This window comes from Chanodichthys erythropterus, chromosome 1, assembly GCF_024489055.1.
Source record: "Chanodichthys erythropterus isolate Z2021 chromosome 1, ASM2448905v1, whole genome shotgun sequence".
In the NCBI taxonomy this organism is placed as follows: Eukaryota; Metazoa; Chordata; class Actinopteri; order Cypriniformes; family Xenocyprididae; genus Chanodichthys; species Chanodichthys erythropterus.
In genome coordinates, this window is record NC_090221.1 from 32821741 (window position 1) to 32891638 (window position 69898).

The 69898-nt window shown below is 38.2% G+C and overlaps 2 protein-coding genes across 2 annotated transcripts; one reads left to right on the forward strand and one right to left on the reverse strand.

The window, feature by feature from the left end:
- The first annotated feature begins 10304 nt into the window (after positions 1–10304).
- On the forward strand, positions 10305–12991 carry lbx2 (ladybird homeobox 2). The gene is made up of 2 exons (XM_067383045.1): positions 10305–10861; positions 12069–12991. Exons 1-2 carry the CDS (start codon positions 10534–10536, stop codon positions 12512–12514), a joined length of 774 nt encoding a protein of 257 aa, XP_067239146.1. The 5' UTR covers positions 10305–10533; the 3' UTR covers positions 12515–12991.
- A 3129-nt stretch (positions 12992–16120) lies between these two features.
- pcgf1 (polycomb group ring finger 1) lies at positions 16121–21323 on the reverse strand. The gene is made up of 9 exons (XM_067383057.1): positions 21205–21323; positions 19782–19887; positions 19260–19412; positions 19097–19168; positions 18914–19019; positions 17724–17763; positions 17510–17596; positions 16758–16838; positions 16121–16287 (listed from the first exon to the last, which is right to left on the reverse strand). Exons 1-9 carry the CDS (start codon positions 21289–21291, stop codon positions 16237–16239), a joined length of 783 nt encoding a protein of 260 aa, XP_067239158.1. The 5' UTR covers positions 21292–21323; the 3' UTR covers positions 16121–16236.
- Between the last annotated feature and the right edge of the window lie 48575 nt (positions 21324–69898).

Sequence of the window (69898 nt, forward strand, 5' to 3'; positions counted from 1 at the left end):
ACTTCCAGGGAGTGAATAGTTTCTGTTTCTTCCAAAACCAGAGGGGTAATGAAGGTTTGGTTGGGTCTGTTTCTCTGGGATATTTTGAAAAATTATCTTTTTGTCCTCTCTGACAGCGCCGTTTATCTGCCATTTCCAATTGGACACTATTTATGGGATCCATCTGGGATATACGCAGCCCTAGTCTTCCCAATTCCTTGTGCATAATCAGGTCTGGACTGGTTGTGTGCTGTTTTGTTATTTAGCTGCAGTCTACCTTCATGTGTGTTTAAGAGACTCAAGAATATCTTAAAAACACTGTCTCATAATGACCCCAAACAATGTTTTAATATTGAATAACATTTCTGTTTGTCAAATCTTTGATATCATCTGCTACTGGGTATAATGTAAAGGTATAAGAGGTTCATTTCAAATGAGAGCTATTATTACATATGCACTTAACATCACTGGGGTCTCTGGGAAGCAGTACAGTCATTTTCAACAGAACATGGAAGTTAAATGAACTCCAACTTATTCATTTGGATGCATTAATAGATGTGCATTACATTTAAGGCAAAATTGGCAATGTACGCTGACAAAGAATAATGTACCCACTGTCCTTTGACAACTATTCCTCTCTCGCTTTCTCCATGTGAGCATGAGTGTAGGTGTCATTTAAGTGTTTGAGCCTTGGGAAAGTTCAGCTCTATATACTGGATATGTACTTATCCTAAATATTGTTTGACCTTCCCAGCGCGAGGCCATTACTCTCCATGGAGTCGTGCGCAGATGGATTTTTCATTGCATTAATCCTCCAGATCAGGTGGGTTTTGTCAAAGTGTTAAACTTTAATACTTTGGGTCATTTATCTTTACAGAAAAACCGGGGCTCTGTCAGCGACCAGACGAGCTATTTCCTCATTGCGCTTTCAGAGTGGAGCGGAGCTGGAGAGGGCAGGAGCTGATCACAGCTTAATCAAACCCTTATGCGCTCCAGCTCCGAGAAACTACACCTCTCTGGAGAGGTGCTTCACCACACACATTATATCCAGTGTTTATTTGTGAACGCACAGACACTCTCCTCATAAAATGCAACACGGATGCACGTTCATTACTCTCTCACCTCCACACACACTTTAGAAAACACCAATCTTCAATGCTTGTTTCTGCTCTGCAATATAGCCCATGTTGTGTATTACTGTAGATAACATTTTTGCATTATATTGTCCAGGTTGTATATAATTAAGGATCTCCAAGATGATACAAAAAAGTATATTTAAAAATCTTTAAAAGAGGCAAGATCTTAGAAATGTAATTTTTGTAGTCATGTTGGTTTCATTCATTTACAAATGTACTTTTTCTACAAAGTGTTAAATAATACTTTACATGCTCTTTGAATACACAAGTGTACAAATCTTTATTATTTTCAAGAAAGTTTTCAAAAACTCACCAAAAACTGTAATAAAGAAATATATAAATAAATAAAAATTAGATTTTTTATTTTTTTATAAAAAGCTAAAATATATTTGTTAAAAAAAAACAAAAACAAAAACTGCAGAGGTACTTCCATGGTCACATGACAACAAAAAGGCTAATTTGGTGGAGAAACTTTTTTCAGATGTTAATTATTCTTAAAAAAAAAAGTAGAGCTTCATTGCTTATTTAAGAAATAATAATAATAAATGTAAAATAATAATTAAAAATACAAACCAAACATTTAGTACAATTTCCACACCACTACACTTTTCTTTCTTTCTTTCTTTCTTTCTTTCTTTCTTTCTTTCTTTCTTTCTTTCTTTCTTTCTTTCTTTAATATATATATATATATATATATGTGTGTGTGTGTGTGTGTGTGTGTATATGTATATATATATATATATATATATATATATATATATTTATATATATATATATATATATATATATATACACACACTCACACACATACAAACAAAAATTTATTCAGACACCTTAAACATTTCATTCATTAATTAAATTTATTCACTATAGTTTAAAAAATGGTAATAAAATATGACAAGATCTCAGAGTTAAACTGTATCAGAAAAAAATAATCTTAATTATGTCAGATAACACTTAAGCAAAACATGGTCAGGTCAAAGTGTCTGAATAATTTTTGGTTCCAAATTTTTATCAATTTTACTGGTAGTCCACAGTATGAATAATATTTGGGTATAATATGTCACAGTTTAATTTATTTTGCTATTCTCACTTACATAAATGAACTATAGTGTCCTGCACCCACTAGTAAAAATACAAAAAAAATTATATCTAGTGTTTGAATAACTTTTTAACTATATATATATATATATATATATACTGACTTTCATTTTGATTAATATTTAAATAACTGATTGTTTGCCAGTAGATAATGGTTATAAATTACTGTCATGATTATCATTGTCAAAAACAAACACAGTTATATAAATTTGAATGAAAGGTGTCGTGAATTTTAATGAAATCTTCTCGGGAATATTTAGATGTTACAATATGAAGCAGTTTTATGGTTACCTTGCAGTGTAATTATTCACTAAAACTTCCATTAGAGAATATAGAGCTTATTTGTGTTGCTGTGTAATTTTGCCAGATGACACAATTCATTGTCAACAAGCTGCGCAGCATGCTGTGCATGTTGTGCATTTGACAAATCCAACTTTAAACCTTGACCTTTGGTCCTCGTGGGATTCGGGATGAGATGATTCAGTCCACCGCCCCTCCATCTTCTCCATTAGGCGCCCAAGTGGTCGCGGCCAGAATTGCGGTGATTGATTCAGCTGTAGTTCCCACGGAACAGTGTGCTCTTGTGATAGCATTTATCTTCATAAGCGCTGATATGCACCCGGAGTGCACTCCAAATTAAATCCCTCTTTTAAAAGCGCAATGGTGCTTCTCAGGGAACTACATAAATCGTGTCTGATGTTGCTCCTCCGGTTACATGCGCCATAATCAGCTGATGACCACTTATTTCCATTCAGCGCGACATAGTGTCATGAACACATCCCTTCATCTCACCTGCAAATTCATTTGTATATTTATCTATTAAGTTATTTAAAAGTACATTAAAAATGCAATTTATGCAGAAAGGGACACCTAATCTATTTGACGAATGTTTCAATTTTTGAAATAAGTAATATATATATAAATATATATTATTTTTTGTATTTTTGTTTTAAAAATGCCTAGTTGGTGAAGTATTACATTTATTAAAATACTACAATGAAGTTTACTTTACAAAATAAAATATTAATTTGAGATTTTCTCTTTTTTGTGTGTGTGGTAAAACCAGCATGCGTGAAACCATTTCGTCGTCATATGACAAGAAACCCATAAAACAACAAGGACTATCAAGGTCATTGTATTTATTAAAACTATCACGTTTTAACCATTTTTTTTAAACTTGTTTTACTTTACAAAATCTGTTTGGTTATTTTTTTATTATTATTCTTAATAGTTGTTTACACCCACGTGTACCCATTCAAGGTACAAAAGAAACTGTTATATAATATCACATATCATAATATAATTAGTATTTTTTTTCTTGATTCATTAAACCCTTTTTTTTTTCTTTTTTCTTTTTTTTTGCAGAAAGTGGTATAAACATTGTTTAAAAAAAAATGAAACCAGCTTTAATACACCTACATTTCGAAAGTGTTCTACGCTAGTTTTTATTATTATTATTATTAATGATTTCTCCTTTTTCATCCACAATTATCCATACTAATTTGACCCACATTCATTATACATTTATTAATTTACATAACTTGTCCACTATTTACTAGAAAATGCAAGAATAATTCAATAGAATTTGTTTGGGTTTTTTCTCTGTATAGAGGCCTTATTAAAAAAGGCCAAAGCAACTTTATCCCATCAGGGCCATTTTATGTGTGTGATTGTGGTGTCACCAGTGTTGGAACATCAGCACGCATCTATTTGTTCATTTCGCTCCGTAGTTTTGCTTCAGCTCACGTGACGCTGAGCTCAAAGGCCAGAATCTATTACTTCTTCTACTATATGTGCGTGCGTGTGCGTGCATGCGTGAGTGTGTGTGCTTGTGTGTGTGTGTGTGTGTGTGTGTGTGTGTGGATGAGAGAGAGAAACAGACAGCGATTACGTTTTCTGCATGCTTCAGATTAAATGTAAAAAAACAAACACGTGATATAATGGAATGTAGACAATGTTTAAAAGCTTATGAACAATAGTATAACTATAACAATTTACCTTCTTACAGTTCACTTTATATATTTGAGATCACTATTATCCATCTAATAGTAATAAATTATTATCTTTTTTTGAGATTTGCGTTAACAAATGAATTTTTGTCCCTCGAGAATTTCTCTCTTATTTTGTTCATTTATAAGTGAACAAAATATTTGTAAATACATTTTATCACTTTAAAATAGCACATATACTCAACCAAAAGTGTACTATTTTTACAACTTGACTAATAATAATGAACAACGAATGCATTATATGTAATCATGTTGTAGAACAGCTTGCAGTTACACACTGTTAGTGTTATTGTGCTTAATTAAATTGATGTACAAAACGAGTAATCTTGACAATGTGTTTTCAAACGTTTTATCCATTCCATGAATAAAAACAAATCTAGAATCGAAATGTTCCGAGCTAAAAATGACTCTTCACACATGGACGGCTCTGGCAGCGTGGCACGGTGGCAGTGCCATGGACTGGAACACATAGCAGCTCTGTTTTGGCTTCCGCTCATTGGAAGCTCAGACGCAGATGTGCGTAATTGCGCGTGTCCATCAGTGAAGTGTGTTGAGGTGTCAAACGTTCATTCAGGTGAAGAGAGAGGGGGTGGAGGGGTTCAATTGAGAGGGAATGAGAATGTCCCTATGTTAAAATTGATGTGACATGCAAAAAATAACTTCATGGACAAAGCGGTTTCTCTGTCTCTCGATGTATAGTATTCGATACAATTATTTTGGATATCTATAGATTGTTGCATTTATAACTTAACATATTTGTTTTGTCTAAATGCTAACAAAAACCTTCGTGCGTTTGTTTTAACTAAGTTACTGATTTATTGCACCTTTGTTTTGTGGAGACCAGTGACCTATATCGAATTCCCACGCCTTGCTGCTCTATCCAAATAACTGCGTTTATCAGTTCGGACGAATCCATTTCCTCCTGTTCACACCTTTGCTGCTCTTTTTTCTGAACTCGTGGCGAAAAGCTCCATAATCCTCTCCAGGAGTCGTGCCCCTCACGGCCTTTTTTATGATTTCGACCCGACTCCAGTGGCGCGCTGGCGGGGTGCAACACTGCTCTGCTGGGGTCAGAGCCTTTGATCCGCGAGTCCGTTTGTCGAGGGTTTGGAGCTGTTTGGGAGGGTGAGTGCGCTTTGGGGAGCCGGGGCATTTGTCATCCACAGAAAGAGAAAACATCAACAGGTACTAAGTACTGCTGAACATGACACCATCAAAAGCAACATGGGATGTAAAACAGCAGGAGACTCTGACGCTTTGATTATATTGTTTTTAGAGAGAGGTGTCTCAATAATAATGAGGGCTGTTTGGACACCATCGCGCGCGCGTGCAATTAACCTGTGACCATCAAATGTGCATGCGCCTCACCATAATGGTTTTTCGATTTTTCGGGTCCGTAATTGACTTGAGCTTGTCAAATTGCAAGAAACACTCATCGATATGACATTATTAAACACAATTAACACTCATGACTACATCGATTAGCTCATTACATCCACCATTAGTCCTGCGCTTCTGCAACAAATTTAACCTCAGTTTAAATTAAATAATCCAAGATTAATGATAAACTAAATAATCTAACAGAAATATTTTTTATGACACATCACTTAAGTTACCGATTTCCAATGAAGGATGTTTAATTTATGCAACAAGATTGACATATTTTTAGAAATGTTGAATTCAATTAAATTGTTTTGTAATTATAATATTTCTTTGGTAAACTACAATAGCAGCTTAACAGCTACGCAAATTATTATGATTTTATTTGAGTATATATATATATATATTCATGAATTATTACATTTTTTCTTTTGTCAAATCAACTTCAATATTTATGTTGTTCAGATAATATAATATAATATTTTGTGTTTCTGTTGATTATACTAATCGCCTTCATTGTATTAACTCAAATTTCTAAGGCAACCAGGTACTAACTTACTTTTTTTTTTTAAGTTAAACCAACAATTATTATTTTTTACAGTGTGTATATATATATATATATATATATATATATATATATATATATATATATATATATATATATATATATATATATATATATATATATGGCAGTGAATATTACCGCATGCTATATAAATTCTGATTGGAGGCCTCACGTGCGTTTGTACTGGCCGTTATTGAGAGCAACCAAAAGTCGACATGATTGGTTTACAGTTCAAATGCCCATAATGAAGGAACGTGTCAATTACATCGCGTGGATTTACAGCTTCATAGACACGAGTCCATTCACCTCATTCTCACCTCAAAACGACTATAGGCCCAATGTTAAGATTTATTTGACATAATTCTGAATTGTAATGTATTAATTCCCTTTAATAAATTTCCTTATCTCTTAATACAAATCTTATTTCTTCATATTTATGTACGTGGGTTCAAACAGTGCCAAGAGGGTATTTTGGAAATAGAGTAACACCTACTACACAACACACCCGATAGGTTCATCACAGTCAAATGTCACCGCTTGGCTCCACGTTAATGCGTTTGTCCCCGTATCATGTTTATATAGTAGTTAGTACAGCTGTTTGGGTGAGAGAGCGGGCGCGAGATCTTTGCAAAAACGAGTCTGTCTTAAAGTGCAAAACAGACATTTGAGGTAGAGATTTTCAGAGAGAACGATATTTTACCTCAAAATCTCAGACACTTCAATGTTTCAGAAATTCTTCACTTGATTTGGATTATATAAGGAGAAAAAAATAGTTTTCTACAAGATCTTATTTTAATACTAGATGTGTAATATCTTTAATAGTGTATACAATAATCAATAATTTGCATATCCCGGTTTTTATTTATATTTATGAATTGCATTTATTTATTTTTTGCACGAATTAAGAAAATGTCGACAAATAATTGTTTAGAATATAGAATTATTGAAATGGCATTTTATTCTGTAATTAAATTCTATCAAACTTCTATTTATTCTATAAGTTCTATATATTCTGTCGTTGCACAATATTAAATTGCAGGGAAAGATGTGTTTAACGTAATCTCGTGCACAGTAGCATTATCCCCAATAAATGTTTCCAGCCGCCAGAGCGCTGCCACCTCCATATGCGTGTCTGTGCTGAGGGAAGTGACGCAGGGACGAGCTGGGCGAAAATAAAACCCTGCTCCCCCTAAAGCCTTGATGATTGATGATGTCAGGTGTTCTGTTTCTAATTAACGTTTAAATTAGGCCAAAGAAAACCTTTCGAATTAGCGCTGCTGCGCTCGAGACCGTCAGGATCCTCTCAGAGCAGTTTGGAGAAGAGAGATGGCGGGATTATCTTTAGAACTAATAATGCTCGCGCATTTGAGAGAAATGTAACACCATGTTCAGCTTCGGTTTCTCTACCCGCCCTCTGTGGGGTAATGCGAATGTGCTATTGTTGGCGCTGAAGGGCATCATTCTCCCTATCAGAAATCCTATCCATCCACATTACATTAATACCCATGTATCGTTTAATAGGTTTAGCAGCTTTCCTCTGACCTGACATTCTGAGGTAACCAATTCGTTAAGGATATCTCAACCCGACTGGACTAATAAGAATAATTATTATCAGGCCTATTATTAATGCAGTCAACTGCACATTTTAACCCAGACAACGTTTTGCTTATAATATTTTGATTTGTAATTTTTGACAGTAATGTCAAAATGTAGTGTAGGCTGATGTCTCTTCCATTCCATTTCTCTTGATATTTTAATTCACAATGGGATCTGTACAAGCATAAAATGTCACTTAAATGGAATTTAAAATAGCTGTAGTTTTATTTTTGTGTGTGTATTCGAAAATGTATTATATATATATATATATATATATATATATTTATATATATATATATATATATATATATATATATATATATATAGATAGATAGATAGATAGATAGATAGATAGATAGATAGATAGATAGATAGATAGATAGATAATTTAAAATGTGTGACACGATTCATTAGCATGTTTTCTGTAGCCTGCTAAGATACATTTGTTCAATGCATTGTTGCTCATTTGCCATAAAATATTCTATTGAGTTTGGCTCCATCGCCCACGTCGACCGGTCTGGACCCGCACTAATAGAATGTCGTGCTGTTTTACTGCTCGTGAGTAGTTTGGCTCGTTTCAGTCCCTGTACGGATGTCACCATATGGTGCTCTTGGCACGGACAATGCGATATTCCTACGAACTGGCCATACATCGCCAATGACTCGTGTAAGAGAGACATCTATCACCCTAATCGATTATTGAAACCCTGTTAAATATTATCAGATGTCAACATCGCCACTTGTTTTATTGCCCAATGTATGTTTTATATTTATGGGGAGACCACCAAAATATTCACCAGTCTACAGGCCTCAGCAAGGTTTAAGAGGAAGTTACCTATTATTAGAAAATTATCTATTTGATCTAAATTATCTAAATTTATATATATATATATATATATATATATATATATATATATATATATATATATATATATATATATATATATATATATATATATATATTATTGGTCAATGCTAAATATTTTTGTGCATATTTGTTGTTCATTTCAACCAAACAACATGCAATAAAACTGAAGAGCTAACTGTATGAAAAATATTTGTGAAAAATAATAAAAAAGTGTTATTAATTAATCTTTGCCTTTGTACTAGGCTTTACATTAACTTAATTACATGTGTATAAGGTACAAGATTTTATATGTGCAAAAGGAAATATCTGTACTTTGTCAAAGCAAGCTGAAACAAGGTAAAAAAAAACATCTCGCATAATAAATACAATGTAGCACAAAGAAAACACGAAGTGCGGTGGACATATATTTTATTTTGTTGATCCGTTTCTTCTTTTCAAGTATCATTACATTGCTCTCTTCTATTTAGTGCTGTCTTAAAACTTCTATTCAATGTTTTAAAGCAAGAACGCGATTTCTTCTTACCTGCGTCTTCATATCAAGCGCACTGCGTTTCTCCAGAGTCCCACGAGCATCATCTGAAATCTTGTCCGACGCTGAGCGTGTCAGAACAGCACTGCTGTATAGTATGCTGCTTTTTCTCCCCTTTACCCACGTGCATTTTCACAAATTCATAGAATTGGGCTGCCGTGCTGACTGGGATATTATTGAATTTTTTTTTGTGTATAGGAAATCCTATAATAACAGTCACCTTTTACAACAAAACCACGTGGTCAATATCCTGCTTTAATACGCAAGATAATTAAGAATAGCCTAAATACAATTTGTTCACCTTGCAGCAAAATGCATAGCTTATTTAAAAGGCTTAAAACAACCGCTTATAAAAATAGTGTCGGTTTTTTGGCAAGATCAACACTGTGTGTGTGTGTGTGTGTATATATATATATAGCTATATATATATATATATAGCTATATAACGTAACATAGCCTACATATACGTTTGTATAATGTTTTCCGCATTTCATGCAGTTTGCTTCTCGATAAAGTCAATAGAAAGCATTTTTATTGGACTGAAACGATCACATGCCTTGCATTCTGATCTCGTGTGTTCTGATGACAGCTATACACGAGGTGTGAGAAAATGATGCTGTCATAATATCCTCCAAAACTGCAATAATCACATCCTACAATATTTCAGTAATTAGCGAGTTGTTCCTACATGCCCATCAACTCTTGGATATCTTAAACAGGCCTTTTAATTCTTAATGTTCATCAATGCTTTGTTGAATTTTTATTGTATTGTATTATTAAATTTTTTTTATTTTGCTCTACAGATTCGAATTCACATACAGAATGCTAGTGTTGGTGTTAATGAGCACACACTCTCCCTTTTCAGGGAGGTATACGCGTGGAGCACGTGGTTCGCCCTAAGTGGGAGTGGGATGCATCAACAGATGCATAAACATCCCGAGCCATCTCCCCTCTCTTTAAACTTCAGGGGGAAACTCCTCCTATTCTCGATCCAATTCATTATTATGGTCTGGCCCTTTAAGACGGAGCAGCGGGTCAGCAAGTAGTGTAGTGTTTCTCTAATTGAACTTCACAAAAGCAATCAACAAGAACTCGTTAGCGGTTGCTTGCTGTTTTGAGCCTCCTTCAGACACGGCTACACATGGTGAAGATTTTCATGGAGCAGCTCAGAGAACACCGGAGCCGCATATGAGGACTAAACTTCGGGTGCCTCCTGTGACTCCTGAAGCATGGTGCTTTTGGAGAGCCACTTCAGAGTGAGGAAGAACAACGATTCTGTTTAAAGAGAGGAATAGACAAGGCTTTTGTATGCATAAACAAGTTTGAGCGAACTAGGTGACTTCTATTCGAAATAGTTTCTTGGGACTGAGATGACCTCCAGCTCTAAAGACATGAAGGCAGGATCCGTTTTGCAGTCCAGCGGCGAGGAGAGGCGGCGGGGTCCCTTGGACCAACTCCCACCTCCGGCCAACTCTAACAAGCCTCTCACCCCGTTCAGCATTGAGGATATCTTAAATAAACCGTCCGTCAAGAAGTCCGTCGGTAGTCTGTGCCCTCCGCGGGTGCTGGAGAAAGTGACCGGCTCGAGTGCGACTCGGAACGGTATCAGCGCTCCGTCCTCGCCGTTATGCGCTCTGGAGGAGCTGGCGAGCAAAACATTTAAGGGTCTGGAAGTCAGCGTTATACAAGCTGCAGAAGGTAAAATGTTGTGTCTTTTAGAGAGATTTATACGTTTGCATTGTGTTTACGAATTAATACACGAGTTTCAAATGCGCAGGTTTACTGACACTTGGAAGTGTCTGTAAGCTATGTGTAGGCTATTTTACAATTGATATCGAATGCTTATTTTTATTAGCATATAAAAAAATCAATAATATAAAGCATATACAAAATATACACATATAACATAAATATAGGCTACTTTTTAGTCAAAATCATTGTTTTTTTTTTTTAGGTTCAGTGATTACCTTCCCGCAAACACATTTTCAGATATTGATATATATATTTTTTTCTGAAGTAAAAGTCTATAGCGATTCCTCGAGTGTGACTTTCAGTATTTCAGGATTTTCTACAGAAATAAGTTCTTAGATCTAAAAAAAAAAAAAAAAAAAAAAAATCCAAAGCCTTTATTTTCATAGATTTAGCATTTACAAGAATGTTAAAGAGATTGAAATCGTTCATGTTCGGTTGATATTTACAGAAAATGCCGTTCGTGAATCCTGACGTTCGTGTTGACATTGCAGAACTGTCTTAGCCTATATAGTGGGTCACACTAACGGTTAAGGTCGTCTGTAATTAGACTGAGGCCAGTTCTGTCGCGTGATAGGCTGCTTGATTAACACATCAAATATTTCGAATTTACTTGGCAATCAATAGTTCAGATGTTTTGGAAAGTTTCTCCCCCTCTTTTCAAGAACAGCTGTTATGCAGCTGGAATGAACAACTGCGGCCTATCACATAACACAACAGTGTGTACACTCTTAAAAATAAAGGTTCTAATTTGAACCAAACAGCTTTTTGCAGCTTAATTTCACAGAAGAACCTTTTTAAGTTTTGCAAGAAAAAAAAAATCATCTACAGTCTGTTCTGGTGCTTTAAAGGATCCTAGAAACCAAAACACTGATCTAAAGTGAACCTCTAATTTGAATCTCCAGAGAACCACATAGCAAGTACAATATACAGCCAAAAATAAGACCATTGAAGTACTTCCAAATAATGCTTTCACTAGTTAAAAATAGGGAATTATTATTATTTTTTTCTTTTTTACAGAAAAAAAAAGCATTAGCTTTATAATATTTGTGAATGATTTACTATAATGAAAGTCACTCTAAATTGTGACCCAGTAGCCCTCACACACCACCTGCGATATTCCTGGAAATCAACTCTCTTTCCTTTCCATTTAAAGGTCGCGAACATCTCAACGCCTTCGGCCAAAGACAGGCTTCCAAAAAACGACGGAAGTCCCGCACAGCCTTCACAAACCACCAGATCTACGAGCTGGAAAAGCGCTTTTTGTACCAGAAATACCTGTCACCGGCCGACAGAGACCAGATCGCACAGCAGCTGGGTCTGACCAACGCACAGGTCATCACCTGGTTCCAGAACCGACGGGCCAAGCTCAAGAGAGATCTGGAGGAGATGAAGGCGGACGTGGAGTCTCTCAAGAAAATTCCGCCGCAGGCATTGCAGAAACTGGTGTCCATGGAGGACATGGAAGACCCTCACGGTGGCTCGGGGCCCATTTCTCCCAGTCTATCTCCGAGAGCCTTCCCACAGTCCCCTTCCTCATCCAGAGGCCAAACCACAGACGAGTTCTCAGAGGAGGACGAGGAAATCGAAGTGGACGATTAAAAGCAGGCCCTTGTTTTCAGAGAAGGGCATTTTTCACAACTTTTGCACGGACTCTGCGGAAGAACTTGACATGCAAGCAAAGGTTTCTGTCTCCCTTATTTTTAATTTATTGAAAGGACCTCTACGCTCTGATGTGCAGACCGAAGACACGGCTGAAGGAATACGCTTTCATAAGATCTGAGAAATGCTTAGAGATAAATGGTACAGTATCAAGACTGCGACATGTGTATGTACATTTTAAGCTTTATTTCTCAGCTCGATTTTCTAAGGAAACGTGTGCAATTGTTTACACCGTTCAACACACCTCTGTAGAACCTCTATGCCAAAAGTGATTTTCAATTAAATTCTCAGCTGAATAGAATTATATATTTATAAATAATTTCAGAACATAAAAAAGTCACCAGAAAGTGAATTTATTCAATCTTGATTCTACGTTGTAATTGTCAAGACTCATTTCCCAAAGTTTTACATTATATATCCCAGTCCCTGCACAATTACAGGCATTATTAACAAATAAAAAAAAAGAAATGTATGTCCAAAACAATGCAAGGGAAAGGTTGTGTATATATATAACAAGTTATGATGCATCTAACTCGTTAAATTTATTGTAACATTCTATTTAATCTTCATTTATGTAAATAAAGGGTATATGTAATTTCACTATGTTTCCTTACCTTGAGTCAGAATGCATTGTATACTGAGCTGAATTATAAAATAATAATAATAATAATAAGTCTCCCATAAATTTGTGGATATAGGAAATCCATTGTTCTTTGTTAAAAATTTTTCATTATAATGCCACAACAACATATTTGTGATGAGTGAAATGAATGGAAACAAAGAAGTCTCCTTTTTTTTTTTTTTTTTTTTTTACCAATTTTTCTTCATTAGTATTAAAGTCAAAGTGGTTAAAAACTTAGCACCTTCTAAAAATTTAAGACAGCAATTCAATTTAAGTTTAATATTTTACTGGCATGCTTATTTTACAGTGCAATGACTTTATTTTATGCAAATGATTTTATGGCACACTCTGGAGTTAAACAGCTGAGAGAGGCAGAGCACTTTTACACATCGGTTCATTGTGTGTGTTAAGAGTGTTTGTGTGTGTTAAGTGCCTGAAGCTTAATTAGGACACTTGAACAAGGTCCCCCCCTCTCACATTGTCACGAGGACAACATAAAGCTTGCTTTCCTCCTCGCGCCATATGGTTTATGAATCTTCTCTAACACAAACTAGTCAACATGATTGATTAGGTTAACCCGCCTTTGAGTGCGCATTAACAGTTTCAGTCGGTCGAGCCCAAATAATACCCCACATCTGTGCCCGTGTGTTAAAAACGCCCATGAATAGCAGATGATTTGCATGCGGTTCCTAATGAATAAATCTCAATGGGAAGCCGGTGGAAATGGGGAGGATTGTTGCATCCTGGTCTGCCGAATTTCTTTCGGCCCATTTGTGTCAGTTTGTGAGCAGATCAAGGCAGCAGTTTTGGGCCAGCGAGAAGATGGAAGTACAATTGGTGTAATCGCTTGGAATAGTTGGGGTTGAAAAGTCAAGCAGATTTTTATGAGCGCATTGTGGAAAGGCTCGCCAGAGAGCCGAGGTTCTCAGAGCTGTCGAGCAGCGGCACATTCTCGCGCTTTTGTAACCACAGTAGTCTACACAATAGCTCGAAATGCTCTGGGTTCCTACTTCTGAGAATCGCGATGATTGGAATTCGAAGGTATATGAATATAAATGCCTTTGGAGTATTACAATTGAAAGCCGTGATTTCACAGTGTGAAAAAATTCGAGGAAACAAGCACTTTAAACACTCTGAAAGGTCTCTCGGATGATAGAGTAGCCGTTTCATTTTAGAAATAGATAGAGATGTAGAAAGATTTGCCTTTACTTACTGCAAATAGGTAGGACAGAGTGAAACTTTTCATTCATGTAAATGGCGGTAAAAGTAGCCTAGTTTCCACACGTCTGTCCATGTAAACAAGGCTACAAACGGAGTTTGTGTTTTCTAACAGGCTATGTGTTGTCACAGACAAGTCCAAAGTAAAAATCATTACTCTGACTCTGTTTTCATTTAAAGTCTGAATCATGACGAAGAAAATTTGAAAAATGAATGCCAGAAATAATAGAAATAAACGAATTAGAATAACGCTTTACCTAGGCTAGCCTATTTGCTTAGGCCTAGCATATTTCAATATTAGGCTACTGAATGTTAGGCTAGTTAACATTATTAGGCTATTATTATTATTATCATTATTATTAAATAGGCTACTATTATCATCTTTTAGATTCGTTAAAAATATGGGCTACATACAATTATGAGTTATTACAGGGAAAAACAAAACGGTATAAAATCAAACATTTAGCCTTGAGTCTGTTTTAGGTTTGTAGCGAATCGCGAAAAATAGTCGAAATTAGGCTACATAAGAGGCCTATACCGGTGACGTTGTCCATTAATATAATTGATTTCGTTTTATAGCCTAATAGTTATATCTATGTATAGCCTACATAAAAGTAAATATTTAATATATAATGTAAAATAAAATAATTGCGAAAAAACATTTCGTTTTCTTTAATTGAATATTCACTGCAAGCAGAGCGGGGCAGATTGTGTTTTAAAGGCTACATGATTGTATTTTAGATGAATGGTCTACTTTAAATGAGGGAGGAAAAATACTAATATGCCATACTAATCGTAACATTTCTTACTACTACAATTAGTAAACACGATTTGATACAAATTAAAATTACTGTTTAAAATTGACCCTCCAAATTATTAAATTTGCATTGTTAATTATTTTAACTGTAAATCTGTATGAATTTGGTAAAATGTAGGGCTATGTGGTCTTACATGGAGAAAAAAAAATACATGGGGAAATAATATATTTTCTTATAAAAATATCCTATATAGCCTAGATTAAAAGAAATAAAGAAAAAAAAAAGAAAGCACACTGACATTGTAGACAGACTGGTAGACAGAGACAACATGAAATTGGTAAATAATAATAAAACACCCGTGTATTTCCAAATTATGTATGTATACATATATATATATATATATATATATACATACACACACACATATATATATATATACACACACACACACCAACAGAACATCTGAAAAGATATGTTAATATTTTATGTCTGGCTGACAGTAGGTTTTCCTTGTCGCATGAGGCATTTAAAGCGTTTCTTGTCAACTGTAACACCAGCATTACTTTCCCTTTTGGGTTGATACAAGTATGTTGTATTTTACTGCGTTTCTATTAGACATTTTGCCTGGGGTTTTCATTGCATCTTCATGTACTTTTGAGATGAAAAATGCCTTGAGATGATCCTAACAGAGTCATTGTGAGGTGACAGAAGGGGATTGGTGTTAGTGGTGCTCTCTTGAAGACCAACACTGCACCCTAGTGGTTGACTTCTAAAAACACTGGCGATACAAATACAAACAAACATTCTTCATTTCGACTTTAACAAGGATAGACATCATTTCTGCTCAGTGCTCATATATACACAATTGCACTTAAGTAATTTCATTAAAAAAATAAGAAAACGACACATAAGCACACAATACAAAAAGCACTCAATATTTTTTACCACATAAAATTTATTTTCAAAAATACAAAACAAAAAATAAGTATATATGCACAGAAAGCTATTAAAATAGAATATGTGAAATACAAAATATTTACACCAATTGATTTTTTCACACAATCCTATCTCGTCCGTTTGTCTTTTATAGCATAATGGAGTACCAGCGGTTGTGCCTAGAACGAGGGAAACAAGAGAAAAAGAAGAAAGCATTAGAACGGTTTGAAATGAAAAGAGCTAAGTATCATCTTGTTGACAGGCTAATGACTTTGACACTAAACAGAGATTGCGGGCAGAACGTCATCCGTCGCACTTTAAAGCATATGAGGCATGGAATTACTTGTGCTAAATTCTCACAACACTTTGACGCCCCACAAACCGCAGCAAGACACCGTATGAAGCAATATGGAGAATAGCACTTCTATTGCACTTTTCAGACCACAAGGCGACATCAGGCATATGGCTTTTCCTAGTCCTAATAAATCTCTGCCTATGCTGTGATTCCCCTCAGATGATGTAAAACGGAGCACAGTAAATCGCTAGTGTGCTAGAGAAATGAAGATCCCTCCTAAAGGGAAAGCAAACGTGCTGATAGTGTGAAAGAATGCGGTATGAAATTAGCTGGAGACGCTTGAGACTACGATACCTTTCCAAACCAGTGAGACAGCCAGAGACGCTTCATGGTCATGTGATCTGGGAGAGATTCGTTATTGAATAACATCTGGACCTGTAGTGCAACAAAGAAAACAGGGCAGGTTTAGTTAAAAATCTATCTCTCCAGCTAAAAATTAGCTGGTCATCCAATTCAAACACTGATTCTTTCTATTATGGCATTGAATAACAAATTCTCCTAGCTTTAGATATACAAATCATACACTCCATTTATATAATTAATCAAAGGTTGTTTGTTTGTCTAATACAGTGTCTAGAAGCATCGAAGCTGCATGTCACATTCACAGCACATGGGTGATTTCCTACTTCATGGTCATCAGAAAATGATATATAGGCATTATTTAAGTACATTGAAACAATTTTATACCAGGTTACGACAGCATATAGTTAGAAACAAAAGATGAATTAAATTTGTAGACCAGATGTGACAAAATCAAACGAGTTGGCTTTGAAAAAGTCATTATCTAAAAGTCTAATAAATAAACTATAAATTCATAGCATATTAATTCATATATATATATATATATATATATATATATATATATATATATATATATATATATATATATATATATATATATATTAGTTGAAAATGGAAAATAATTTATATATAAATAACAGTTGAAAATAGAAATGACAGCTGAAGGTGATGCAAAATATTCTTTCTGGTCCTAAAATCAAAAAACAATGGCTCTTTAAAGCACAAGAAGAGAAAGAGACTCAGACCTGATGTTTCTCCACGTTTAGTCGATGACATAACACTTTCCTCAGATGCCGTACTTCAGCCCTGACCGAACAACGTACAAATTTCTGCTGCAGGAACATATTTTAAAATAAGTAAAATTGTCATCACTTCTAATAGAAACAACCAACCAGTGTAATAGTTTTCTTCAGAGTGAATCATGGTACATTCATATTTCTTGTGTGGCTGTCGTCTTACCTGTAGAGTTAATTTATTTTTGTCCTTCCCAGAAAATGAGCTGTAAAAAACAAAATGAAATTATGATAGGATGCAATTTTTAATGGTTTTGAAAGAAGTCTCTTGTTCTCACTTATTTGAACAAATATACAGTAAAAACAGTAATATATTATTACAATTTATAAATATCTGTTTACTATTTGAATATATTTTAAAATGTAATTTATTCCTGTAATGCAAAGCTGAATTTTCAGCATTACTCCAGTCTTTAGTGTCACACAGGGCCGTAACCACCACAGACCCCCATACCCAATAATTAGAAATGGCCAAATTGTCTCCCCCCAATATTTGATATTATTGATGCTGCTCTGATGTACTCCATTATGCACCACTCTGTTTATGGTTGTGATGACAACAACATTTTTTAGGCTGTTCTGCCTCATCACATCGCTCATCACTGTCAGAATGAGTGGGCTGGCCAATCAAATCAAAGAACGCGGGGCCTACCGTTCACAGAAGACAAGTATGAATTCCACTGTGACGTTTTTGTTTTAGCAGTGAAAGAGTATGTAGTGAGTAGCTAAACATGTAATATTTGATGACTGTTTTATGATCTGTTTTACGACCAATAATAATATACAATGATGTAAACTACTCAACATTTTTATAAAATTGATGCCATTTTGAATTGAAAACATTATTTGATTAATATGATGTAATTAATGTGATTCATAACTGAATATAACAAGACAAGAAACATTTTGCATTTTTGACATATTAGACATACAAATAAGAGTGAATATATTTACAAAAATATATTATTTGCAAATAGTTTAAATTGATTACTTAATAACTACAATCGACCCCCCCCCCCCCCCCCCGGGTGTCACATGATCCTTCAGAAATCATTATAATATGCTGATTTGCAGCTGATTATTATCATCAATGTTGAAAACAGTTTTTGCTGCTTCACATTTTTGTGGAAACTGTGATATATTTCTTTCAGGATTCTTTGATGAATATAAAAAGTTCAAAAGAACAGCATCTGTTTGATTGTAACATTATAAATGTCTTCACTGTCCATTTAAATCAATTTGATGCATCACTGCAGAAGTATTAATTTCTTTAAAAAAAGAAAAAAAAATATCTTATGGGCCCAAAACTTTAGAACAGTACTGTAAAAGAAAACATAAGCTTTACTGCTGTCTTACCTCTGCCTTTCCAGACATAGAGAGACCTGCTCATCGTATCTGTAAAAGTGAGCTTTGGAGTGGTCGAAGCTTGTGTAAGGTAATCCTGTGTTATCTGGAACTGAATCTACAGGAAAACACAAACACGCTTAATAACAATCTTAATAAAACAAATTAAGCATCTAACTACATGTAACCACGTACCTTCTCCAGATGGCTGTATGATGCGTTCAAGACCCCGTGACTGATAGAATTCTTTAATTCGCTTGTCTTCGCCTGAGAAGATCAGATGGACGTTTAACCACGACTGACCAGGAGTCACATAAACTGACACTCAAGTTCAGATGATCCCGTTCACTGTACTTACTCTCTTGTAGACCCGGGACTAGTTTGTAGACAATGTCTTGCATGACTCTGTCCAGCTTTAGATTCAGCAGAGGCTGCGTTTCGTGAATTTTTATGTTACACATTGGACAATATTTGCTGGTCTGGAGATACTTCACAATGCAACTCTTACAGACTGTGGAGAGACGGTGGAATGAATATGAGTCAACAAGTAACTTGTGGATTTCTTCTGCATTTAACAGTACCGTAACCACCATAGACATTGAGGGGGACAAGTCCCCCCAATAAATAGAAATGGCCAAATTGCTCCCCATTTTGTCATTGTTAGGATGACAAAAAAAGTTTAAAAAGTTGCATTTTTCCAGTGGTCTGCTTCAGCGGTCTAACAGCGCTCATCACTGTCAGAATGACTGAGTTGGCCAATCAAATCAAAGAAGGCGGGACTTACATGATTACGGCCTTGGTATATAAATTGTGAAGTAGGCTGCTTTAAAACCGTGTCATTTGACAGTGTGTTATTAGGAGAGAGATAAACAACACTTACACGTATGGAGACATTCTGTGATGGTGGTTGCGTCGATAAAGTATCCTGCACAGAGGTAGCATACGATGTGTTCATTCAGGTCCTTTATCTTTATTTTAACTTCTTCCTGTGGTACCAAACAGAGGAAAACATGTCATGCAGGTAGTTTGAGATCACTGTGACATTCTGCATTAACATAAAATCCCCAGTTTTAGGGCAGTCCTTGAATGCTACAGTACAATATTGTAATCCCAGAGCGTCTCAAGCATTAAAACGTGTAAATCAGACACTTTATCCATGGTGTTCCCATATGTCAACTTGAGCAAAGCCCTAGTCATAAATTAGGTGACTAGGAAAAAAACATCTATTCTATACTTTCTATTTACACATATAGATAGTTGACATTGAATCAAGTTTCAGAAGTGTCCTGCATTGTGACATGCTAGAATTTAACTTAAACTACTTTAATCACATTTGTCTTTAACAATTATGCTGTTTTTATGACATCTTATTAATTATTTTCAATTATTATTTAAAATGAAGGAAAACTACAGATACCAAAAAGTGATTAAAAATTGTGAAAATTAAAAATGTCTTCTTATTATTTAACTAATTGTTAAAGTCGATGTTAAATAACGATTTTTTTTTTTTTTTTAAATGTATGTTTTTGTTTTGTTTTTAACATCACGTGTCTCTTCTGACATGGGAACTGCGTGGATTACAGAAGTAAAATTTGTTGTGTACAACTATTTAAATGCGCGCTCCTGTGATGCGGGTGAAGTGCACTTTTCAGCGAGTCAGGTGTCCTTTGTAAACAAGCCTTCGATTAGCTAAACAGACCAGAGTATATAGGCTACTAGTTTAATATCAATCATTTTCAGGATTGCACTGAATTTAACAAGGACTCGATGTCGAGGTACGAAAACGGCACGTCCCCGCATATGCGGGTCACATGAATTCTAAAGTAAAAACACATTTTCTGTCACTCATGTTCAAAACGGACACGCGCTGCCGAAAATGCAGATCATAACGATGCACTTGTTCACGCGTCTGGGCCAACGCGCATTAATAAGCATGTGGGATATAACATTCACAGCGCAGCAGCACGCGACGTGAACCACCACCGTTATATTCGTTTAGGAGCGCACAAAACAACACATTTTATTCATGTATTGAATTTTGGAGATTGAGAAAAAAACTACAAAGCAGGGGATTCCACTGGGAAGGGTTTGACAAGAAAACCCTCGCCACGGAGAACAAAAACACAACCGTGGATTGATTCTTCGCAACACTCACGCCTGCGCAGACACACAGCACGGTCTCGCGCTCCATCTCTCGGCTTTCGCGCCACACAGAACGCCCCTCTCACGCGCGTTTATAGTATGCGCGGGAAGCGCGCGGCCAAAGACGGGACGCTAAAGCAATTTTCGCCCATTTCACTCACCTCGTTCCTTAAAGGGTCGAGCTTGTAGACGTTCTGCAGCTGATTTCTTAGCCGCATAGCTATCGCCATCGGACCTTGTTCCGCCATCTTTGGGAATTCTGCATACTTCCGGGTAACGGGAGAGTGGGTGAGTTCGGTCGCTGAGAGGCGGGGGGACCTGCTGGTTTTTCCACACACTCATTTCTATCCCACACATTGATATTATCATTGGGTGTGTGTGTGTGTGAAACAGCATTCTAAAGCAGCCTGTCAGAGTAGCCTACAGTTGCAAAAAAAAAAAAAAGAATGTGAACCACTTGCAGAATCTATGAAAATGTTAATAATTTTAACAAAATAAGGGAGATAATACAAAATGCGTGTTATTTACATAAAAGATGTTTAGCCTACATATAATCCACAAGACAAAAAATAGCTGAATTTATTAAAATAACCCCATTCATAAGTATGTGAACCATTGATTCTACTGTGTGTGGTTACCTGGATGATCCAGGACTGTTTGTTTGTTTGTGATGGTTTTTCATGAGTCCCTTGTTTATTCTGAGCAGTTAAAGGATTAGTTCACTTTCAAATTAAAAATTCCTCATATTTACTCACCCCCCATGTTATCCAAGATGTTCATGTCTTTCTTTCTTCAGTCCAAAAGAAATTAAGGTTTTCCATGATTTTTCTCCATATAGTGGACTTCAGTGGAGCCCAAACAGTTGAAGGTCAAAATTACAGTTTACAGCGATCCCAGACGAGAAATAAGGGTCTTATCTAGAGAAACCATCGCTTATTTTCTAAAAAAAATTAAAAAATTTATACGTTTTAACCATAAATCTTCATCTTGAACTAGCTCTCTTCTTCTTCTCTATTTGAATCCCGGCAGTGTAGACACTGCTAAGTGTCTTACTGCCCTCCACAGGTTAAAGTTTGAACTAATTGTTATATACTTGCTCTAGCATATTGTATTTGACAATTTAGTTCAAACTTTGACCTGTGGAGTTCAGTAATACACTTAGCAGTGTCTACACTGCTGGAATTCAAATAGAGAAGAAGAAGAGAGCTAGTTCAAGATGAGCATTTATTGTTAAAACTTATATATATTTTTTTTAAAAAACGAACGATGGTTTCTCTAGATAAGACCCCTATTCCTCGCCTGGGGTCGTGTAGAACATTTTGAAGCTGCACTGAAACTGTAATTTTGACCTTCAACTGTTTGGGCTCCATTGAAGTCCACTATATGGAGAAAAATCCTGGAATGTTTTCCTCAAAAACCTTAATTTCTTTTCGACAAGAAAGTAAGACATGAACATCTTGGATGACATGGGAGTGAGTAAATTATTAGGAAATTTTAATTTGAAAGTGAACTAATCCTTTAAACTGAGCTCTGTTCTTCAGAAAAATCCTCCAGCTCCTGCATAATCTTCAGTTTTCCAGCATCTTTTGCATATTTGAACCCTTTACAGCAGTGACTGAATGATTTTGAGATCCATCTTTTCACACTGAGGACAACTGAGGGACTCAAACACAACTTTTAAAAAAGGTTTAAACATTCACTGATGCTCCAGAAAAAAAACATGATGCATTAATAGATGGGGGCTGAAAACATTTGGAATTTGAAGATCAAGGTAAATTGTATTTAATTTGTCTTCCGGGAAACATGCAAGTATATTCTGTTGCTTCCGAAGGGCAGTACTAAATGAAAAAAAAAAAAAAAAAAAGATATTCAAGCGAAATAAGAAAAATGTGGACATCTTCATCCTGTTCAAAAGTTTTCACCCTCCAGCTCTTAATGCATTGTGTTTCCTTCTGGAGCATCAGTGAATGTTTGAACCTTTTTTAACAGTTGTGTTTGAGTCCCTCAATTGTCCTCAGCGGGAAAAGACGGATCTCAAAATCATTCAGTCACTGCTGTAAAGGGTTCAAATATGCAAAAGATGCTGGAAAACTGAAGAATTTTTGGGACCTGGAGATTATTTCTGAAGAACAGAGCTCAGTTTAACTGCTCAGAATAAACAAGGGACTCATGAACAACCATCACAAAACAAAAAAACAGTCGTAGATCATCCAGGTAACCACACACAGTACTGAGATCCAATGGTTCACAAACTTATGAATGCGGTTATTTTAATAAATTCAGCTATTTTTTTTGTTTTGTTTTTTGTCTTGTGGATTATGTGTAAACATCTTTTATGTACATTGTCTTACTCAGGAAAGTACTAAATAAAAAATAACATGCATTTTGTGTTATCTCCCTTATTTTGTTAAAATTATTAACATTTTCACAGATTCTGCAAGTGGTTCACATACTTTTTCTTGCAACTGTATATGTAGTCTTTTATATATTACATCATATGCGTTAGTATGAGAGACATAATTCATGACAGGATCATATCTACCAACGGCATTAAAGTAAGAACAGAATAGAACATGGATGTAACTAAATGTTCTACTTATATCTTCATTCTAAGACCTTCGTATGACATATTTTGCTTTTATTTTCCTCTTACTAAGGTTGAAATGTAAACTTACCATCCTATTCTCAAAAACATAGTAGCCTATTCAAACGTTATATTACCTTTACTTTTTATAATGATGTTTATTCGAATGCCACAAACAATTGTGAATGTGTAATTTCCCATTGTGAACAATTCATTGGAGTAAAATATTTAAAGGAATTTTCCAACTTATCATTTATAAGTAATAAGTAATAATACTTTATCAACAGAAGTTTTGGGATGATGTTGATTAGCACAGGAAACAATTTTGAATTGTCCCACAGTTTGTAAAAAGAAAAGAAAGAATGCCGTATTTAATGTTTCGAGAATGAAAACAAAGCTGTGAGGTATAGATAGCCTACCGTACAGTCGGTTCAATTTGGTTGCACTGTAGTCTACCTGATTGTTGACCATTCAGCTGATACAACATTAAAATTTTGTCTTTCCAAAACAATTTTTGGTGGAAAGAACTCTGCATAACATGCTTTGTGACAGTTAAAAATTATACTGACCTCTTGAACAGACCATAACCTGCACAAAATCATATTATGAATAATTTAAACATGCCTTTTTTTGTTGTTGTTTGTTTTTTGCATGTAACTATTTTGTTTTTCGTTCTTACAAACTGTAGGACACTATTTTTAATCGACAGGATGCCACAGATGTTGTCTGTGAGGCTTAAGTGTAATGTTGCAACGTGACCGCTAGATGTCCCTATACTTTAATGTAGTTTTCAAGGATTCCTGTAATGCTTTAGAAACAAGTGAACTGCAGTCCAAAGTCTGGTTTCTGCTCTTTTTCATGACTTCTGGAATTTAGCAAATGCAAATTTATTGCTATTGGTTCCAATTCAAGTTTGTCTCTAAATGTGCTGCTGCATCACGTGTGTCTTAAAAACGTTCAGTAACAGTTAATTGACTGTTCAACAGCTACCACACTAATATTGGACATACAAGTACAACATTTGCTTGAGAAACTAATTTTGTAGTTGGACTGCACACAAAAATATTTATTAAACAGTTGATTAAAAAGTAGCTACAGCAGTTTTTATTTCTCATTATTATAAAAGAATGGCTTAGAACAAAGTGTCTTTATGTGCCTTTATTTTAATACTATCTCATAGGTGGTCTTTTTTTATTTTTGTCTTACCTGTCAAAACCCATTACAATTAATCCTGTTTTCACCTGTTCGGACTCGATGTGTGTAGGCCTACTTTACACAAAAGAAACAACGTCTCATCTTGACTGTCATTGTGAACCTGAATGAAGCAGTACTGTAGAAGTCCATATGAAGTCTGAACTGTGAAGCTGTGTTTTGTTTTAACATAAACATCTGACGGGGTCAGCGCACATCTGAGTGGCAGCACCTGACTCCATATACAAATCACGCCTTTGGGGCGGACAGAACACAACCGCAAGCTCTGACGATAGCTGAACGCATCAAAGAGAAAAGATAGAAATGCCGAACCCTTTGGCGTACAGTGGCATTTATTTCTTCGCCTTATCTCAGTTTATGGACAATAAGACCTTATGTTGTTGCCTTAATCCTTCCAGCTCTCCAGAGTATCTAAAATAAAATAACGATCTGATTGTTTCACCTGCCAGCCAAAGGCTATCAAAGTGAAGAAGATAAGGTAAACTAATGTCCAATAACTGGAGTCATTTCCATTGGATAGAGTTCAGTTCAGAGCGAGATACAAGAGCGATGTTACAGAAGGTTTAATGAAAACATGTCACTAAAATCACAGGGTGATACAATACGTTTCTTGTTGAGATTCATTCATGTGAGGGAGAACAAGAACATGTTTTACTTAAGCAATTGCAATTGCCGACCGCCTTTACCCTGAACTGAAGCCATATCTTGATAAGTGGAAACAATCCTTCTCATTGATTCATTAAAAAGCTGCTTTATTTTCCTCACTGCTAAGATGTGTTAAAACACACACAGGATGAAAGAAGATATGTAAGCAGGAGCTTTATCAAAACAACTCAGTTCTGTATTTGTTATTTCCATTTGATTAGAATTTGAACAAATGTTCTTAGCCAAGAATTAAAAATGAATTGTCCACAACACTTATCTAAGATGCTATTTCCTACTGAATTAAGGGATTTAGTATGTCTCCTGTTGGCAAAAACAAAAAAGGCGAAAAGAAAAGGAAAATGCTGTCATGCTGATTTCAGTGCCCCTAGCCTAGACCTGTTCACCCAAAGCTCAAAAAACAACCAAACAAACATCCATAACAGGGAGGAGGCTCGCCTGCCAAGTCATGCCAAAGTGAGGCTCTCTGTTTGGGGCACACAGACTTTTGCCTCCCCCTGTCCCAGAGCAATCAGAGCATGTAGGGACGGACACCGAGCTTTTTGTTTTCGCCTGCTCCAGCAATTAGCTGCCAAGTGGCAAGCTAATGAAGATAACCCCCTCCAAGAGCCCTGATCAGCTGCCAGGATGCTGACGACAGCTCAAAACACAAAGACTCTTACGGGAAGAAGAGGGGGTAGTTCAGGATCATTTTATTTATTTATTTATTTATTTATTTATTTAATCAAAAAAATAAATGTTAAAATTCTGATCAGTCAAGCCTTGTTTAAAGCGTTGTAACATAATACAACATGCACATACCTGTGGCTGCACATCATTGATGGATCAGTTGCAGAAACAGGTTTTAGTGGAAGAATTATATTGATTAATATTAATGTTAATATATTTAACAATTTACTGAAATACTGTTTTTAGAGCATTTACTATTTTTTAAAAGTCTTTCAAGGCTGTGAGTTACAGCTTATTGCTTTTATAAGTTACAGCTTATTGCTTTTATTATTGCTTTTATTCCTTAAAATTACAATATTGCTCTATTTTTGTAGTTGATTTAAAAAAAAAAAAAAAAAAAAACTTGTCTAATGTAACACAAAATGTTGACATTGCTTCAATTTCCTAAATTTGACATGTGAGTACAGCATCTTTAAATCTGTCACTGATTCAGTCACTGAACTCCTTCAGCTACCTGATGATTTAATTGGCTTACAGGCTGTTGAATAGCGAATGAGGAACTGAATTATATTTCTGTGACCTGGTTAACTGAACTGACATAGAGTGCACAATGAAGAACAGACCTGACAACACGTTTCACCATCCTTCTGTGATGTTCTACATCTAATGTTTCGATCCTTTATTTAAATTAATTATTTAATTTCTTTATGCTGGTTACAGTATGTTCACTAAAAACAAGACAATTCATAAAGATTAGCATTTTAATTGTTTTAAATATAATTAGCAGACAGTTTTTCCCACCAGAGGGTGCTAGTGCAGAGGATGGAGGCCTTCTGGGCAGCCAATGGTCCATCATTAGGTAACTGCAGTTAACCTAGACAAAAGTGCCCATGTCTGTATGTCTTATTCTCTAATGACTGTTAATATTCCCGTAATTTGGGTGTGCCAGCATACCTTGTCTGGTACAGTCTGAAGCTGTTCAACCCTTTGGAATCAAGAGAGTGAGGGGGAACAAGCTCTGAAAGGTAGGCTATGTTTACATTCAAATCTATATTTTAAGCAGATACTATCTTAACTATGCAATTTTAAAAGTTATGTTTTGTTTGTTCCAGGAATTATTGTTGGTTGGTACGCATACAAGAGGAGTACTATAGATTAAACTCTACGTGCCATGCAGTACTGCACAGAACGATTGGTCATTTTGTAAAAGAAAAAAAATTATATTCTTTTTAACCACAAATGCTTTTCTTGCACTAGCTCTGCGATGCTCCACGCATTACATAATCAGGTTGGAAAGGTCACGCGTGAAGTAGACGGAAGTACCGTGGTAGGGCGAAAAACTCATCCGATCTTCCTTCAATCGTAGTTGCTTTACCTTTTTTTGTAAAGGCCATTTGACTTAGTCTTTGCACATTAGTTTGTAGACATTAGATCGATACATCCACATACGTCACACGTAGGTGATTCCAATGTGATTATGTAATGTGTAGAGCATCGCAGAGCAGACCAAGATGAGCATTTATGGTTAAAAAGTACATACATTTTTAACTTTTTTAGAAAATGACCAATCTAGACAAGACCCTTATTCCTCGGCTGGGATCGTGAATTGAAGCTGCATTGAAACTGCAATTTGGACTTTTAACTCGTTGTACCCCAGTGATGTCCACTATATGGAGAAAAATCCTGGAATGTTTTCCTCAAAAACCTTAATTTCTTTTCGACTGAAGAAAGAAAGACAGACATCTTGGATGACATGGGGGGTGAGTAAATTATCAGGAAATTTTAATTCTGAAGTGAATTAATCCTTTAATGGTAAAAGTCTAGAAAAAAACCACCAGAGGTATCAATAAGGAATTAATCAAGTATATAAATATATACTTATTTATTTTATAATGTGTAATAAATCTGGTGCATTAACTGTTGCCTAGGAATACATCTTTATATGAACAACTGAAATGAATGACTCAAAGTTTGGCGGTCCAACATCTACTGGATAATGGACAGGATTTCATTGCACCATGTCAAAGACTCGAATATGAAGAGGATTCTTTAAATGGACTTCTTAGTGCCCCATGTGACCCACAGGACTCCATTACAGTGGATATGTGTGCATTCTGTTTTCATGTTTCAAAGCAGAGTGGATTGGGGCTGGGTGCACACGATGGCCCTCTCTGATTTCACCCTCTGGAGAATGTACTCAGGTGGTCCTATCAGGTGTGAAACTGACTGCGGTAAAGACAGGGGATTTGTCAAGACAAGCTGGAACCATGCCCAGAGTGAGGGGGTTGAAGGCTTTTTAGGTTTTCTTTTAAAATGTCACAATGCTGTCATTCACTAAGTGTGGTTGATTGCAAGCAGACCAGACTCTGATGCTTATTCTAAACTCTCCACAGGTAGACAGAGGGAGAGTTCACAGCAAGCATTAAGGATCCATTTTGGACCCATCTCTGACTGGTTCAGACTTTGAATGACACCTTCAATAGCAGAAACCAGTAAGACCTCTGGGTGTGGAGATACTGGCAAGATTATTTTTTGACAATTTAATTAAAACTAAACCCTGTAATTCTGAATTATTAAAAACTCTTGTTTCCAATAAATCATTCAGTTAAATCAATGACAGTTCTGGGGCCGTTGTCGGCAAAAGACTAAGCTTTTTGGTCTCAGCTGAACTGGCATGGCATTCACGCCCGAAACTCCTGTTTGTTCAGAGGAGCAGCAGCCGTGCTAGCCTGGCAGGGCTTCACATTCCTTCAGAACTGGCTCATTCTGGACTGGGCCCAATATAAAGTAAATTTGAACAGAGAAGTACCTTTCACAGGTGTTAAAACTGATACAGCAGCAAGTTCAGATGGGTTCTCCTGAAAGGAATCAACTAAATGTAAAAGCTCTCAGAGATGCTATGCTGGAACATTCTCAGGGGTCAGTGGGTTTGACCTGCATTGTTTTGAGTGGTACAGACTCCAGAACAACTTTGTGGAAGACTCTAAAAGATGTTTGTAACAAAGTTTAACATGTTCCTGGATCAACATCTTTGATGACTGGAATGATTCAACAACAACGTGGGATTCGAGAGGTGTGGTGCACAGGTGACGCTCATTAACACCAGAACCCGGGTGGACAGCAGAGAGTTTATCCATCCCCCCAGCAAGTCACCCCAGCACCACCACCTTGGGCAGCCACTGGCGGTCACCACTCCTTTGTGCTGCCCGACCCCCATAGCACCGCGATCCCCCACAGTAGCAAGGGCTCTCTGACAGTGTGACCCTCCTTCCTCCCGGGTTTTGGCACCGATGTAATATGACGTTCATATTAAGGGAAGAAGGAAGTCGGAACCAGCAAACAAACAAAGTAAACTTAAATCACAAAATAACCACAACAAAATGAGTGTAAAGCAGCAGCCCCTCACGGATGACTGCCACATAAACTAAAACAAGCTTGGTCCTCTCTCATCTTGCGCTGTCGTCACTTAACTTTTTATCCTTCTGGAGCTCCTCTGTGGACCTCTAGACCAGTGTGGCGAGCAGGTGACGCTCATTAACATTTTGATGTGGGTCTGCATTTCTAGGTGGATACATATCTGGCTGTTTTACCACTGTGGATGGAGTTTGCTCCATACAAATATCCGTTTTTGAATAGTTATTCCATGTCTCTTATGTGCCCTAGCTGGTATCCTTAGGTAGATATCAAGCAATTAATTTTTTTTAAGAGTTGAGATGGGACTTTACAATTGATCGATTTTATTCTTGCAAGTGATAAATGTGTTGCTTGATAGGTGATGGATTTTTTTCAATGTTCTGATAACAGTGCAAGGGGAAATTGCATGTTTTGGAGCCTTCAGAATAAATCAGGTTTAGGTTTACCCAAAGATTGTAACGTGATACACCAGTTTCCGTTGTGATTACTGAATGGCTGGATGTTCCGCCATTGTTATCTGCCATGGCTGTTTGAGATCATGCTTTAAGATGGTAAGAGGCCATGTGTAAATCTAGCCCCACCAGGCCAAGCCTAAGCAGTCACCTAACAGCCCACAATGACTCGAGAGACGCCAGCACCCGATAAACCTTGACCGCCCGTGAGACGCCCACAAAACATGTCGCAAGCTGGCAGAGGCAGATAGTGGCCTTCTTTGAAGATTCAGTTATGTTCATCCTGAGTTATGCTTTTGGCTCTTGAGGAAAGCTCTGATAGAGTTACAAGAAAGGCAGGCAAACCCTTATACCCGCGCTACACTAAGGAGAGGATTGTTTTGGAGACTGTATTCTTATGTCTGGTCTTCTTTCAACCAACATGCAGGCGTTCTTTCATCTTTGGGTTGCATCTTTTTGTTGGTAGCATGCAATGTTACTGTGCTGTTCTCGACTATGCTAGAAAGAGTAAGAGGGAGACAGACAACGAGAATTCATTCAATTTTGTATTGCATTTCTGAGTATTTCTGTTCCAAACAGGATGCTGACCCTCATCATTTAGATCAAAGAAGATTAAAAGTTCTTTTTGATTTGCATAGTGCTTCTTCATAGCAGGGGAATAGGAATGATCTGAAAAGTGTATTTGGGGCAGGGTTGTGCACCTTTCAGAATTGTTGATAATTTGAACTGAATTTGAACTGAGGTAGGAAACAGGATGCTAAGTTGCTATTCGAATTTGAATTTAAGGAAATAGGATTAAAGTGAATTAAAATAAAAATTAAAAAATTAGTTTTTACTAGTCAAGGAAGACTAGAATCTTTGGATGTTTGTTAAAGCCATGTTCGGAAGGTTTTGCGCCCTATCATACACCCAGTCCAATGTGGCGGCAGGTGCGACGCAAGTGTTTTTTGCTAGTTTCAGCCTGATGCAGTTATCATTTTCACGTCCTGTGCCACGTTGTTTAAATAGCAAATGCATCTGCATCCATTTGTGCACCCATGGGTGTGCTGGTTTGAAAACGAGGTTTGTTCAGGCGCATTGTTGGTGTGTTACTATTTTTGAGGCAACTGAAATAGACTGCGCCACTGACCAACTTAAACCTAGTCTAAAGTCAATAGCGCAATATTTGTTTTATTATTTAAAGAGCGCGTTAGTAATATGCCTATATGCAGGTGCACAACGTGCGTACACTCAGCTTATTACACACAACATGCAAAAACATAATTTCCTACAATGCATTACCAGTATTGAATATCTTTGAATTGCAATTCAGTAAATCTTCTTCCTTTCATTCCGATTGCACTTCATGTGGGGTGTGTTCAATTCAATTCAATTCCAATTCATAAATTAAAAGGGGGTCAATTCTTCAATTCTCAATGTTGTACCTGTCGTATTTGAACCTTTGCTTACAGATTGCACACTGGATCAATGGCAAACGCACCCAGATGACAGAAACCGCAAAGGTCTAAAATGTTAAAATATACCAAAATATAATTTTTATTTCCCAAAATAAGCAGGGACAAAATTATAATTTTAAAAGTAGAAGGAAACACAAAAGAACATGGGCACGGCAAGCAGAATTATTTTTAACCAGAAGAAAATAGCATAGGGGTGCATGAATCCATTCTGTAATTAAGCATAACTTATGTGCTCTCTCCTCAAGTGCAGGAGAGAAGGTGCAGGTGAGAATACTTGAGACAGGGAGGACGCAGATCAGCCTTAGGAATTATGTCTGCTCCGTGAAATTGAATTTAGAAATTAAGACATAAATAATATAGTCATGTCCATAGATATCTTCACCTCACTAGGATATGTGGCAGACAAAGCACTCGAAAATCACACGCTGAGGCACACACACACAAACACAGATAAGGTTGTCTCACTGCCTGAAAATTAAGAAATCATTAGAGCCATTCATCACTGTGTTGGTGGGGAAAAAAACCTCACTCCTTTAAATAATTACTCTGAATCAAAGGCTAAGTGCAGAAAGATCAAAGTCAGGCATTCTTGAGTAATCCTCAAGTGTTGCAAATCTTCGGTAATCTACCTTGCCAGGTCCCCACTGTTTGACATGTCTTTACTGTAGAAAAGGGAAGGGTGCCATTAATTACTGCTTTGCTGTGCAGTTGTTTACTTTTGTTAAACCTGAGTGCTGCTTGATTTGTGGATCACCCTGTTTATGGATCACCCCCGTTTTCTTTGTGTTTGTATGGACGTTCACACGATCAGTCTGCTTAGCTTGATGTCTGTGTTTGCTTTAGCGTGTTTGTCTGCTTGTTCCAGGAGTTAGTAGTGTGTTTGCATGTGTGTGTTTCTACACTGGGGGAGTGAGGATGAGATTAGCCGTGGACTCTGAGAGATCGGACCGTTTACTTTTGTGTGTCGAAACGTATTCTTATAAAAAGTGGATGAAATTGTGCAACAGTGTGTCCCTCCCTCACCCCAAACACCCCCCACTAAACACCCACCATCCTCACCACCTCAGCCCTGACTTTCAAAACCCAGCATTGTTGAAATTCAGAGCAGGGTCAAGGAAGTTCATCTGTTCATTTTCACTGATGAACCAAAGAGAGGCTTTTGCACAGGTTGTTTAGGCCTTTGTCTGAAAACTGTGGTGACCAAAGATTCACTCTTTCACGACGTGCAGCAAACTTGTGTCCTGGAAAACTTGTGAGCCAACTGAGGATTTGTGAGTGGGTGGAAGGTCTTTAATTTTCCTGCAGGTCCTGATCAGGGGGAGGATCAAAGTTACAGCGAGATTAAAGGACATTGGCTTGAGAGCAGAGCACCGAACGGCACACAAAACTCGTTCCCTGCATCGCTCTAATCCAGGCAGCAATCAGCAGAGCGCTGGACCACATGGGAAACGGGGGAGCCCCACTGAGATGGGAACAAGAGTTTAAAGGTCACATTAGAAATCCAGTAGATTTCTTAGTCATGTGATGAACGACACAGCTAGATATACACAGACGGCCGCTGAATGATCTATGAGCCCCTTGAGCTATCGACGATTGTAACTTGGCCAGTCAGTTGAACAGGATAGAACTGATGAAGCACTTTGAACAGTCTATCCTGGTCATTGACCCCTATTTTAATCTCAGTGTCTACCTCCCATATAGCCACATGTGCAGGATTTGGCCAGAGAAGAACGCTCATCCCCGCCTGAGGAGTCGGGAAAGGGGATTCTGACCGCAGCGATGAGGTCATCTTTAGCGGAACCTCATTTTCCTTTAAATTACCCTGGCTGATGACCCCGTCTTTTCTTGCAACAATTAACTCTGATTTGCTCATCAACCGAGCAGAAAAATGACTGCAGGGCAAAAAAACAAAGACCACATAGTTAGCCAGGGCCGCTATCTCCCATCAGGGCTGGGACGCTTCTTTAGACGTCACCGTTTGCTTTGATTGCAAAGTAGATGCGCTGCTGGCTTCCTTCTATCAGACGGTGGGTGACTTTGAATCAGGCGTGAGGCAGTGGCTGCTAAACCTGACATGTATTACAAAAACACTTGATCTTACTTATCTGTCTCCTGCCTTTATTTTTAATATCTATATTTTCTCAAGTGTTTACGCAACTTTGACGTGTGTTGACAGGTTCTTGTACTGCAAATAGGGCGTTGGAAATAAGTCATCCAACAATTTCGGACGTCATCTGAAGATGAAAACGCATTTAAAAAGAGAAAACAGGAAAAGGTTGCTGTTGTAATGAATGACTCAAAGATTAATGCGTAGTATTGTATTTCCCACAACATAAAAAAAATGGATAGTATTTTTTCGGATAAGAAGTGCCTCATGGTCTTCACAGATGAGTGATTAAGTGTGCTTTATGGCGTCAATGGGAGAGACAGGATTTTGATAACAGCGGGGGGACCGCTGTGTTTGACAGGACATTGATTTCCCATTTGGCTGGTGTGTTTGGTTCAATCAGTTACAGGTATGTGTGAAGAGCTCAGCCAGGTCAAGATATACCCAGCAGTTCAAACGCTTGCAGAGGAACACAAGATTGCGGGGTGGATTTTATCGAGGTAAACCCATTAAGTTAAAAGATGACGAAGTAAATGGAAAGCAAAAGAAATGTGGGATCGATAATGTTCTAAGCTTTGTTAGACCTCTGACCCTTGCGCTCTGTATTCAGAAAAGTGCTGAAACTTTCTTGAATTGTTTTAAAAGAAAGAGGGGAGTTCAGAACATTGAAGTTGCTTCCATTTTGCTTCTTGTCTGCTTTGGGTTACAGTATTGTCTTTAGAGAGAAGCTGGGGAAAGACCCTCTTGGACACATCATTGTCTGAGCAGCAATTTAATTTTGAATTACACCAGTGGGGGCAGCCAAACTGTCTGGGATAAAACTGCTGCGCTTGCCAATAGATTTGGACGTTCTTCAGCTTTGATAACACCTGATCTATGTGTCAATATTTTACCTCTACTGTAAGTGTTAATCGCCTCTAAGATGTGAAATGATCTTATTGCGAGTTCCTCGAAATCATTCAGCCCACCAGGATGATACTAAACGTCTGTGATCAAATACCCTATGCCATTGTTTTATAATACCATGTTATTGATGTTTTTTTTTTTCCCCATTATTATGTATTGTCTCCATGTTACGTAATTCTAACTGACCTTGAATTTTCCTCTAAATAAAATAAGTCGACTGAATGTTCCAGAATTTCAGCTGATTTTAATTAAGAGTTTCTAGGTGTAGTTAGTACAAATAGAAAAACAAAACTGGAACAACATGATTAATTGAGAGTGTATGTGTTCTAAAGAGTCACAAAGCTCATGGTAAGGACTGTGAACAGAAAAGGAAATGTTAGTAATTATCTTGACCAGCAGAGGACAGTACAGAGCAGGTGCCTTCCAGCTAGTCTCATTGGTTCTCTTTCCATCAAACCATAAGGTGCTTTCAAGAGTGAAAACCTCACCTCTGAGACCAGTGTGATTAACTGGATTTTGGCACTGTTGAATGCAGAGAGAGGCTAGAATTTGAAAAAGGTTATTGTACACTCTAAAATGGACAAACCCAGCGATTGGGTTAAATGTTTGTCCAACCTGCTGGGCAGTTTTATTTAACCCATCTATTTGTTTAAAAATTACTATATGGCTGGCTTAAAATGAACCCAAAATAGGTTAAAAATCAGACACATAATTACTAGAGGCAACAATAATAATCAAAAGGTGACCATTTATTTAAGCAATTTAATAAATGCTTATTGTTTAATTATTATTCATTAAACTTATCAATAAATGTCCATTTAAACATTAATAAATGTAATTTTTTTCAACATACTTGTGTTCATTTTAAGCAAGCAATACAGTCATTTTTAAACAATAGTTGGGATAAATAAAACTACCCAGCACGTTGAGCAAACATTTAACCCAACCGTTACAGTGTAATTACAGTTCATGCATTTAGTAAATGCATTTTTTATTCCTTAAATGCAAGAAGTTTCTTAAATGGGTGGGTTATGGTTTGAGTTTGTCTATAATAATTACAATTTAAAAATCTAGAGTATGTCATTGTATGCCATTTAGATATGTCAAAGTGTGTGTGCGTGTGTGTGCTTTTGTGACATAAGGACACAAATTTGTATAATGACATAGGTATGACATAGGTATTACAAGGAGAGGGTGACTTATGAGGACCCTACCCCATGTCCCCATTTTTCAAAAGGCTTATAAATCATACAGGATGAGTTTTTTTGAGAAAGTAAAAATGTGCACAGTTTTCTGTGATGGGTAGGGTTAGGTGTAGGGTTGGTGTATATAGAAAATACAGTTTGTACAGTATAAAAACCATTACGCCTATGGAATGTCCCCACAATTCATAAAAAACAAACCTGTGTGTGCGTATGTGTGAACAGTGTGGCAGTGGGAGCAGGTAGTGTATTATTCACTGCTCACTAAAGGTCAGTAACTTGGAACATCACGCATTCATCGCCTATATCAAACAATGATGTTATCACAGGAAATTGGATACTTTCCAGAGTTAGAGGAAACAGCCGAGTATCTTTCATTTACTCACATGCTTAATTTTTTCTCTCTCTCCAATGCTTTTTTTTTTTTTATGGGTGAAAGTGCGTGCGTTCTCTTACACTAAATGACCAAAGTTGCCCATCAGGATGTTGTACGTATCACAGTACATCAGTTCAGATAATGCACCCTCCACATGGCTTGTGACATAGCTGAGGACTGATTTTAGAGATATGCCCATAAATCTGTTAGATTACCCCCATGCACACAGATGCAGATATTCCTTGCGTGCACATCTCTGTCAGACCTCACAAATCGACACATATTTATGCAAAAAGGACACACGAAGCAGTTCCATATTCCAAGTTTTCCTGTTTGCTCTCTTCTCACCTTTGAGTATTTTAGGTTAATGCGCATTGCTCGTATTGCTGCAATACTTACCCCCAGACGCTCACACACAAGTGAAATCCTGACCTTCTTTTGTTAGAGGTGAGTGTTTGTCTTTTTTTTTTCTTTCTTTTTTTTTTGTGTGTGGGGGTGGGGGGAGGTCTCGAGAGAACACATGGGGAATAGAAGAATTTCACAGTTCAGAATTCATGCTACAGGTGCAGTAGGACTCGGCTAGGGGTGGCTTTAGTTCATGTGAGCTTAAATCGAGTCTGACACACATTTTGGCATTTTTGCAGCACAGATGTGCAGCACAGCCTGCCCAGACCTGGCCTGAGCATCCCACAGAGATGGGGACATAGTCACACAGACCTCCTCAAGTTAAGAGCGTTGGGTGTATTTAGCAAGAGCCTCACGGCAGATAAGTTGGTTAGAGGGTCACTAGCGTAACTGAGATTCAGACGAGCTGTCTTCTGATTCTAGTTTTAAAACAACACACTGACCCGCCGCTGCCACCAAATAAAGACTTTAAAAATACATTACCCTGAATAATGGTGCTCATATTTCACATCTGTTACTATTAGCAACAGGTTTTTCTTTGTCTGAAAAAGGTGACCTCACTCTAAAACTAAAGAAAATTCTAAAACATTAAAATAACAAGTGGAGACAGATGTAAATTGACCGGTGCTGTAATCCTGGCTTTCTTCTGAAGTCTCTGACATGTTTACAAAACTCAGTTCATTCATAATGAGTTGTGAATGTTTAAAATAAAAGGGGTTAAACAGAGTGACCACAAGTTATTTGCTGAATCTGATATTAACTCACCTTTCCGAGACCCTTTGTGGCTTTCAAATCCCATAAGACTTTGCTCTCTGGTCAGCACTTGAAAGAAGCTCGTAAATACCACAGATTAGTTTAACATGACACCACGCACACTTCTGACTTTATGATCATCTTTTTCCTCCTTCAAGGGTCTTGTTAAAATAGCTTTCCTCAGTGGTGGAGTTCAGTCTCAATCTGTGAGGAACCACTGATAAAGGCAATAGATAAGGGATGTAGTGTTGTTAGTGCACCTAATTGCCCTCCTTTCAGGATAAATTCTTTCTTTCTTTCTTTCTTTCTTTCTTTCTTTCTTTCTTTCTTTCTTTCTTTCTTTCTTTCTTTCTTTCTTGTCCAAAAGGTAAGATATTTGATTGAAGACCCAGGTTTGACAAACATGTCAAAACACACTACATCTATATGGGCCTTATTCATGAAACACAAGCCAGATGTATTTCTGCGTAAATCACTCATAAATCGATTTGTGTGTAAATTGTTGCATTCAGTTGAATGGTTTTATGTACTATTTACATTGAAATTTGGGACGTAACTTGACGTAGTTACACGTTACTGCATGTACTTCCTATAGTAATAACAGTAAATTATGCATAATTACAAAGTAATTGCAAAGTAATAACCTTAAATGTGCCCTAGAACCAGTTATAACAAGATGTAATATAAGTCTAAGGTGTCCCCTGAACGTGTCTGTGAAGTTTCAACTCAAAATACCCCATAGATTTTTTTTATTAATTTTTTTAACTTTCTATTTTGAGCCATATTTATATATGCACCGATTCAGTGTGTGGCCCCTTTAAATCTCACGCTCCCCCGCCCCCGAGCTCTAGACTGCCTTAACCAGCATAAACAAAGTTCACACAGCTAACATAACCCTCAAAATGGATCTTTACAAAGTGTTTGTCATTCATGCTGCATGCATGCATCGATTCCTGTGAGTATGGTATTTATTTGGATGTTTACATTTGATTCTGAATGAGTTTGATAGTGCTCCGTGGCTAACGGGCTAGAGTTAACATTACACACTGTTGGAGAGATTTATAAAGAATGAAGTTATGGTTATGAATTATACAGACTGCAAGTGTTTAATAATGAAAATAGTGACGGCTCTCTTGTCTCCGCGAATACAGTAATAAATTATGGTAACTTTAACCACATTTAACAGTACATTAGCAACATGCTAATGAAACATTTAGAAAGACAATTTACAAATATCACTAAAAACATCATGTAATCATGGATCATGTCAGTTAATATTGCTCCGTCTGCCATTTTTCGCTATTGTCCTTGCTTGCTTACCTAGTCTGATGATTGAGCTGTGCACAGATCCAGATGTTAATACTGGCTTCCCTTGTGTAATGCCTTGGACATGAGCTGGCATATGCAAATGTTGGGGGTGTACATATTAATGATCCCGACTGTTACATAACAGTCGGTGTTATGTTGAGATTCGTCTGTTCTTCGGAGGTCTTTTAAACAAATGAGATTTATATAAGAAGGAGGAAACAATGGTGTTTGAGACATTTCCATGTACTCTTGTTATTCAACTATGCCGAGGTAAATTCTATTTTTCAATGGCACCTTTAAACCAAACCATTACCCTAACTGTAATCCTATAGTACATGTAGTTAAAGGATTAGTTCACTTTCAAATGAAAATTAGCCCAAGCTTCACTCACCCTCAAGCCATCAAAGGTGTATATGACTTTCTTCTTTCTGATGAACACAATTGGAGATATATTAAAGGGCACCTATTATGCCCCTTTTTACAAGATGTAATATTGGTCTTGGGTGTCCCCAGAATGTATTTGTGAAGTTTCAGCACAAAATACCCCACAGTTAATTTACTATAACCATTTGAAAATGTCATTTTTGGGGCCTGTTTTAAAAAGAGCTGTTTTGGTGTGTACCACCTTAAATATAAATGAGCTGCATATCCCCGCCCTGCCTTTGGATGAGGGCGTAACTTGCATACCTATGGCAATAAACAGTCGGTAGAAGCAGAATGGCTGAGAATGAAAGATCCGCTGTTTTGTATGGCATTCAGCCGTACATGTTTGAACCGGAATCAGACCCAGATGATGAAGAGACAATTGAGAATGGAGCAGGACGTCTCTGAATGGTTATTTGATACATTTATGTACTTATAGAGTTTTAATCGCGTCCCCTTTGCAATTATTAACACACACACACACACACACACACACACACACACACACACACACACACACACACACACACACACACACACACACACACACTGTGATAACGTTCGCGCATTTTTTTGAAACTACAAACACAAATACAGTGATAACGTTTGCTAAGTACGTTAGATACACACTATACAAACAAGGTTTATATTATATACACAGACATTCTACGACGACGACAACAACTTTAGACGCATTTGTTATTGAATTGGCTGACATCGACAGAAATGACTATTTGCTCAAAAAACATTAAATACACTTACTTCTGGAGGTGACGTTGGATCGCGAACAGTAGGCAACGATCCACACTTGAGGATTAACTTTGAAGCAAGACCTGCTTTGAATTGACCCTCGTTCTCAAAACAGTCAGTCAAAAAATTATTCGCACAAACATAAACATATTTTGGAATTTTGAGTGGCGCCTTTCCTTCGTAAATAAAATCCATCCACTGCGTTTTCAGTGGCTCTGATGTCGGAAGTAAGTGAAAACTACCATCTTCGTTATTACATCCCACAACAGAACACTTATGTTTCTTAGGAGACATTACCGGCTGTCGTTGAAACAATGGAGGATGGTTAACAGATCACTGACAGCGGGGTCTATGCCAAAACCAGATTGTCAATCAAACCACGTGGGTGGGGCTTAGCGCAATTCTACGTCACAGTGAGAGCAATCTTAGAACAGGGCGTTCTGAGACAGTGCTTATGAATTATTGAGATTGTAAAAAAAAAACACTGGGTGGATTTTTCTCATTCTAGGGTGGTTTTGCTCACACACTGCCAACACACATTTATGGTCAAACACCATGTAAAAGTGAATTTTGCATACTCCATCCACATCCATCCATCATAAACAGACTCCATATGGCTCCAGGGGGTTAATAAAGGAATTCTGAAGTGAAGCGATGCATTTGTGTAAAAAAAAAAAAAAAAAAAAAATTCATATTTAACAAGTTATGAAGTAAAATATCTAGCTTCTGCCAGACTGCCTTCCATATTCAAATTACAAAAAAAAAAAAAAAAAAACGGAACTGGCATCGCATCATTTAAGTTTTTTTCTTTACATTCAATTTTCATTTGAAAAAATAAATTTCATTTGAAAGTGAACTAATCCTTTAATATTACTTATTTGAATAATTACAATGTAACAATGTCACCTTAAAATAAAGTGTAATGGAAATTTGTTCTGCTCTTGTTTCATGAAAAATGCCCAGTGTCTATCAGTTGGTATGTTTCTCTGTTCTTGGCTTTCCCCTGTAGGTGAGACCAAAGGTCTCCTGGTTATTTCTTAGGCAGTGTCAAAAAGCCAGAGAAAGCCATAGTCTCAATTGTTGTAATTGTTGAATGCAATTGTGTGATTCATTGGCTAAAAAATAAATATATATATATATATATATATATATATATATATATATATATATATATATATATATATATATATATATATATATAAATTAAAAGATGAATTTCACTGATAACATTGGTTCAAAGTTCAAGGTTTCTAAAGCCTATATATTGTGATATATATCGTTAATTCTTTTGGCCATGATAACTGTGGTGTGAAAAATCTAATATCGTGACATTCCTAATATACATAATACTTTAATATTACTCAGTACTTATTTCAGTAATTACAATGTAACAACATTACATATGCTATATGATCTTAGGGAAGTATGTCTATGTAAGCCTGCTTTCACAAGATGTGGAATTGCATCATGCATATTGCATTGAGCAGTAAATTATTAGGGTGTATTTGTGCCGTTACTTGATTTGCATAAATCAGGGTGCTAAAACAAAGCAGACAGTGAGTGCAAATAAACAACGCTATCAGTGGGCACAATTCATTAGTGAATTCCTCCAGTATGTTTATTTAGAAAAGAATGTTCATTTCAAGGTGTCATAGAATCCTCATTCCAACGCAGCCTTTGTGATGACAACCACCACAACATTTAGATGAGTGAACTAACCTGTACCAGGTGGTTTGTTCCTGAAATATTTCAAAATGTTATGAAAACTTTTTGTAGACTCATTGGTTCGGAAAAACTCATTTTTTGGACATGGACATGTTTTACTCCCACAGAGTTCTTATACACTACCCATTAAACTAAAAGACACGTAACAACTCGAAATACCACAAAGAATCAGTTATTCATTAGACGGCAAAGCACCGCTTTAAACATGTGTTGATTCCAGCCACATGCCGTAAACATGTCTGTGCAGTTTTGTGTGAGCAGTGCAGATGTTTCTGCCGTTGATATTGCCATTATCTCTGGGACTATAATTACCAACAACGAGTCTCGTATGGTCATATGAGCCTCTGCATTTTTCAGCATATTTCTCGCAATGCTACCTTTTCTGTTCTTTCTTTTTTACAGGAGCAAACAGCTGCTTTATCCCAGAGGCAGTGCCCTCCTCCCAGACTAACATTAAACATAGTCTTTACCTTCCTGAAACCAGAGAGCATCTGTGCCTCTTCCTGCCAGAGAAGTCTGGCTACAGCTGTGTGCTGAGAGGTGGGGCGTCGTCAGGGAAACCGCTTCATTAGGGGTGTAATTAACATCCATGCTAGACAATGGATGCCATGGTGATAGACTCACTTTCAGTGTTCTTAAGGATGACGTTATGCAGGTAATGGGATGAGGTTGCATTATGCTCTTACACATCAAACCAGTGATGTGTACCAAATTAGAAAGTCAGAGAAGATGGCATATTTCATTTCAGGCGGTGTGGAATGGAAGTGCAGTTTAGTGTTTTTAATTTTTTTATTTTTTCTCTGTGATTTAGCAGGGTGTTGATTGTTCAGTCAACAAACTACTGAAAATTCATCTTTCCAGTGGATAAAATGATCTGTAAAATATGAGCTATGTAACTTTAACTTACTGTACTTCTGTCCCACATTTCATTCTAAAAAATGCTGAGTTAAAAACAACCGGAGCTGGGTTGAAAATGGACAAACTCAGCGTTTGGGTTGTTTTAACCCAGCAGTTGGGTTATAAATGTTTGTCCAACGTGCTGGACAGTTTTATTTAACCCAACTATTGTTTAAAAATGACTATATGGCTGGCTTAACATGAACCCAAAATACACTCTAAAAAATGCTGGGTTGTTTCAACCCAAGTTTGGGTCAAAAATGGACAAACCCAACCATTGGGTTACATTTTTAAATGCATTTTTTAACCCAACGGTTGGGTTTGTCCATATGTTTACCCAAATTTGGGTTGAAACAACCCAGCATTTTTTAGAGTGTAGGTTGGAAATTAAAAATCACAAAAACATTTATTAATAATCGATTAAATATTTTTTTTTTTTTTTTTATTCATTAAACTTAATAATAAATGTTAATTTCCAACATACTTTGTGTTAATTTAAAGCAAGCAATAGAATAATTTTTAAACAATAGTTGGGTTAAATAAAACTACCCAGCAGGTTGGGCAAACATTTAACCCAACTGCTGGGTTAAAATGACCCAATTGATGGGTTTGTTCATTTTAAACACAACTTGGGTTGTTTTTAACCCAGCATTTTTGTGATCCTTGTTTCCATCTGCAAATTAAATGAAATTGTACCTCGTAAATTGCTGTGAGATTGCGTCGGTTTTGACTCATGTTGGCAAATTTTTTCAGTAGTAGCAGTTTCTTAGTAATTATTTCTGAAATTTACTAGCAATTTCTGAGTGAAAAATGTTTCAAACGATACCCTACTTCAATTTTTATTTTATTTTTTTCAGTGTATTTACCTTATCAACTGTTCATTTTGTGGAATACCAATGTTGGAACATTGTTTTAGAATGCATGATTCTTCTATTTGTGCTTTCTTTTTGCTTGCTTGTTTTACGGTAACCCAGTCTGCATTCACTCCAGTTTCCATTGCTTTCAGACACCGCAAGGCTGGCACAGGTTCAAAGACGCACAAAGAATCGAGTACATTAGTCTTTGACAGGTATGAATGGCCTAAATAAACAGCAAAGATTTGCGAGCGTGTCCTCTGTGTTCTGATATGTCTCATTCATCTGGTCTGGGAGTCCAATGACAGCTCGATTCGGCTTTAGATTGCCCCAAACCATTAGTCAGGCATTCGACACATGCCGAAAGGAGGCAAACTGGCAGACGTGAGTTTGGAGATGCCTGCTGGAAATATAGATGTATGAAGAATAGACCTGGGGCAGATATGTGTGTGAGGCTCTAGAGTGAGCGCTAATAGAATGCGAAGGGAGAGCCAGATATTTGCAGTGATACGAGGTGAGCGAGAGCAGCTGTGTTCGCTATGTGTACATACATGGAATGCAACACTGCGTCCCAAAGCATACGTTCATTTTAAAACAAATCACCTATAGAAACAGATGAGTTGTGAAAATACACACCCACCTGCCTACTTACACGCACACATTGTAACACACATATGAAACGGGTAGGCTGCACTCCTGGGTGGGCCTTGTATTGTAAGAGACAGGTCCCAGTGCATGAAAAGTGAGACTCTGTCAAGGAGCGGCAGTGTGTGTGTGTGTGTGTGTGTGTGTGTGTGTGTGGTGATCGCTTAGCCCAGCCAGTCTTAAGGATATATGGTGAAACAGATTTCTCCTGGGGAGAGGTGTGTGTATGTGTAGCCCAAACACATGGTGAAATGGAGGCCTAGCAGCGAGTGGATCAGAATGAGGGTGGACTCTCTACGCCTCTCGTCCAGCCAAAGATACAGCACACGTTCCACTCAATCCCGTCATGACCTCAGCCAGCACTGGGAGACAAACACCCGTGCTCCGCGCTATTCCTGACGGAAAACTCACCACTCCGGGCATGCAACGAATGACTCAGCACTCCGCCTCGTACGTGATGGTCAACCTGGAGCGCTCCGGTCGTGATGACATCACTGCGAAGGTCAGTTCCCACCCCGCTATGGGCCGCGGCGTTAATCAGAGTCAGATTGAGCAGGGAGGGGAGAGGACAAACACTCTACGATTTCAGCTGTGCATGCTATGACAGAGCCATTTCCATGGAGAAATATCCCCAAACTCGAGCCCAGGTCAACAATTCCCAGACAATTAATGGGTACTAGTGCAATTAATATTCTGGGAATTTTTGAACCGTAGTTATTAGCTTCATTGTGAACAGATCCACTTCAGTATACAGCCTGAAATAACACTGTTAAATGCAAAAGCATACCATACAGTATAGCGTTCAGACGTTTGGGGTGACTATTTTTTTTATGTTTTTGCAAGAAGTCTCTTCTGCTCACCAAGGAATTTATTTGATCAAAAATACAGTAAAAACAGCATTATTGAGAAATACTATTACAATTTAAAATTACTTTTATATATAATAATTTTTACAATTTTTAAAGCTGCAGTCCGTAACTTTTTTTGGTTAAAAATGATCCAAAATCAATTTTTGAGCAAGTAACTTAACCAGCCAGTGTTCAAAACTATCTCATTATCTTAGCTTGATTCACAACGGTAAGCTTGTAATAATGGTTTGTAACAAGAGCGACATGGCGGATTTCCGTGGGAAATTTGAGCATGCAGCAGTTCCTCTGTGCGTCATTACGTCACATCCATATACAGAAAGGAAGGAATCCAGGCTAGTCGGTTTTATCATGTGAGGACGCAGCTGGTAGCGGATCATTTATAGCCTGTTCTCACAGCAGCTGAAATAATTAAACTTATCATTTTGATGACGGATTGTAATCCAGAAAGATCCAAATGACAATCGTCAGTGACAACTGGAGATTCACTCGTAGTCAAAAGCAAAAGACTTTGGACTGTGGAGTGGCTACAGAAATTGAAATCTACAGGTAACGCTAATACACATAGTCATAGTAATGCTGATGTTGTTAACGTTAACGATTTGAGAACAAAGTATAACAGTAATAATAATTTGCACGGTTTAGCATGATCCAAGCTAAGCGATCGTTAGATTTAATCATCATTAGGAGTGCGTCAAGACGTAGAATCTGTGATTCTGACGTTCAGTATCCACACCGTTGCGGTAACTGACAGCAAGCATTAGATTCATCCACGTTGACGAGCTGTGCACGTACAGATAACTGTTCCGCATATGACTGCAATTGCAGGTTTCAAACAAGAGATGGCGACAAAGATGAAAAATCACAGACTGCAGCTTTAAAATCACAATTACATTTTTTTTTGGGGGGGGGGTGAATAGAAAGTTCAAAAGAACAGCATTTATTTCATATCCTTGCCAAATAAAAGGATTAATTTCTTGTAATTTTTTTTCAAAGTCCCCCTATTTTGCTTTTTTCAAATATTACCTTTCCTGCAGTGTAATATAGCTATCTGTGAATGTAAACGGTCTGCAAAGTTGTACAAGTTTTACTGACGACTGCTCCTTGAATCTTGGCAAGTTCAACGCGGGATTCGCAAAACGCTTGTCCATCAAAGATATTGTTCTATACAATATTACATATAATGTTAGGTGTATGCTAACATTGCATAACATTCCACTCAATCTTCTATTTAATAGGCATCAAAAAAAACCCAACTAATGCAGTCACTTATTATACTACTCGTCATGGAGTTTCTGTTTGATCGACTACTTCTTCAAATGTTTCATCATCGAACTCAAGCTCGAATTAATAAGGTAAAATCGATGTCATCTTTTCTGTCCTTACAGTGTGTACAGTCTCTGAGGATATTCATAAGCCTCTGGAACTGAGATTCAGTTATGGTAATGGACGTTACTTTTCTGACATGTGCTGCACATGGTAGACCAATCACAACAAACTGGGCCATCTGACCAATCAGAGCACAGTAGGCTAATGGTAGGGAGGGGTTTAGAGAGACTGTGAATCATCGAACTGCTTCGAACAAATCATTTGAGAATCTTTGAGAAATTAGGTGATTATTAGATGTATACGAAGCTGAACGAAGTTGGACATAGTGGTGTATTAGAGGTAAAAAATATATAAATAATGTTCGGTTTCTCGCACAAACCGATCGTTTCGTGTCTTAAGACATCAATGTGTCGTCACGAGCCGCAGGGTTTTGTCCTGTGTTGGGATTTGTCTATGGAAGTTTTTTCGACTCTTATTGTTCAAGTTCCCATCTACTGCTATTATTTGACTGACAGGCGGCAGCGATTGCAGTTAAAAATCATAATTTGCGTTCGACTGAAGAAAAAAAGTCATCTACATCTTGGATGCACTGGGGGTAAGCAGATAAACATCAACTTTTCATTTTTGGGTTAACTATCCCTTTAAGTGCGTATCATATGCACGCGAAAAACTGCGTACCATAAGCATGCCAAAATCATTTTGACGTATATATTCTACGAGATTACAAACTCGTACTATTGATACGCATTTTCGTGTGATCGGGCTCACTAATTCATACATTTAACTTAAAATTTTCATGTAACCTCTATGTGAATTTTTATTAATGTAAACAGTTATTAAACTTAGTTTAACTTATTTTAGTAAACTTAGTTACATGTTAACAATCGCATTGTATAGCTCTTGCTGAATGAGTACAGTACAATTTTAGCATTTCCTCTCCCTTTTGAGTGCCATGGACAAAGCATGCTGGGAAGTAGAAATCCCAGCCCAGTTTCAGTTTCAGTTAAGTTTGTCTAAATTAAAAGAAATAAGTTCATAAAGCTCAAAACATTGAAACAGTTCAGTTTACTTAAAATATATCAGTTCTGTGAACTTGAAAGAAAATGAAAGTGCTTAATACTCATAAAAGTTCATTTGACTGAACCAATTTGTTTAATTAAGTTTGTCCTACTCAAAAAAAAATAAAATTATTTTGAGAGTTAGGGTTTACCATTTGTACCACTTATGCTAGAGGTCTGCTATTTAAATGCATAAAAATGTTCACAAACCAATCGCAATCCATTTAAATAGCACTGCACTATGAGCTTTTAATTGAAGTTACTGTCATCAAACACAAACACGCCTCCTTTCTATGTAATTACACACATTTTCTGCATTTTAAAGGCGTTAAACCGATGAAGTTATCATGCAATTAGTTTCTTAGTGAATTTCCCCCATAGAGAATTATCAGTTGATAGCTTTTTGTAACTACTTTGATGTAGGCCAGTGGTGTGAGGACCACAGAAGCAGTCGAGATCACTCGAGTAACACCAAACCCATCGTCATCGTTAAAGTTTCTCCCAACGGAGCGGCTCTCAAACTGATTCATCGCAGTTACTCGCCATTAGGAATAAACTCAGCACTCATAACTAATAACAAATGCCAAAACATCTCACCTCATTGACAGTAATGGTCTATGTGAGATTTAGGTTAGCCGCAGAATGAATCACTGGATTCTAGCTGATGAATCACTGTTCTGGAAGTTTGATGGGGGCTTTTAAGAGACACTGAAGATACCGTATGGGTGTCCATACAAACAAAGCTCAGTTACAACCAAATTCCATTCCTGTCGTGGGATAGCAACACAAGCTTGGCTACAGTAAAATGTGATTGGTTCCCAGTTCACAGCTTTAGATTTGATTACTTTTAATTCTATTGTAAGAGGTTCTCTGTCTCTTTAAATAGCATTCAACTGCATTTCAGTTAATACATGAAGGAACGGGGCTTATTTAGTAGCTGAGTAAACAGTATACATCATCCATAATGGTCCCAGGCTATGATGCGTCCCCACAGGTGACGACAGTGCGGTCAACACTTAACCTTCCTTCTCTAATGTTGCCCATTGGCCCGTGAAGTTTCATCAAGTTTATGAGAGGGAAAGGCCTTAAAAGCTTATTTATGAATAGTGAGTGTTTACCCTGTTCTTCTAAATGGATCTCTGAGGGCAACAGGAGAGCGAGGGAGAGAGAGAGGTGAGCTGGGTTAGATCGATAGACGAGAGTCAGAGAGTAATAAGAAATGATGCCAGTGCTTCATTTGTGCAGGAACAAGCCCGACCCAACACCTCTGGAATTGAATTTAGGGCCAATTTTAGTGAATCCACCTTTAACCCTCTGGTGCTGTTCGCATGTCGGTCAACAACTGATTTTTTAAAAATATATTTTTTATTATTATTATTTCAATTAAATGGTTGTACAATATTTTAGTTCAATAATGTTTTTTTTTTTTTTAATTTATTTTTTTTTAGGGGATTGTATGTACTAAATTATATTTATTCAGTAGTTAGAATCCATTTGAAGAAAATGAAATTTTCTTGAATGCTCTAGAGCACAGACTTTAGTTTGGTCTCTTTAAAAAGATGACACTTTGCAGATTATTCCTGAAATACCATTATCAATTTTTATGTGAAATAGAAAAATGAGAAAATCAAAGACATAAATCTAAATAAGCTGTGTTCCAAATGTGAGGTTGATATCTCAAAAAATGAGCTTTCAGTAAGTATTTGTTTATGCGCAGTACCAAACGTTTCCAATAGATGAAATTCGTCTTCCATTCATTTCCAATGCAAATGCAAGTTTTTTTCAAGACCATTTAATGTTTTTCAATCATTTCCATGAATTTTGTTTGTTTGTTTGTTTGTTTGTTTTTTCATGCAAGTGCCAAAACCTTTTCCAAGTTTCGTACCAATCCGGTGAAGTAAAAAAACAAAACAAAACAAAACAAAAAACATAAATTGTTTTGGTAATAAATGACCCAACAGAGGGTATAGGTGCATTTGTATGTGTGTTTGAAAATATGACTAATACAATAGGGCTGCCAGTAATGTTAATTTACTGTGATAATAATAATAATAAAAAACAAAAAAAACAAAAAAAAAAAACAATGAGATTATTAAAAACATTAACTCAGTTAAAAAGAGGATATGATTAATCAAGTTTATATTGAATCTTGTTTAAAAAAAATCTGCAATAATTGATTATAATTTAAATGAATTGCAATTGATATCAATGATCAATGCCTGTATGTTTGTATGTGTTCAATTAAATTCTATTATTAGATTATTTTTTTTATTTATTATTTTTAATGTATGTTTATATTTAAATTTTTTCACAGTATTAAATAAAATAGCTATGATGTTAATTCTGTTAGTTCTATATTCTGCACTATCCTCTTAAAAATACATAAGATTTTATTTATTTATTTATTTTTTCATACATTATGTGTAACTAAATAGTGTTATGGCATGTGTACAAGCTGATTGTTGGGTTGGTCTTAAGAATGACAGAGAACGGGTACTAGTGCAATTAACATTATGGGCATTTTTGAAATGGGAATTTTTTGAAAATGATTATGCAAATTATTGGTACACACATACATAACAGAACTCAAAAAAAGCTTGCTGTGTAGATAGATTTGATTTTAATGAGACAGATGTAGTTTTGTTGCCTCATACTTTGGACATCATTTCATCTCTCCAACCTGCCAGATCCATGACTAGTGGATCCTGTGACTGGATTTCATAGTTCACACAGAATGAAGAGTGACACAGAATAAAAAGATGAAGAAAGAGCGAGTTTTCAGTTTGTGAAGGTGTTTAGAAAGAGTGAAGATGGCTCTCATCAGTCGATAGTGCATCTGCCTCTCCTCCCTCTGCTTTTAAACAGGAATTAATGTAAATTCCAGGCGTTTTCTCGCTCCGGCTCTGACGCTCCATCTCACCGGCACACAGGAATCTCGTAGGGGTGTGTGAATCTTGCAGTAATGGCATTCCTGCCTCGCTACATTACAGCTATTTCCCAGCCATCAATCAGAAGCCTGTAGTGAAGTGTTATGAGCTGAGAACAGGGCTGGACCAGTGGACAGGGAGGGCCGGACAACAGATAGCTACTGATATTAGCACCAGGCCTGCGGTAGCAGTATGACAACTCCTTAGCCTTTTCAACTTGAGCAATCGAAAAGCCCCGAAGTGTCAAGATTAGAGAGCTGGAGATTGTACTGCTGAGAGTAACATTTTCACAGTGAGCAAACTGAACGGATGAGATCCTGTGAGGACATGAGCATTGTTTTATCATGAATTTTCACAATGCACTTTGATTAAACAGTAACTTCCTTCCTTACTAGTCATTTAATCGTTCTGAATCTCTTGGTTTTTATCTCTGTTGTGCTGCGCTGTTCAAAATCACTGTATTTGAATGAAATGAATCATTCACAACCCATTTTACTTCCGCAATGTGATGTTTCTAAGTAGAATGAGTTATTCAACACACAAAAATGTAGGCCCGAGACTTGATTTTAACTATTGGGAATTTAAAATGATTTCTGGTTGTTAAGAAATAAGAGTGCTTGCATATTCTGAAAATTTTGTAGTTTGAGGTTGCTTCAAGTTATTAAATTTTGATGAAAGATTATGAAGACTTTTCTGTGGTGGAATAATGATGAATTGTAAACAGTAGAACCAGCAATGTTTATCAAGAATGTTTGATTTCATTGATTTAAAAACATTGACTGTGTTCCTATTGGCCGTGTCTTTAGTAATATATATATATATATATATATATATATATATATATATATATATATATATATATATATATATATATATATATAATTTTTTATAATTAGTTTTTTAAATTAATTTATTTTATAAGTAATTTATTTATTTATTCATATTATCTGTGAGAACAAAAATAATAATAATAATTATAATAAAAATGACAAATTAACCAGCATATTTGACCATTCCAAAGTAAATTTACAGTATTCTTATTGGCACTTTGATATTCTGTTAATTATGCCTGAAAAAAAAAAAAAAAAAATGGTAACACTTAACAATAAGGTCTCATTTTTTAACATTATTATGTATTAATGTATTAACTAACATGAACTAACAGTGACAGTGAAGTATATTTGTTATAGTATTTATTAATTTTTGTTAATGTTAGTTCATAAAAATACAATCCTTCATGTTAGTTCATAGTAACTAATGTTAACAAATACAACTTTTCATTTTAATAATGTATTAGTTATTGTTTAAATTAATATGAACTAAGAATAAAAAAAGTATTGTTCATCCTTAGTTCATGTTAACTAAATTAGTTAACAAATGAAACCTTTTAAAGTGTAACTGAAGAAAGGTACTTTTGGAGCTTGTTACATAACAGAATATTTCAAAGATAAGAGATATTTTTGCAAGTTTTAAAATGGCTGATTTATATTCTGTTATGTAACTATCTCCAGGAGTATATTAATAGCATGCAAATATTGTGAATATGTTTTCTGTGTAAAAATCCCTGGAGTAGTGACAGAACGATCACATCACTGGACACTCAGTTAGTCATGAAGAACCCCTCCTAACTCCTATCTGTGTGTAAGATATGACATCATTGTACTATGATGTATGCATTATCTGATTGTGACATCATAATTCTATCAGCTGGTGCACTCCCACCGATGAGACTGCAGGAGCATTTGGTTTGAGGTGTTTCAGAAGGGTTCTTCTATTGACAGTGACATTGTACACTCTCCCAGATGAAACACACACACACAAACAAGGGAGTCACAAAGTGGTGTAAAGGGTGTAGAGCAAAACAAAAGGGTGTGTTCCTCATGTATATCTGTTCCCCAGAATTTACTGTAAATCAGTCATTGTTCTGAGGAAAAATCTGAGATACTGAAACATAACAGCTTTTCACACCATGAAAAAGCTGCTGACTTACCAGGCTTGTTAGCTTTACTACACTCTAAAAAATAATGTGTTGGCTCTACCAAAAAAAAAAAAAAAAAAAAAAAAAAAAGAAGAAGTTTGCATCAGTTTTGTTTGAGTTATGACAACTTTGAGTGAAATTACGTTCAACCAACAAGCTACTATGGAGTTAAAGGAACTTAATAATTTGTAGCATAAACACAAAGTTTATGCTACAAATTAGGTTGATTACTCAAAAAAATTAAGTTGCTCCAACTACCAGAGTTGTAGCCCTGGAACCAATTAATCTGATCTATTTCAGTTCAAATCTACAGCTATCATAACACATGCTAACATAACTTATTTAACATGTATATTTAATGAGAAAGTAAGATATTACTTGTCACTGGCATTAACAAAGTCATTGCTTATAGAGTCAATGTATAGTGTTTACCTTCATACTCTTCAGCACAATGGTAACCACAAAAACTTCAGCATTACAGAAACTCTTTTAAATGTCAAACATAACAGAATTAAACACTAACAGGTCTTTCCCTTCACTAAAAACATTTTAACATTTAATTTCAACATTTATCCTTATCCAGTCCTATGCAAAGCATGCTGAGAACTAGAAATCCACTGCCTAATTTCTGAAGTTTTTTTCAGTTAAGACAATTTTATTAAGTTAATACAACTATTAACGCAATTAACACAGAAATTTGAGTTTAAATTACAGACATATTACTTTATTATTATTCATACAGATATTAAGTTGATGTAATGATCAACATTATTATGTCAAAAGAACAAATTAAAAGGTTTCTTTAAAACAATTAATTAGAATTTTTAACTCGAAACCATGCATTTATTTAAGTTGTGGTAACATGTCTCCCGAATTACTTTTTAACTTCTTTTATTTTAAACTTTGCTTTTTTTACTAGCTGTTCTGCTCCCTCTTAGAAATAAAGGGTTCTTTATTATAGCACCGATGGTCCCATGAAGATCCTTTAACATCAATAGAACCTTTCCGTTCCACAAAAGGCTCTTTATAGTGGAAAAAGTTTTTTTTTTCTTTTCTTTTCTTTTTTTTTTTTTTTGAGAGCTGTTCACTGAAAGGTTCTTTAGGGAAACAAAAATAGTTCTTCAATGGCATCACTTTGAAAACCCCCTTTTGGAACCTTTATTTTTAAGAGTATCTTGAACAGCATCAAACCATTTTGGAAATTCAAGCTGTTAAGCTGGTTCTTTTCAGCAGAGATGGCTCTCTAAAATGCACTACAGCTTGAAAGTAAACTCCGCACATGGCCAACTAATCCATGACCAATTAGATCAAGTATCCACCTAGTATTGGAGGGACACTCCAGGAATGGTTATGTAAACCCGATCACTTAAACCCCGCCACGGAGCATTGCTCATCCCGTTGTACAGTACGCTCCAGAGGGCAACTACGTAACTACTTAGTCACCACTAAAGAGTAAGAAAAATGCCTTTCCTCCTTTATAGGCAAGAGTGTTTAGTGCAGATCAAAGGGATACAATCAAATTTATGCTAATGGATTCTCTCTACATCTTTCTTTCTTGCTCTTTCTCCCTCTTTAAACTCCTGTGCTGCTTTGTGATCTCAAGAATGAAATAACAGCCATCGTCAAATTGCTGTTATATATCATAAATATTAGGGGTGGCAATCGATTACGTCTTAGTGTAAATTTATGCCACGGTGCTTTTTATTTCTTTGCAACTGCACAATAAACATCAGATTCTATATTTGTCAAAATGGAACTCATTTCAAATCTGGAATAATTGACGGGGACATTAAAGGCATAATAAATGTTTAATATTTATATGTACTTGAAAGCCCTAATATTAAATGACTACTGACCAACAAAATTGGAATGGCAGATTAAGGATGAATTGTGCATCCCGGGAGCCTTTGATACGGGCTGGAAACTATTTTTTTTTTTACTGGAGATTTTATGTTGCTTTTAGAGAGACATTTTTCTTGTAATCTTAGATTAGAATCAGACAGTGTTTACACTAGACACGCAAAACTTGCTGCACTCTTTGAAGGGTGAAGATCTTCTCATCACTCAGAAGGTAAAGCTCTCCAAAATACCCTGGTTCACCATTTAAGAGATTCATTCTGAGGACGAGGGCATCCAACGACTAAGCTCAATGTATAACCTATGCACATCACTAAACAAAAACCTGTTTACCCTCTAGATGAACTCTGTGACTCCGTTGCTCTGTTCCAAAAACCTAGTGAGCAGCTGCCTTTTAAGGAACCTGGTTGATTTGGAACGATAAATGATGCCTTAAAATGCTGCTTCTGTAAGTGCCTCACTGCGTTTTTTGAAAAGACCATGTCTTTCTCCATTATTTTGCTCTTATCATGACTTATTATTAGCTCTTATAGAAACAGTGAAGTGGCTTCAAGTGAGCAGCTTACTGAATTCTTCAATGTTCAGATGTTATGTATGGAACAGTAATGAGATCTGCTTGGATCCTGAGGAGATGGTTTGTAAGGAGTTATGCGTGAAGGAAATCTACTGCTGGAATACATTTCTTTGTAAATTTCTAAAATAAAGTCATTTATTGGCCTGACAATCAATTGCCTTAAATGTTTACATGTCTTACATGTACATGTAAATAGAGGACTGTTTGATTAATTGAAAATGTAAGATTTGAAGAAAGAATATTGTATATTCTAGTAACCCGACACTTTTGCTACATGAAGGAGCGTCATGTTATGTAGCCTAATGAAGACTTTTACCTCAACAAACGAGAAGAAACATGGTGGACAAGAATGTATTTCATTCATTCAATTCATTTAGACAGTTCAACTGATATCTTACTCTTCAATAGCATGTAATCGCTGGCTTTCTTACTCAATGACTTACGTCATTTGAAAATAAATATTAGGGATCTCAATTGACATTTTTAATTGAGATTAAAGCCCTGTTCACATCAAGAACGATGACTATAAAGATAACAATAAAGCTATAGTTTGAAAAATCGTTCTACATATAAAAGAATAGCACAGTCCACACCACCATAACAATATAGAGAAACGATTTCGTTGGGATCACTTTCAGAACGATTTTTTTAGCTGTTTAATGAAAAAACACTGGCAACTAAACCATTCGAATTCAAGGGTTTGCACATTTAAAATGGCAGATGACATGGCGGAGAAATTAATTGCCGAGGTCCAGAAAAATCCACCCGTGTTTGACAAGTCAACCCCCCTTTTCAAGGATAATTTAAAGAACATGGATATATGGAAAACAATATCCTTGTAATAAATGAAGAGTTCGCTCTGTTTTTATTCATTCTCACAAATCATGTTTTTTTTACAGAGCCCCGGACATGACATGCAGGAAAAAAAAAATAGTAGGCTAAATCATGCGCATGATTTGTTAATTCCTCGATTTACTGAAACGTGTGCACGATTTACTCTTTTGTTCCCTCGATTTATATATCATGATTTATAAATCGAGGGAACGAAAGAAATAGTAAATCGTGCTCACGTTTTAGTAAATAGTGTACGATTTAGAAAATCGAGGGAACAAATTAGTAAATTGTGCGCAGGATTTAATTTTTTTCTTGCATGTCATGTGTGGGGCTCCGTATTGTTTTTTTTTTACTGTGCATTCCAAGTAATATCAATCAAACTGCAGTTTGGTTGTTTGATTAAGTAATAAAAACTCAAAAAAATACAGGTAACTTACAAAATTAAAGTTCATTGAAAGTAAATATATATATTAAAAGTTTGTTTCTTAGCAAAAGCAGATAACTTCAACAGTCGTTTTTTGGCAAAAGCAGATAACTCCTCATTTCATGTTTCAGAGTTAAACTCTGACCAAGTAATTATTTTGTAATTGCACACACACACACACACGCAAAAGGACAACCAAGGTTTCAGCATGTAAGACGTGTATGGTGTACAAGGACTTTCAGGAGTTGAAATTATAAATCCTTGATCACTTTTAGTCAGCTTTAACAAAACTTCCCTCAGCTAACGCGTCTTTTTGAAGTGACTAGTAGCCTTATCACCTGACCTAAATACTGTGTGCCGATTTGCTAAAACTGACTTATTGGTTTCTGTACACAAATAACAAGGACCCTTGTCAGTTTCTGCTGCAAAACGTGAATTTTCGATGCCTTGACAGTGGACAATACCGGCTTTTCTGACAAAACATATTTAGGGTTCAGAATGTGGAGAATAACACAGTCAGTTCATTTTATTTATTTTTTATTTATTTTTTTAAGTGGCGTTTATCGTTTTTTGCAAATGAACTCTTCAGATGTTGAGAAGCATTTATATTATTAACGTGAGTCCTAAAGCTCTTGCCTGATCACAACCCTTCTTTTTCCAGCGATATTCCTATGACCTTTTCTCTTTTGTAATGTCTCTCAGCCATCTCTTTCTACAGTCTTTCTTCAAATCTCCCTCTTGCTCTCTCTCTCTTCCCCCATCATGAATGGACACGCTCCCTTCTGCTGATTGGCTCACTCTCTCTCTTCCCCCATCATGATTGGCTGCAGGTGTGTTGTGCTGCTCGGTCCGATCCACTTTCGACAGTGTTTCTCAGAAATCGCTTACTGCACCTTTAATCTCATCCTAAATTTATGCAACCGTGCTTTTATTTGTTTTACTTGCACAATAAACATCAAATTCTGTATTTGTTAATTGGAACTAATCTGGAATAGTTTACAAATGGTTATCAGCATTAATAAAATTAAAGGATTGCTGATATCTTACTCCACAGTAAGCATGTAATCACTGGCTTTCTGACTCAACAGCTCATATTTTTCAGCTTGTGTAAGAACGATGAGCAAAGAGGAAGAATCTACAGTGAAGCAACCGAAATGGGCCTGACAGGCATGGCTCAAACACAGAGCAATACAAGCTGAGTAAGCACTTAAACATCCTATTAATAATGCGCCTACGTCTGGAGCAACCGTCTGATTTTGCTGCGATTTACTTGGTTTGAATATAATTATAGGAAGATAGTGTGGAATTTGTGAACACCCAAACTTTCAGCAGCCTTTCATCGGAATAGCTTCTTCTTATAAACATGTATGTAAACACACTGAATGATGCTGAGATGTTCAATGAAATCCCTTCAATCTCACCTAGATGAGTAAGTTTGCAGTGCCAGAAAGAGATCACATGTAAGCTTGTGTTGTATAGGAGGAGATTAGTCCTGTTGAATGCGTGGCTTTGTTTATGGCTCCCCAAGACACTTATGGACACTCTCATTCCTAAATTTTTGAATTAAGGCTCTTCGTTTTCAGCTGCACTCAACATGCCGTGGCCAAAACCGCTTGTTGGGCTGTTAAAAGCCAGCGGTACATTACCAGCTTTAAGCCTTATCTTTTTACACATGCTCACATAATGCCTGAGATCAAGACGGGTCCTCTACAATGTGCCATTAATTTCATCTTTCAGGCCTCCTTATCAAAATATTTTGTTCCAGCTTCCATCAAAATACTTCAGTAACCTTGGAATCTGTCAAAACATTTGGGTATTTTGGAGTTTACCTGACGGCAAATGATTCCATCTGAAATCGCTGCCTGAAATATTCTCCCCATCGCAGATTAAAGGGCTGTGTGTTTTAAACAAAGGTGTATTTGAGTGAGTCGAACCGGGCTGAACTCCACCTTGAACGGTGATATTACTGAAAGCATGAGCCTTTGACTTGATGTAAAGAAGCCAAAATGGGCTGGGAGGAAACATGAGTGAACAACGTTTAACCTCTGACCTGTCTATCGGTCTTTCCCTCCATGTCTCACTCACATAAGCATCAGCACACCACAGATATGTAAACAAATAACTACAGTGATGCCGTCACCATTGCTATTATTAGTAATTCAATCTGAGCGCCATATCTATTGCAGGATTTAATCTAATTTGAAGTCAGTGTGCAACTAAATTAACTAAATTTTTTTTTTTTCTGATATAATGTTAATAACCTTCTTGAACAAAAAAAAAAAAAAAAAAAAACAAACCAAAAAAAAAATCTGCTGAGTGCCTTAAAGGGATAGTTCACCTTACCCATGATGAAAATTACCCCATGATTTACTCACCCTCAAACCATCCAAAGTGTATATGACTTACTTCTTCAGACGAATATAATCGAAGATATATTTAAAAATATCCTGGCTCTTCCAAGCTTTATAATGGCAGTGAATGGGGGTTGAGATTTTGAAGCCAAAAAAGTGAATCCATCCATCTTTAAAGTATTCCACACTTCTGAAGTAAAGTGATGGGTTTTAGAATGAAAAATATACATATTTAAAACTTTATAATGTAAAATAACTAGCTTCTGGCAGACAACCATACGCATACTGCGCAAGCCGACTTCCGCCACTAGAGTAACCACTGCCCTGACGCAATGTATGACGCATGATGTAGGGCGCCTTTTGCAGTTTAAACAAATAGGGCCCCCCATTCAGTGCCATTATAATACTTGGAAGAGCCAGGATATTTTTAAATATATCTCTGATTGTGTTCGTCTGAAAGAAGATAGTCATATACACCTAGGATAGCTTGACGGTGAGTAAATAATGGGATAATTTTCAGTTTTTCACCTTTTTGGGTGAACTATCCCTTTAAAATAGATTAATAACCACTATATAGAATGTTACTGTAAATTATATCGCAATATTTTTTGTTTTTCAAAAAAATAGTTCCCATTCAGTCGGTCACGTTCGACGTACGTCGATGAGCAGCAGGTGCGTTGCATCTTCAGCTTTTCGCTTCGGAGCCAAACCTTCCATGAAGACAGTTACTGAAAGCGAGTGTGGGGAACGAGTCTCTCTTCAAGACGTCTCTTTGTTGCGAGGTGCAGGCGGACAGCGCAGCAGCGGGGCCGATTCTCCTTTTGTTTTTGTTTTTGCCTTTGGTTTGATTGAGCAAAGCTGTAATCAGCGTGAAGGCCGTTCTCACGGCTGGTGAAACGGTGCGCCTAGAGCGCTAAAAAGCTGTTGTTACAGCTGGTAAGAGGAGCGCCTTCAAGGAGAGTGCACACGACAGGCTGCACATTCCCTGTCTGTGCTGCAGCGGCTATTCCCCTGCGTGCTTCAGCACCTAAAAGAGTCAGTTCTTGAAAGAGCTAACACGAGTAGTTCGCGTCTTTTTAAAGATGTCGTTCTACTTGTGTGTTTCTGGATGCGGTCGTTACCTGGCGCCTCGGGATGGTCACCAGCGCTGTATCGCGTGCTTGGGCTTAAGGCACGCTGAGGCAGCGTTTGTGGATGAGTCATGTACCCAATGTGGGAAGATGACCATCGCGGAGTTGCGGTCGAGACTCCACTTTCTGCAAAGGGGTGGAGTCCCGGTCCCGACGCCTCGCTCCAATCCTCCTCAGAGGGTTGCTGCGAGCGGCGGGGCTGGTGACTTGAGGATAACGGTGAGCGCGCTTCCTTCGGGGAACCAACCCCCTAGGAACCCTCCCCCCTCGTGCGCTCCGCAGCCAGTAGAGCTGCCCGCGGAACGTGGTGGACCACCCCAGAGGTGTGTACCATCCGTTTCCTTCGGAGCTCCCCCAGACGACCGGATGTCGATCGCTGCATCGGAGGGTGAGCCTGATACTTCTGGGGAGGATGAGTCGGCGCAGTTGCCTCCTTCGGGGGTGACAACTGTGCCCGACACGGACCCGGAAATGATGGCTATGCTTTCCCGGGCCGCCAACAGGGTCGGGCTCGTGTGGAATCCTCCACCGTGTCCCGAACCCTCGAGGTTGGATGACTGGTATCTCGGGGTGGCCAGGGCTGGTTCTCAGCCCCCCACCCCAGTGCCCTTCTTCCCGGAGGTGCATGAAGAGCTCACGGGCACGTGGACGGCACCTTTTACTGCCCGAAACCGTGTCGGTGGGTCCTCCTCCCTCACCACCCTTGATGGCGGGGCAGCGAAGGGTTACACGCGCATACCCCCTGTGGAACGGGCCGTTGCTATGCAACTGTGCCCTAACTCCACCTGGCGGGGGGAGCCGTCTCTCCCTTCCCCGGGCCTGTAAGTACTCGTCGGATCTTACCGGCAAGGCTTATCAGGCCTGTGGGGAAGCTGCCTCTGCCTTACACGCTATGGCGTTGTTGCAGGTCCATCAGGCCAAGGCACTGAGGGACCTGCACGAGGGTGGTCATGATCCACAAGTTCTCCAGGAACTTCGTGCCGCGACGGACCTCACGCTTCGAGCGCCGAAGGTTACGGCGCGGTCAGTGGGTCGTGCGATGTCCACTATGGTGGTCCAGGAACGCCATCTCTGGCTGTGTCTTGTGGACATGAGGGATACCGACAAGGTTAGGTTTCTTAAATCCCCCGTGTCCCAGACCGGCCTTTTCGGCGACGTGGTCGAGAACTTTGCCCAACAGTTCTCGGCTGTACAAAGGCAGTCTGAGGCCATCAGTCACATCCTGCCGAGGCGGTCAGCTGCTGCACCTCCACCGCCGGCGGCACCTCAGACTACCCGTCGCCGAGGGCGCCCCCCTGCAGCCGCCCCCGCTCCCGCGCCCCAGCAGCAGCAGCCTCCATCCAAGCGGCCCTAGGACGGGCGACCCGGAGATGGAGGGGACTGCTCTTCAGGAGGTGGTGACTGCACCGCTCCTTCCCCCGGAGGAGGGCCGGGTGGAGAATCTTTTGTTGTTTCCTTTTGTTCTGCGGCTGGCTCAACGACCAGCGGTACCCAAATTCTCAATAAAAGAGCAGTTACCTTTATCTCCGGGTCCGAAGAGGGCTCGGAGAGCAGTGGGAGGGCTAGAACCTCACCACTCTCATCCACCTCTTCTGTCGCCAGCGGACAGCAGCGAGCAGCAGGTAAGCAAATCCTTGACTGCTCCCTCTGTCCACCCGTGGAAGCAGGTAAGTGTTGCACAGCACACTGTGACCCCGCTTCGGGCCGCCTCACACAGAGAGCCTCCCGGGCCGCGTCCCTGCGTTCCACCTCGCTGCCCCGCGGCGGGTACGCCGGTGGTCCCCTTGGTGCCGCTGGTGCGGTCTCTGGGAGCCTGGCTAGCGCTCCCCAGTCCGTCTCGCTGGCTCCTCCGGACCATCAGGCTCGGCTATGCGATTCAGTTCGCCCGGCGTCCCCCCAAGTTCAGGGGCGTCCTCTTCACTTCAGTGAAAGATGTCGATGCCCCTGTTCTGCGTGTGGAGATCGCAGTCCTACTGGCGAAGGACGCGATAGAGCCGGTCCCTCCAGCCGATTTGAGGTCAGGGTTCTACAGCCCCTACTTCATTGTACCCAAGAAAAGCGGCAGGTTACGACCCATCTTGGACCTGCGAGTTTTGAATCAGAGCCTTCACAAGCTACCGTTCAAAATGCTTACGCAGAAACGCATTTTCGAGTGCATCCGTCCCCGAGATTGGTTTGCAGCGATCGACCTGAAGGACGCGTACTTTCATGTTTCGATTCTTCCGCGACACAGGCCATTCCTGAGATTCGCGTTCGAAGGTCGAGCATATCAGTACAGAGTCTTACCCTTCGGGCTGGCCCTGTCTCCCCGCGTCTTCACGAAAGTCGTGGAGGGAGCCCTTGTTCCCATGAGAGAACAGGGTGTTCGCATTCTCAACTACCTGGACGACTGGCTCATTCTAGCACAGTCTCGGGATCAGTTGTGCGAACACAGGGACTTAGTGCTCAGGCACCTCAGCCATTTGGGGCTTCAGGTCAACTGGGAGAAGAGCAAACTCGCCCCAGTGCAGAGGATCTCTTTTCTCGGTATGGAGTTGGATTCGGTCAAACGGGTAGCACGCCTCACAGAGGAACGTGCTCGGTCGGTGTTGAACTGCCTGAATACGTTCAATGGCAGGACAGCGGTCCCACTGAAGTTTTTTCAGAGGCTCCTGGGGCATATGGCGGCTGCAGCGGCTGTAACACCGCTCGGTCTGCTTCATATGAGACCGCTTCAGCACTGGCTTCACGGCCGAATCCCGAGATGGGCGTGGCAACGCAGCACGTTCCGGGTGCCAATCACTCAGGAGTGCCGCCGTACCTTCAGCCCGTGGTCGGACCCCTTGTTTCTTCGGGCAGGACTCCCTCTAGAACAGGTGTCCCGGCATGCTGTGGTCTTCACAGATGCTTCTACCACCGGCTGGGGTGCCACGTACAACGGGCATGCAGTCTCAGGGGTTTGGACGGGACCCCATCTGCATTGGCACATCAATTGCCTCGAGTTGCTGGCAGTACGCCTTGCGCTGAGCCGCCTCAAAAGCCTGCTTCGCGACAAGCATGTACTGGTCCGTACGGACAACACTGCGTCCGTTGCGTACATCAACCGTCAAGGTGGTCTACGCTCCCGTCGCATGTCGCAACTCGCCCGCCATCTCCTCCTGTGGAGTCGGAAGCATCTGAGGTCGCTTCGCGCCATTCCATTCAACCGGATTTAGGCTGGGTTCCATATGTGTGACCCTACGGGGATCCCATATGGCTTTTTCCACGGCTGCTCCTAAACGAAGCCCGTGTCTTTCCCTCTGGGAGAACCCATCTCTCACCGAGTGGAGTCACCCCAGTTCTTCCATATGTTGTACAACCTACAAGGTTAGTCCATATGTACTTATCCATATAACTCCTTCGGGGAAGGATATGGCTTCCGCAGCGTTCCTTATCGCATGTAAGGCTACGCTTTCCCAGCATTATCCAATTGTCGCACTGAGTGGGTTTTGGGAACAACAGTGATCGACCCTCTCTGCGTGAGCCTGGTCCCACCGTCCTTAGACAAGGGGGTTCAGGTGGCTCACGACAGAGCGCTGGAAGAGGGCAGCTCCTGTGGCGCTTTGGTAGGGATTCCTATTCGTCGGTCTGTCCGACGTACGTCGAACGTGACCGACTGAATGGGAACGTCTCGGTTACATAGGTAACCCTCATTCCCTGAAGGAGGGAACGGAGACGTACGTCCCGTCGCCACAGGCATTGTCCTGCTGATGCTGCCGCCTGCTGGGTTCGGCTCCTCAGCGAAAACCTGAAGATGCAACGCACCTGCTGCTCATTATATACCCGCGCTGCGAGGCAAGCAGCTGATGCATATGATTGCATGCCAATGTGCATTGGCTCGTTTAGTTACACTCGAAGTAGATTGGCCTCTCTAGCGAGATTCCTATTCGTCGGTCTGTCCGACGTACGTCTCCGTTCCCTCCTTCAGGGAACGAGGGTTACCTATGTAACCGAGACGTTACATACATTGTCCTGGTAAATCTATTCTAAGTTTTTTATCATGCATGGTATTTTATTTTATTCAGTTGTGTTATTTAGTTAAAATTACATTGCTTAAAGGTGCTACAGAGGATCTTTTTGACAAATGAGAAACCAAAGACTGTTAGTGAGTTTTTGAAATGAGCACATGCGTAAGAAAACCCCCCCTCCTTCACAGCTTATTTCGAGGGAAAGCCTCCCAAAACATTGTGCACGAGTAACGGAACACGAGTGTTTACCACCGGCATTCACTGTGTCGTGTTAGTGGATTCATTATGTCGGACTCACTGCAGGTAACTCATAATCTGCAGTTGTTACTCCTGTCTCCTGACAAAAACATTGCATGCGGCGCCTGTGGAGTGTGGAAAGTTACTGGAGCGCGCACGTCTCTCACAAGGAACGTTACGGCAGTGATTGACAAGCCAGAGGGCCAATCGTTTACGCGATTAAGTTTTTAAGGCCCTACCTCGTGCACAGATAATGTATATTAATATTATTCCTTTCAGTGCACCTAATAAATAGTCTTTTATCAGTTAGTAAAGACAGTTTCAAGTAATATTGCAAAAATGTATAAAACAAAACATCCTCTGTAGCACCTTTAATGTAAACATGTATGCATATCTGTGCATTTTATTCCAAAATGTTCAACTTTAATCTTCCTTCCTTTCTTTTTCAGAAAATGTGACATGTTGTTTCTCTTTTATTATCCTATTTTACTCTGACATATATTACAGTAAAACAGGTTGTGCTATTATATGTAGTTCTACTACATGTTTTCATATGCTACTGACCAGAGTGTAAAATTCATGAGAAGAATGAACAGAAACTAATTTGGTGAAATATGCTTCCTTGTGTGTAATTGTATAAAACAATTTCTGTAGGTCTGCACATGTATCTGGGATGTTTGAGCAGCTGGTCTCTCTTAAAGGAGAGTGATTTTCTCACAGGGTCTCTCTCCTGAGGAAACACCTCTGCAGCTTTTAAGATGACCACACATCTAGCACAAACCAAATGCTTTTGTCCCACCACCCATCCGTGCGTTGAAATTTCCCAGTTCTTGAATGGATGCCAGAGCAGCCATAGTTTAGCTTTGTGCGAACCTGTTTGTTTGGGCCGTATACCGAGCAAAGCTTCTTCTGTCACAGAGCCGTCACTGTCTGCCCTTCTACTAAACCTGCGAAGATTCCTCAGGGATGGAATAATCACAGGTGAGGTTGCAGCATGACAGCAAAGTGAAATAGCCCTATATTGTATAAACATTACATCACTGCTTCTATAAGTTGGGGCTGGCAGTGGTCCACATTTCATTAGCTCTTGTGCGCTTGAGAAAAAGGGAAGTGGTTTTTATATCTCAATGTCCATTTCCCATCACAAACAACAAACATTAGATATTAGGGGTGTAACGGTACACGGAAGTCACGGATCGGTACGTACCTCGGTTTTGGGGTCACGGTTTGATACGAGTTCGGTACAACAGAAAAAAAAGTTTAAATAGGCTACTAGCAAGCTCTTGTGTGCCATCTGATCTCTTGTTTTAGGTTGGTGCATAGATCATCTCTTCTTCTTTTGCTCTTTGTTCCTGTTGTGGCAGTTAGCAAATAGCATTGCATTACCATGCACGCCAACTTCTGGCGTGTGGATCATCCTCATGACTGCACAGAACCATAACGTACGTACCATGACTATTCGTGACAAACACATGTACCATTACACCCCTTCTAGATAAACATCATTTAGAATAATTGTAATTTCAGGGAAAGGGTTGCTTAGACAAGCATCCTTTGTCCATGGATCATTGTAAACCCTGGCTAAACTGAATCCTGGGTTATCTTGTTTCACATTTCACACAGCGCATAATTTACCCTGGGTTAACAATCAATCCTTGGTATTCATAAAATGACATTGCACACTGTACATTCCTAAACCCTGGGTTAACGTTCTAATTTGCATATTTGTGGTGCCATTAGGGGCTTTCACACAGTTGTTGAAGTTTGCCACGCTTAAATGACATCGCTGTCAGCCGGCTTACGTCACTCCAGAGTTCCTACTGGTGCTGCGAATGCGACCAGGAAAATGGCCCTAGGGGAACATTTAGTTCTCGAGGAACCACCCTGGTGGCTAGTTCCTGTAACTAAGGCCGTGTGTCCACCTAAGCATTTTTTCCAGCTGCTAGCGTATTTTTTTCAATTGTTTCCAATGGGAATGCCGCGTTTTTTAAACGCCGAGAGCGTAACGAGGCGCTGAGCGTCTTTTTCACGCTCAAGCGCTGAGAGCTGGCCGTTTTTTACTGGATGCCTCGAGTTGAAGAATGTTCAACTTTGAGTAAAACGCTGCGCTCATCACTGTCACTTTTTAGCCAGCCGTCCAATCAGAGTGGAGGAGGGGCGGGACAAATACAACTCCGACCAACGGTCACATTCTTGGCGGGACAAATACAACTCCGACCAACGGTCACATTCTTGCTGTACAGCGACATCAACAAACAGAAACAAAATGGATGAGAAATTAATATTGTCTCCAAACATACATAGCAAGTAATTCCACATTGTGTGAACATTTTTAGCCTGAAACAAATTACCTGCAAAATCAGTTATAAGTAACAGTGACGCGGATATTCTGTATCATAGCAACAAAGCGTCTCAACGGAAATAAACGCTACGCTGCAGAAGCGCTCAAAGACGGGAGTTTTAGGCAGAGCGCCTAGCGTTTTCAGCTGGCTAAAAACGCTCTGGTGGACACACGGCCTAAGTTCTTATAACTACCTGGTGCGAAAGCCCCTACTGATTGGACGAGGCACTGTGCGACTTGTTTAGGCTATAGGCTATAAAAGCTCTAGCCTTGCCCATCCTTATATTATACCTTGCCAACTGTACTATTAAGTTTTTTTCTGACTTTTCATACTATAAAGGTAGGAATGAAATGCTCTCTTCTACACTCCAGTTGACTGGTTGCCATTTGACATTTTTTCTCCTCAAAAACTGAAACGACTGTTTATCCAAGATGCGCGTTTCAGTGACTGTCCAAAGCATGTGAATATGAGGCACGCGATTGGCTCTTGCTAAGCATCATGCATCATTTCACACTGCGCACGTTTGGCACCGCAATGCGCTCCGGAACAGGGTTTCATTAGGCTGGGTAAAAAAGCGATGAAAACTCCGCTTCTAAGGGTACGTTTACATGACAGTGATGTACTAAAAACTAAAAAGTTTTTCCTTTGTTTTTGTTGTTTGTCGCAAACAGCAACAACATTGTCAAAACTATCCCCGTTCACACGGATCCGCAAAAAAGGTTTAAAAACGCTATATTATCATGTCAGGCCAGTAGTTGGCGACGTCTCTTCATAAACAAACACTACATGAATATAGACTGAACACGTAATACATATACGCATGCGCATGACGTCACCTTTTTCACATTTTTTTTGTTTTTGTAGTTTACATGGAGATGATAACAGTATCATTTCAAAAACTTGCCCTTTGAATCCAGTTTTCAAAAGTTTGTGTTTTCAGGCCCCCACAATGCCACTGTCATGTAAATAAACGGCCAAAACATATAAAAAAAATTCAGTTTTTAGTTTAAAACAGTGTTGTGTTAATGGCCCCTAAGTTACCTTGTTTTCATAGGCAATTTTAAAGACCTACATTTAAAGGAGGCCCAGAATAAACGAGAAGGTGGGCTCTTTTGACTTGGACCTGTAAGAAATAACCTAGAACACCCTAAAAACCACATAATAGCTAAAAACCACTCAAAACACCTTGGCAACTGCATAACAACAACCTGAGCATCATAGCAGTGATTTCTATTGTATTGTTGCTAATATTGTTTATTAGTATTAGATTGAATTTATTAGTGAAAATATGTACTTTTCAAAATGTTTTTTATTTTTCTCAAATAATTATTATCATCATTATTATTATTATTATTTCCATTTTACCTGCTTCTCGTTTTCCCAGTTTAAACAGCCAATATCTATGTTTGGCCAACAATATCAAGGCTTCAACAGCGTTTTTTAAATTCCTTGATTATTGAAATGCTACTGTACATTTAATTGCCTCTCACTGGTTAATCACCACTTTTTAACTTAAACCCAACCAGCAACTGGGTCAAAACGAATCCGTTTGGAGCTCACCGAAAGGTGATTCACTCTCTGTTTCTTTGTCACGTAACATTTCCTTATTTTGACTCTCTAGGATATCCGAACCCATCAGAATTGAACTTATTTTGTCTCCTTCACAATAAAAGCGGATGAAAGTATCTTTTTTCACTAAAGGCGAGAGTAAGGCCAAGACAGAGAGACAGATTGTTCAGAGCGATACGACTTGCAGCTGAGAAATGGCGCGTTTTTGTTTATGGAGTGCGCTCGAATATATTCCAGACTTTATTAAATTGTGAACTCAGTGGGAAGCAGAGAGGACCGAATAGCACTTTGGAACAAAAGGCCTCAAGTTTCATGTTATGTCTTGGTTACAAATGACACAGCTTAACCCGGCATAGGAGACAAAGGCATAAATTGAATCTGGCCCCAAACCACAGACTCCTTAAGTGAAGGAAGGACATATCTGCAACACTTCTCTGACACCGTGGAGTGATACTCTTTTATATTGTTATGGTTAGACTGACACCCCTAGCCAAAGAATGGCAGAAAATGAATTTCCACCCTACAACTTTTCCAGCTTTATCCAGCAGATTTCATTCCTGAGTCACGCTCCGAGCTTCAGTGAGTCTGCAACGAGCAGTGTGCGCGTGAACGCTTTGGAATGTGCATCATAATGAAAACTCATCAATATCCAGAGATCGCTGTTGCGATTTAACGTCTTTTTTCCGTGCCAAGAAAAGAGCCATCAAACACAGACAACTCCTTCTGCTTCTATTGTTATTCAACCCATTAATAATTCTGTTATACCTCTGATCTCCCATTGAAATTAAATATATTCCCAGATGTTTTTCTTGTCAGTTCTACCACTCCTGTCCTGAACATCTTTGCTATTGTTTAACTTATGAGCAGGAAAACCTGCAGCCTTTAATAGACTAAAGAAAACACAGGTTTGTCATCAATCATTGGCAGTGATTTGCAGCGCGGCTATACACGACAAAGCAACACCTACAAATTGGCTTTGAATTGCTAAATAGTGAAATCAGTGTTTCGGGGCAGGGCGTCTTTTTTTTTTCCACCAGGAATGAATCACTAAAATGTGACATTCATCTTTTTGATGAGTTTTGCTTTGATTAATGAGTGTCTGAGAGTGGAAAGTCCCTATCAAGCATGGGGAAGTAGGCAGAACGCAGCGCTCATCAGAAATCACACGTCTTTCTGAAAACAGCCTACATGATTTCGTTTTTTCTTGTCATGCACAAGTTGTCAGCATGCCCCACAAAAGTATCAAAATGCTGTTTAAAATAGTTTTAGTTTTATAAGAATGCTCTATTTACATACTTTTTACATAATTGCTTTTACATATGTTTTACGTTTATATATAATTTATTATATATATATAAACCAAATGGAATTTAAAATGCTATCTAATTTCTATTATAATTCTATTTGTTATATTTATGTATTATGCATTATAAGTATTATATATAATACATGTAATTCATTATTTTTGTATTATTACAGACATTTTCAGCATATTTTAATAGACTATACAATTGTAAAACCTCCTGATGTGGGACTTTATTTGTAAATACCATCACAGATTTCGCTTCACGACTAAGACGCAAAATGCCTCGATAATCGTGACAGGCATTGTGAAACACTGCAGTACGGATGATAAAGATCGGAATTTCATTGTTTGTTATTGTTTTAGCTGATTCATCCTGAAATTGACTGTTCCCGGTCCAGGGCCAAGCGCTGTCATGCAAACCTCTGCTCTAATAATTTCAGAACATGTGGTAGGATGATATTTGCACAGCAACACCTGTAGGTACTTCCCCAGACTATAAAACACAAGAATGCTACTCTACCTTCACGTCTAACATTTGAGTGATGGCACACGATGTGAGTTTTTTACAGGACAGAGATTAGTGTATATCTGCTTAAGGCAGCTTTATCTGCGCTCAAGTGAAACTTCCTTTTGATTCCCTGATGGACAGATAAAACCCTCAGTAGCACAAAGTGCCTGAATACTATCTGTCTCCATAGGACCTGCTGAAGTCCAGCTCAATTTGAGCTTCATGTTCAAAGTCAGAAATCATCATTTAACTCATTTAAATTGGGTTTGTACAAAACCCAGCAATTTACGTCCAATCCACTTAAAGTTGTAAAAGGGATGTTAACTTAATCCTTTTGTGCATGAATAATTTGTTGTTAAATGACACTGCACAGTAGATTTCTAGTTCCCAGTATGCTTCGCATGGGAATGCATTAAGAGAGTAAATGTTAAATGAAGTGTTTTTTATGTGTTTTGATTAAAAGGAAAAACTTCATTGTTCATTCTTATCAAACCATAAAGAGTTTTAGCAGGTGCTTCTTTGGCCCTGTTTACACTTTTAAGATGTGTTTTGGTCGATCAGATCACAAGTGGACGACACTAAATACAGGTGTAAACGGGGTCTAAAATGTTTTGAGCTTGACCATTTTTGACCACTTCCAGAGGTAGTCGAAAACACATTCGGCCGGATTTCTTTCATAGTGTAGATGCTCATGGGGTCGAACAGCCACAAAAGACCTACTTTCCACCTACTGATCTAATGCATAAACATTATGGGAAGCGCGCTAGCCAGACACGA

Excerpts from the sequence above, each read along its gene's own strand:
- pcgf1 (XM_067383057.1), bottom strand. The coding sequence starts at position 21,291 with ATGGCGGAACAAGGTCCGATGGCGATAGCTATGCGGCTAAGAAATCAG. Across the intron at positions 19,413-19,781 it reads CACAGAATGTCTCCATACGT|TCTGTAAGAGTTGCATTGTG; the intron begins GTAAGTGTTGTT and ends GTCTCTCCACAG. Across the intron at positions 17,764-18,913 it reads CTATGTCTGGAAAGGCAGAG|CTCATTTTCTGGGAAGGACA; the intron begins GTAAGACAGCAG and ends TGTTTTTTACAG.
- lbx2 (XM_067383045.1), top strand. The coding sequence starts at position 10,534 with ATGACCTCCAGCTCTAAAGACATGAAGGCAGGATCCGTTTTGCAGTCC. Across the intron at positions 10,862-12,068 it reads CGTTATACAAGCTGCAGAAG|GTCGCGAACATCTCAACGCC; the intron begins GTAAAATGTTGT and ends TTCCATTTAAAG.